At 36.8% G+C, this 72,089-nt stretch overlaps 1 protein-coding gene across 1 annotated transcript; it reads left to right on the top strand.

The window, feature by feature from the left end:
* The first annotated feature begins 30,960 nt into the window (after window positions 1-30,960).
* LOC149197070 (amino acid permease 4-like) lies at window positions 30,961-37,586 on the top strand. Its single transcript, XM_089403843.1, has 8 exons — window positions 30,961-31,211; window positions 31,418-31,665; window positions 32,728-32,961; window positions 33,386-33,479; window positions 33,581-33,795; window positions 33,895-34,037; window positions 34,721-34,948; window positions 36,983-37,586. The coding sequence occupies exons 2-8, from the start codon at window positions 31,509-31,511 to the stop codon at window positions 37,406-37,408; spliced, it is 1,497 nt and encodes a 498-aa protein (XP_089259969.1). The 5' UTR covers window positions 30,961-31,211; window positions 31,418-31,508; the 3' UTR covers window positions 37,409-37,586.
* Window positions 37,587-72,089: the final 34,503 nt, after the last annotated feature.

The following is a 72,089-nucleotide window of genomic DNA, read 5'->3' as shown; positions in this document are numbered from 1 at the left end:
AACCATTTGGAAAAAAATATATGGTGCACTAGACGACATTGAGACCTACAATCTAAAAAACAAAAGATTATTTGACAATGTTATGACTCTTTTGGTTGCACTAACTGAAGGCCTTATAATTTCAATGATACAATGACTTACATAATGTTAGATCTAAGACTTTTATGATCCATAATGTAGATAGATGTCTTTCAAATTAATCACATAATCAGGATTTGGTCGACGTTTCGAACCAACTAATGTGGTCCACATTAGTTGGTTCAAAATATCGACCAAATCCTGATTATGTGATTAATCCAAAAGACATTATCGACTTTCATAACTTTATATATATATATATATATATATATATATATATATATATATATATATATATATATCTATCTATCTATATATATATATATATATATATATATATATATATATATATATATATATATATATATATTGATAAAACAACTATGCACTCTAAAACTTAGAAATTTTTGTAGGAAGATTATATCATTAAAATACTCAAAGGGCGCACTAATAGAAACATATGCATTATATTTTCTATGAAAAATAACATATCACTATTAGGGAAACTCAAAAATTCACATAGTTAGACACCATTTTTATGAATAAAATATATACTGAGAAAGCTAATTCATTTTCCTACATTTTATCTTTTTACACCATCTACAAATTCATTGTGCAGGTGTAGAAATTCCTTGAAGATTCAAACTACATATTGTAATATGCTAAAACAATTGACTTGAATATACTTTACTCATCAGCTGAAACAATAAACGATCGATGAAATCACGAAGCATAAAAGAGAAAGAATTCAATCACACATAACACAATGATTTTCTAGGGAAAACCACAACTAAAACCCCTGCTATTTGTATATTGCATTAATAAAAAAATATGAGTAGATTACAATGCTTTTCTCAAGCCTGAGCAACCTTTACACTATCTCTATCTATCTCACTAATTCACAAACCAACTCAAGCCAATACTTAGCCAATTCCATTGCCTACCAAACTCCTATTTCCTTGCACAGTTTCCTAGGGAATTAACCCATATTTAATTGCGAAATTCCACAAATATGAATTGTGCAATCCTCATAGGCCTTCCTATGATTGTATGCACTACCTGTACAATTCAGATGATTATACAATTGATAGTGCACTATCCCTGAACTCCAATTTCAACTGGTTCTTTCTCTGATTTGACATGCATGAGTTAATTATGAGTGAATCTTCAGTTTACTGGTTGATCAATGCTGGTTACACACCACTACTGGATCTCCCATGAATTCCTACACCAGTTGGAACTAGTTTAACTGAATTTAAATCAGTGAAAATGAGTTAAATAATTACAACTCAAAATAAACTCAACCAAGGCTCCTAAAAAGTAGGAGACACTCCACATGACTCTAGTTAGACTCTCAACTCAAATTAACTAATCCAATTAAGTCAAATTAACTTAGTTAACTATTACAAGTCGTTATGAGAATTGGAATTACAATTTAATTCCTAATTTAATTCAAGGACAAAATTAAATTGCCATTTTCTTATTGGATTTTTCAACAATACTTCTAATCATTCATCAAAATCAATATATTAGTTTTTTCTAAGCATCCATTAGTAAATTGAGAAAGCTAATTGATGCGGGAGCATCCAGACTTAGCCAGAAATGTGATTGTATGTTCACATTTTGTGGTTAAAAGAGATGAATTTCATTAACCTGAGTGGTCAAAGTCAGTTTTAATAGAGAGAGTTGGGTCTCTCGAATTTGTCTTTATGTTCACTTATATAATAATTGGAATATTGTATTATTTTTAGCCTAAGAGATAAGTTGTTAGTATAGGTGTGTAATAGAACTTGAGAATAGAGATTTAATTGTTAGATTGACTAAAATAGGGATCGAGTTGTTAATTCCGTTAGGCTAGGATTGAACTCATAAAAGAGAAAACAATGTAATGGAGCTGAGATGATAGGGAATTGAGTGAGTGAGCGAGAGGTGTGACAAAGATAGGGTTTGATATTGAGACAGAAGTCAGATAAACTGCTATAATCGAGCCAAGAGGGCGAAGACTCTGTAATTTTCATATTGTTAGGTAATTGATTGATTGTGGTGTTGTGTGTTAATCTTGGTGCAGAATTTCATTTTCAACTGTGTATCGATGTTCTGAACCCTCAACGGGTATTTCTACGTTTTAATGATTTAATTATAAATCACAGTGTTTATGTGGTTTATCGTTAATCGCGACAGATTTGTGGTTAAGGTTAATATTGTGGTTAAAGTGCTAAACCATAATTTAAGCATCTTTCTTAAAGTTAAGTAATAAGCACATGGGTTGTATTTGATGAGCGGGAAGCTGTATATCACGTACTCAAAAAGTGGTAAGTGGTAATATCCCGAGTCCGTGCAATTAACCCTAGCGCTTGACACGTAGCAAACGGAGGAGAGAGAAAAATTGCTTTATCGCGTGCCTCCAAAGTGATAAAGACCGTGCTAAAGTTTGCGTGATATCACGCGACGATCGTTGGATCGGACGGAGCAGATTGACGGTGGAAAATCTACGAGCTAATTGGCGATCGGGGAAAGTGACAGTCGTTGGATCTGGAAAAGTGAAACCGACGGTAGAGATCGAAGCACTCGCTTCAGTGGAAAAGTTAAGTGGGACTAGTGGTGTTTAGTGGAAAAGCGGGACCCTCAAGGGGAAAGGAAGCCATATACAAAATCCGTTTAAACGCAGTTGATTGGTTATTAAGTTAACCAGTAGTCTATTTTGAGAGTATCACCTTATTCCATCAACCTTCTACGTCATTTTTGGTATTAGAGCCCAAATATTGAGTTTTGTTGTAGTAAACATGCCACCAAGGAGAGGAGCTGGCATAGGTCGAGGAATACTTGAAGCAAATGTAGTTCTGCTGGATGATATCCAGAGTCTACGTACAAGGATGGACACAATGGAGACTACTCAGAGGAGGGTACCTGATGAAGGAGTTTCCAGTGCTGCAGAAGGATCTTATGAGGAAGAAGTAGAGGCGGAAATTGAAACTACCAAAGTTTTCAAGATGTTGGCTAAAGTAGGAGGAAAACCAAAGGTGGAAATTCCTTTGTATGAAGGGAGTCTCAATGCAGAAGAATTGATGGACTGGATCAGATCATTGGACAATTTTTTTTTTTAATTAATTTATTTTATTTTTATAACTAGAACGGTTAATATATTTATAGATCAATGGTTGGGTCGTAGCCTAATCAACCGACATTACAAGGAGACTTAAGTTCAATGAACCTTTCTACACCTATCAATATTTCCTTCAAAGTTTTGAGACTTGAAAGAACTTCGCATCGACGAATGAAGTTTACAAAGTGGCACCTTAAGAAATGTCCTCAAAACAATCCTTTCCGCCTTGGTATGGTCTTGACACACTTTCTGAGGTTCCTCCTTAATCGCAATCGGGAAACGACGCCTCCACAACTCACTTTGCAACACTCCTCCTTAGCATCCAATATGCGATTGAGCTGTTTGGCTTCAATCTTTTTAGGCTCGCGCACATAACCACATCGAGTCCACACCCAACGACGCTTCTCAAAAGCTCGTGACCCCCGATCCCCTATTGGCCAACTTGCATATTAAACCTCTGCCATTGATCTACTCTTTGTAGATTCGAGGGTTCTCGTTTGTTTCGGGTTGATAACACACCCGTGGGTTAACCACTCGATAAAGTGGTTTCCCCACACTCCTCGGATACTACGTGTCCTCCACTTAGTGGAATCGGAGCCAAGCTCACAATACCACTGCTAATGTTGCCCGAAAAACCATTCGAGGTTAAAAAACCGCCTTTTTGCTGCGTTAACTTCTGCGCTCTTTCACGAGCGATGACCCTTGATCTGCTCCATCGGTTGGTTCCGATAGTTGTATTAGGTTCATCTGTTACTAAATCTGAACTGTTGATCACTAAGATCCAACAGTTGCTCGGGGCATATTTAGCTTGGCTCCGCACTAATGAGCTATGGAATGGCGATCCACCCGGGCTCAATTGAGTTTTTTTTTGAGAAACCCCTGAGTCAAATAGCATCCCTCGTTGGCTTTGTTATCTGCCTCCTTATTTGAGCTGTGGAGGATGTGAAAGAGGGAGGAAGAGGTAAAAAATCCTAGCAGGCCCTGCAACCTCTGGAGAGTATTGTTGAGTGTGGGATTGCTAAGGTGCTCTTCTGAGTTTAATGTCTTTATTAAGAGCTTTGAGTCCCCGAAGACCTGAAGAGTTGTGTCTCCATGCTCTTGTGCGATCTGGCAGCCTTTAGGAAGCCCGAGAATTTCAACCTGATTGTTTGTGCTCTGTCCTAGTCCCAAGCTATAGCTATCGATACAGGAGCCATCTTGAGAATAGACCACTCCACCTGCACCAGAGATCCCTGGATTGCCTTTAGAGGTGCCATCGAAGAAAATAGTTACCTTTCCCTTCTTCCTCCACCAGGTTTGGAACTCTACATCTGGTGTTCTGATGCAGCTAAGCAGGATTGAATGTGGGCCGAGCAGGAACTTTCTTGCTGACCCGAATGAGAAGGGTTCCTAGCCAGCTTCGTTCTTCAGTTATGAGGGTATCATCTAACTTGCTGGGATAGTTCCGTAGAGCTTCCATCAAGGACGCCTTAGCTATGGCTATCACAGACAAGGGAGAGGAGTTACATTGTTGAATATCCACTTATTTTGGGTGAGCCAGAGCTTCCAGCAAATGAACTTGGGAATAGAGTGCCAGATCCGATTCCACAGAGATTGTGCATTGAGAGGCCTAGGGTACCTAGCAGCCTAGGTGGAGAAGAGTTCCATGACTGTGCACTGGAGAGGGGCAGGTGCATCGAGACCATGTAGGACGAGAGCCCATACCGATTGTGCAAAGGTGCAGCTTACAAAGAGGTGATCCACGTTTTCAGATGTTGATCTACACAAAATGCACCAATGCGGCCCTATAATGCCTCTGTGGGCAAGATTTTCACCTGTCAACACTTTCCTGTGGATAAGTAACCAAGTGAAAAAATTCACCTTGGGTATACTGTATGTGTCCCATGTGCGCTGCCAGATGGAAGGGTTGAGAACTTGATTTTGTGTGGATTGCAAGGCTGCAAAGCCAAGTGCAGGGGTGTAAACCACTGTCTTCCCCCATCTCCAGAGTTCCGGTGTATGTAGGTTAAATAGTGTTGAGCCCTTAAGCTTATCCAAGAGAAGGTGTTTTTGGTGAAGTAGATGTGCTGGCAGGTTGGGGAAGACCCAGTCTTCCCAGTTTCCTTGGCTGTCCCAAGCAGAAATGTCAGCTAGACTGTGCAGTCCGTGTTGGGAGAGCCAGTCATGGAGATCAACTAACTCCACTGTGATTTCAAGGGGGGAATTTCCCATGATTTTATCATGCCATATCAAAATATTTGCTCCGTTTCCAGGCACCCTGTAAAGCTGGTTTTAGAAGGTGGCAAGTCCTTTTCTGCAAAGGTTCCAAAGCAGCATGCCTTTGGGAACCCTGTTTGCTTGGAGGTTTCTCAATGAAACTCCTTTGAAGTATTTATTTTGGAGTAGTTGGCTGACTGGGTGATGTTTATTGGAGTAGAGCTGCCAAATGATATTTCCACCTAAGACAATGTTAGCTAGGCCAGGGTCTTTAATCTGAAGACCTCCTTCCATCTTTGGCCTTTTCACTTTGTCCCAACTTACTAAGTGAAATTTCTTCTCATTTACTTTGCCTCCCTACCATAAGAAGTTTCTGAGCAACTGTGAAATCTGATCCGTGATTGTCTTTGGTGCCAGGAGGAAGGAGGTCTGATAGATAGGGAGAGAGGAAAGGATAGACTTTATGAGGATTAGCTTGCCAGCATAGTTAAGCCACTGCTCGCACCAAGCAGCTATCTTGATTTTGATCTTGCTGATGGCTTCAGTCCAGAGTGGGGCTTGATTAGCCCCCAGAATTAAAGGCAGTCCTAGGTATTGAATTTTGTCCCAGGAGGCATAGCCTGGAAAGTACAGATTTTAGCAATTCAGAGTGTGGTTTGCTCCTCTATGTTCCAACTATACGCTACACATTTTCTTTTGTTAATAAGTGCTCCGGAAATGATACATAAGTTATGCAGGATCCCATTGAATTCCTTTGCTATTCATGTGGAAGCTCCTCCCAACAGAAGAGAATCATCTGCAAATAAGACATGGTTGATTGGTTCTAATCCAATCATCGGTTGGATGCCCAGGAGTGTACCTTTATTTCTTTCCGCTATCAGTTTCCTGCTCAAGGTGTCTGCCATTATTATGTACAGGAAGGTAGAGAGTGGGCATCCTTCCCTTATCCCAATGAAGCTTGGAAATAAGAGGAAGGTCGGCCATTAACCAGTGGGGCGATCCATGGTTTGTCAGTACAGGCCTTGATTAGGTTCACAAAAGCTGGGCTGAATCCAAAGGAGAGTAGAACTTTGTAAAGGAATGAAAGTTTTACCTGATCAAAGGCATTGGTCATTGTAGAGCCTCTAACTTGCACCTAATTATCTATCATTACCTACAACTTTTCCTCACTTATCCCTCTCTTTTGCCCTATTTTCCTCATAAACCTATCCAGATCATTACATTTGATGTCTTTAAGCATGATTGGTTAAATTTGCTAATGTTTGACTGTTTGTCTAGATTTTTGACATATGCACAGAGATTCCGCAGCTGTCTGGCAATTCCGCAGCCATTCAGCAATTCCGCAGCTATCTAGTCATTCCGCAGCCTTTTCATTGATCTCTATGTTCCACGTGTCATTTTGAAAAACGAATCACATGGGCACGTGGGAATGAAGGTGTTAAAGGTTCCTATGCTATTGGTTCGGTCAGCAACGCCACGCACACCTCCGGTCAACGTGGATCAAACTTCGGCCAACAAAGCCAACTCAAATGATGCTGCGTAAGCTGAAAGGTCACGTCACTCCAGATGGCGATTCCTCCACGCTACGCAGGTTATGGGAGACAGGATCCAACCTTGGATTCAACCTCCATGACGACCGTACCCTCCAGATAGCACACGGACCTGTTTACGTGTTGTTGAACCATTTAATTAGCATGACTGTCAGTTAATTTCTAGTTTCATGTTTTACGCAGTAGGCAGTTGTTCATACGCCTATAAAATCCAGCGTCTGCGCACGCTTAAGGATTAGTCTTTAGTTGCTTTGTTTATGTAAGTGCTACAATTTTAGCGTATACAGAAACTCTGTTTTGAAGCTGCTGTTTCAGCACTTTTTACTGTAATTTCTGCATATGAGTTAATAGAAGGCTGTGCTGTTTTGACTCTTTCAAGTAGCTAATCTTTCCTTGGGTTTTGTGGATGGAGGGCCCCCATTCATAACAGCCTTTGTACAGTAAATTTACCTTTATGTTCTTGCCATTTCCTTCTTTTGAATTCAGCAATTTTCCTTTTCTTTAAAACATGTACAATTTTGATTTACTTTCACTGTCATTTCATTTCCAGCATTTACTTTAACTGATCAGGATTGTTTTCTGCAGGTGTTAGCCCGGGATTGTGTGTCTTTGTTGTATTTGCTTTATCTCTAATGGTATTTTCAGTTGTCATATTCATAGTTGCTGCCTTTATTCTGTTTTTCTAGCTTGATTTCTAGTTTAGTTTCTCAAGTTGTATGCTAACATATTGATGGTCTCCTTATCATAAGTTTCTCATCTTCAAGAGATCAGAATACTAATAAATTACAGCTTGCTTTGAGTAGTTTTTGACTTATATCACTAACTCTTTCTTCACTTGTTACACATTACAATGTATGTTGGAAGCAGAATGTTGGAGAGAGGCACAGTGGTGTTATAATTTGTCATCTTAGAGCTTGATTACCTTTTAGACTTATATCTAACTACTTCTTAATCGTGTTTCACATAGTACTATATGTTGGAAGCAGAGTGTTAGGAAGAGATGAACATTATAATTGGTCTTTAAAGTGGCTTTCCTTACATTTTTATTGCAGCAGCATGAGTAGTGACTAGTGCCATTAGAAAGTGGTTTTTATGCTTTGCTTTCAGTTTCATTTCAAGCTATTTCTTTCAAGCTCTTTCTTTGCAAGTGTAGAAGGTAGTTAGAAACCACCAGTAACACACACTCACTCATTTAGAAATCACCTTACACACACTATCACTCATCTGTTTATAAAATCATCACTCCATCTTAGGAAGATAAATTGACCACAAACAACACCCCCAAACGACAAAAAGATCTAAGAGGTTACTTAAGTACATACTGTACACCTTCACTTCATCAGCTTACGAACCCCGAGTTGACAATTTATGATAGCAATTTATACAACACTAAATTGACTAAACATTTTTGGCGCCGTTGCCGGGGAAGTGAAATTAAGTAGCCATATTCTTAGAAAAAAAAAAACATAAAATTTCAAGAAAAGAAGTTGATAACCTATCAAAGTATGCTCTCCTCTTGCACTTCAAAGTGATCTGGAGGATCAGAAAAGAGAAAGTTATTGATTTAGTAGTTTCTTGAGTATGCTCTCTTCTTGCACCTAGAGTGACCTGGAACATCAGAAAAAGAACTATTAACTTGACTTGAAGAAAAATAATAATAAAAAAATAAAAAATAAAAATGACATGCATAGAGCTAGAGATTCTAGGGGAAGGTTTTTAGCTAGAGCTCGAAGTTAAATTTTTACAAGTCCATCTGCTTCAAGGGATAGACAAGAGACACCTCCCTTATCTCCAACCGATACTCCTAGCCCTAGAATTCCTGGAATTCAAGAGCCAAGAATTGACTCTCCCACACCTTCTATTGAATTTGAACCAGGAAGAGACCCTTCTCTTTCTCCTACAGAAAGACCAATTGTAATTGAGGAAGTAGAATCATCTGAAGAAGAAGGGGAAATCTCTTCTCATTCACCCTTTGTAGAAGAACCAGAAGATTTTGAAATCCCTAGGGGAACCATCATGGCAGAGGAAGAAGGAGGTGGTAGAGGTAGAGGTAGAGGGGGAGGAGGAAACAATAACAACAATGGAGGAGGTAGAGGTCCCATTGGAGGAGGAAATAGAGATGGGGATAACTCATTTGGGTTTCCTATTGTTAATGAGGATTCCCGAGCTACTATGAAAAACATATCGCCATCTGTCCTCCCAAATTTCCATGGGTTAAGAACTGAGGACCCCGAAACATTTTTATTTGAGTTTGAAGTTGTGTGTCGAACTTATGACTATCTGGATGACTCTCAGAAACTCAAATTGTTCCCTTCAACACTGAAAGATCAAGCTTTGAAATGGTTCATGGGGTTACTCACTCAATCCATTAGGTCTTGGGATGAAATGAAACAAACATTTTTGGATAGGTATCTGGACTATTGTATGCCTACTAATCACAAGGACGAGGTATTTAAAATGATACAAAAAGAAGATGAGAGCTTAGACGATTTACTTGAAAGATTTCAATATAACCTAAAAAGAGAAAAAATGAGTAATTTGGATGAAGAGACCTTAAAAGCCCTCCTATTAAAAGCCATTAGAGATGAATGGATAGATATCTTGAACATGATGGGGAAAGGGAATATATCTCAACTTTCACTCAATGATATAGCAGAACTATGTATCCATCTCTCAAGGGGCAAATCAAAAACCCAAAAAGGGCCTAGAGATCCTTCTCTCCTTAGAGCAAATAAATCTGCAATGGGCTCAGTAAGTAGGGCTGAAATCGGCAATATGCTTGATGAATTCAAAACTGACATCTTAGGGAGTCTTAGTGAACAATTAGATACCCTTAAGATTCATAATAAACAAAAAGCAGAAGCTGAGGCTTTGGCTATTTTTTGCCCGAAATGTAGAAAGAAACATGCTTTAAGGGAATGTCCCTTGGATGCACACGTTGTAGAAACATGCGTAATTTGCTCAGAAACTCATGAGACCAAGGATTGTCCTTCAATTCATGGCCTCAAAGCAGTCTTTCAAGAAGATCCAAATACACTTGAATCTCTTTGTTTTGTTGCAAGGAGACCTTGGCAAGGGCAATAGAATCAAGGGTTTAACAACTCTATGAATTTTCAACCCTAACCAAATTGGAATCCTTGGCAACAACCCTGGCCTCAACCTCAAAATCCTTTTCAAGCATGGATGCAAAGCATGCAAAATCCTTATGGGAGATTTGCTCAATTCTATCAATATCCTTCATATTTTCAGAACCAGCAAGCTCCACAACTTCCAAATCAAGGTCAACAATTATCATTGCCATACCCTCAACAACAACAACCTCCTCCACAAAATCAAAATTCTCAACTCTTGCTTCAATCCCAACAGAAGTCAAATCAACTTCCCTCTCAGCCATTACCAAATCCCAATAATAGGAACCCTCAAAATGCTTACATGATGGAAGGTCAACCATTTCCTACCTATATGGTTGTTCCTCTCAATGAAGTACAACTCAGATCAGGTAGAATCCTAGATCAACCTTCTACAAATGTTCAACAGCCAAGCATTTCTGAGGAAGAATCTCTTAAAGTCAATAAGGGTTCTGAAGTATCACTTCAAAACCAAAATATCCAAAAAGAAAAAGAAAAAGAATCAACCCCCACAACTCCCATAGTTGAGCAACCAACATCTTTAGCTACACCTCCTTTTCCTGAAAGATTACAAATTGACAAAGGAGTGGAAAAGAAAATTTGGTTGCCTGACTATAGTTTTCTAGATGAATTGAAAAATGTTTGTATCAAGATTCCCTTGTTACAAGCCATTAAGGAAATTCCCATTCTAGCAAAGACAATAAAGGAGTTGAGTTTGAAGAAAACAACAAAGAGAACCAGAGATACCAAAAGGATACATCTAGTTGGAAAAATTGCAGACATTATGATGGGTAAGATTACCATGCAAAAGTATGTGGATCCCGGTAGCCCTATTGCCAAAACTCATATTAATGGGGTTGAAATCCCAAATACTTTGATTGACTTAGGAGACGCTATCACCATCATGAGTAGACAGACCATGGATCAATTAAAGCTTCCTAACCTTCTCTTTACACCTACTTTACTGCAACTTGCAGATCGATCAATCATTAAACCTAATGGTGTATTGGAAGACATTCCAGTCTCCCTAGACTCTTGGGAATATCCAGTTGATTTTATGATTTTAACTCCCAAGAACAATCTAGGAGGACATCCTCTTATCTTAGGAAGACCTTGGCTAGCAACAGCTGATGCTTTTATCAGTTGTAGGTCTGGGGACATGTACATATCAGATGGTAATTCCACCAAGAAATTCAACTTGTATCCTCCAACAAAGGCAATAACAGAAATAGGAGAAGATGAGTGGGTCGATGATGAGGATACTATACAACCTGTTCTAACCATCTCTGAGATCAGTGAAGACAGTCAAATCCTAAATACATTAGAAAATTTTGAAATATCTTTAGAATATGACTCTACACAGTTTCAGTTAGATGCGGACATTGAATATCTCTCCTCTAGACAGATGTCTCTCTTCTCAATGTAAGAGTTTGGTAGTTCTACAGTTGAAATCTTTCCAGGAAAAACATTGAACATTAATAGAAACTTGGAAAGACCACAACAAGAAAAATTAACCAAACTTTTGCAAAAAAATTCTACTGCATTTGCATGGGAATACACTGACATGAAAGGAATCGATCCTAAGACTTGTATTCATCACATCTATATTGAAGAAAATAGCAGACCTATTAGGCAACCGTAAAGAAGGATGAATCCAAACCTTAGGGAAATCGTGAAAGAAGAACTCTAGAAATTAATTAAGGTAAACTTCATTTACCCCATTTCAGATAGCCAATGGGTTTCTCCCTTGGTTATAGTGCCCAAAAAGAATGGTAAATGGAGAGTTTGCATTGATTATCGAGAATAGAACAAGGCAACCTTAAAGGATCATTTCCCTCTACCTTTCATTGATCAGGTACTAGATACTTTAGCAGGTAAAAAGTATTTCTCATTCTTGGATGGTTTTAGTGGGTATAATCAAATTCAGGTAGCACCTGAAGATCAAGATAAGACCACATTCACTTGTCCATGGGGAACTTTTGCCTACCGAGTACTCCCTTTTGGATTATGCAATGCACCTACTACTTTTCAAAGGGTTGTATTAGGTATCTTTTCAGATCTAATCCATGATTGTGTAGAGGTCTATATGGATGATTTTACAGTTTACGGTAATACATTTGAAGAAGCTTTGGAAAATTTGGAAAAAGTACTGATAAGATGTAAGGAAACAAATCTTTCTTTAAGTCATGAAAAGTGTTTTATGATGTTTACTGAAGGGATTGTTTTAGGACATCATATTTCAGGAGATGGGATTAAGGTTGATAGATCCAAAGTGGAAGTCATCTCCAAGTTACCTGTTCCAAATTGCCAGAAAGATGTTAGAAGTTTTCTTGGGTTTACTGGATATTACAGAAGGTTTATTGAAAACTTCACTAAGATAGCATCTCCTCTTTTCAAATTTCTTACCAAAGACTGTGAGTTCAAATGGGATCCTGAGTGTCAGTCTGCCTTTGAAACTTTAAAGACTAGAATATCTGAAGCACCCATTTTAAGGGGGCCAAATTGGAAACTCCCTTTCCACATTTCTATTGATGCTTCAGATACAGCTCTAGGAGCTATTTTGGGACAAAAGGATTTGATCCCTTATGCCATTTATTACACCAGTAAAAATTTGACTCCCACTGAGTTAAATTATATTGTTACAGAAAAAGAGTTCTTAGCTGTGGTACATGCGATCAATAAGTTTAGACACTACATAACCGGCTATGAAACTTTTGTCCATACTGATCACTCTGCCATAAGATATTTAATGAACAAACCTGTTACTAATGGCAGAGTTACAAGATGGCTTTTACTTTTACAAGAATTCAACATTACTGTGTTAGATAGACCTGGGAAACAAAACACAGTAGCTGATTTCTTGTCTAGAATCCAAAACACTAATGAAGATTCTCAAGTAGAAGATAAGTTTCCAGATGAATACTTGTTTGTAGTAACTACCAAGACTCCTTGGTATGTAGATATTGCTAATTATCTAGTTACAGGGAAGCTACCTCTACACTTATTTCCTAATGAGAAAAGGAAAATCATTCAGGAGAGTTCACATTATTCTTGGATTTCTAATGAATTGTTCAAAACAGGGCCAGATTGTATAATCAGAAGATGTGTTCGGGAAGATGAAATGCCTGACATCCTTAAGGCATGTCATGATGAACCATGCGGCGGACACTTTGCTGACAAGAGGACAGCCTATAAAATCCTTTCTCTAGGATATTATTGGCCTTCTCTCTTTAAAGATGCAAAGCAGTATGTTAGAAGGTGCGACAACTGCCAAAGAGTTGGGAGACCAACTCCTTCAAATGAAATGCCACTACAGCCACAGGTATGCATCGAACCCTTTGAGAAATGGGCTCTAGATTTCGTTGGACCTATTAATCCACCATCAAAGCAAAAGAAGTATATATTGGTTTGTACTGATTATGTTACTAAGTGGGTAGAAGCCAAGGCATTGCCTTCTGCCACTGAAAATTCAGTTGTTCAATTTCTTTTTGAGGATATTTTCACTCGTTTTGGTGTCCCAAGGGAAATTGTGACAGATCAAGGAAGCCAATTTACATCTAAATTGATGGAGAAGCTGATGGAGGAATATAAGATCAAGCACAGAACATCTACTCCATACCATCCGCAATCAAATGGCCAAGTGGAATCTATCAATAAAGTTCTTGAAGGCATTATCACCAAGACTGTTCATCTTCATAGAAGAGATTGGGCGGAAAGGCTTCCTGAAGCCTTATGGGCCTATAGAACTACATGGAGGAACACCACAGGACATTCTCCCTATGAACTTGTTTATGGGAAGGAAGTCCTGCTCCCCATTGAGTTCCAAATCAAGACCTTCAAGATGGCAGTCCAATTGGGGATGAGCCTCTCGGAAGCCCAAAAACACAGAATGGACCAGCTAAATGAGCTAGATAAAATAAGACAAGATGCAATTCTAAGGACCGATCTAGTTCAGCACCAAAGAACTAAATGGCATGATCGACACATCAAAGAAAGAAAGTTTCAGAAAGGAGATTGGGCTCTATTGTTTGATTCAAAGTTTAAAGACTTCAAAGGAAAATTTCAAACTCATTGGCTTGGGCCATATGAGATTGATGAAGTCTTTAGCAATGGAGCAGTTCGAGTGAAAACTATTGATGAATTTCATACTCCTCTTATTGTGAATGGCCATCGCTTGAAGATCTACCAGAAGCCACTCTCAAAAGAGGAATTTGTCAAGTTGTTTAAAGAAGATTCTGCAATCAGGTTGGTGGAGAAGGATTCTTCTCCTCCATCAGCCTAATCTTTGGTTTTTGAAAAAAAAAGAAAGAAAATAAAAAGAAAAAAAAAAAGAAAAAAAAGAAAAATAATAAATGTATAAGCCTGAAAACCAATCTCTGATTGGCAGTCTTATGCAGAAAATCTGAGGTGAAAATCAGGGTCACCTGACACCTCACATTTTCCAAAAAAAAAAAAATCTCTCTCTTCTCCTTGTTCCATCTCATTTCGCCATTTCATCCACTTCATTCACCATCTCATTCATCCAATCACTCTCACTCCACCTCATTTCTTTCCATCCATCCATCCATTACATTCCATCTCACCAATAAAGTCATTGTCAGATTTATTTCACACAACTAAAGTTGTTTTGTGCAGACAGAGGGTATCACTGCAGTTTCCGCAGCTGAGGAGCGATTCCGCAGCCAACATCCCAATTCCGCAGCCGATACACTTTCTGCACCTGCATAAAAAACACAGTCTGTTTTAAGAAGGAATCTGCAGTCCAAAAATCATCAGCAAAAATTGAAAAAGGTCATGTAGCAGCAATAAACAATGAAAGGTTAGTGTCAGATGAGCAAAAGGAATCAAAGCGCGGATACATAAGGTATGATCTAATTTCTAAACCTACGGTTATAACATTTTGCATGGTTTACGGATTGTGTTTTTAGCCATTTAATGTAATGATTACCAAACCTCTCCATTACTCGACCGGAAATCCACGTATCTCTCAGCCTTAATGGTCCCTATTCATTAAACCCAAACACGGCTGCTCTTCCATTAAAACTCTTGTACCTGAGTGACGTAGACAATTGTACTACGGCTCTCTGCGTTATGATTCCGTAGCCAAATTTACACTCATGACCGATGTCTAAGGGACTTAACCGTTTCTTCCCATTATTCATAACCCTCCTACGCATAATCTCATTCACGCTGTTGATTCACTTCCGCATTTTCCTTGTTTTCCACTGCTCTGCCTTATTCACTACTCTGCCACTGTAACCATACTCTGTTTCATTTTTTTTCTCCTCTGCTAAACTTTGACCACTGTTGTGAGTGTATTACGGCTGTTATGTTGAAGCCGTAAATCTATTGTGTTGAAGCCACTGTTGAAGCCGTATAACCCTTTCTCCAAAGTATTAAAACAAAGCTGTAAGGCAAGCCAGAGAGCTGATGGGTAAACTTTTGAGGGCAGAGCCAGAGGGCTCTAAATTTCTGGAAGGATATCCCCAAGTCAAAGACGCTTTGCAGAAGGAAAATTGGCTCCAGTGCATCCAAAAATTCAAGGGTTACCATAGAGAGGTCACCAAGACTTTTGCACGTTCTTTCAAAGACAAAGACAACCAAGTGGAGATAGGAGATCTGAAATTTACAGTCACCGAAAGCAGTTTGGCACAGGCCACTTCACTACCACAAACTGGGGAGAGATGGTTCAAAAACCGATCAGTACAAGACCAGCAATGGAAGCAAATTCTGAAGAATCCAGGTATGGACACTAGCATTTTTACAAAGGGAATCCCTGTTAATCTTGTCAAAGAAGAATGGACAGCTTTGCTTCTACTAGTACAAAAATTCTTTACATGTGAGGGAAGGTTTGGAATTCTATATGTTTACCATGCCAAAATTATGATGCATTTCTTAGGAGAGCATGACATTAACCTTCCATACTTTTTACTCTCAAGCCTTAGAAAAATGTGCTCAATAGTCCAAAGAAACCCAAGAAACATTGAGCCACATTTGTATCATCATGGGCTTGTCAAGATACTAGTTGAAGAACAGTTGAAAGCAAAAAGAGATACATGGGAAATATTTCTTGTAAGGAATCATTTCCAAGAGATAGGGGAAACCTCTGGTGGTTCACGTCAAGTGCCTAAAAAGAGTAGAAGGAAAAGAAGAGAGGAAATTACCCCAGAAATTGTTGTCCAATTAGAAACTGTTGTCCCTGAAATTGTTGTCCAAGAAGAAACTGTCCAAGACCTTGTTGAAGAAGAAATTGCTGCCCATCATTCTGAAGAAGAAAATGACCTTGAGCCTGCTGTAGACATTGACCAAACAGCCCAAGAAATCATTACAGAAACCCTGCAAGAAATTGTCCAAGAGGCTGCTCAAAAGAAAAAGGAGAGTAGGAGGAGACAAAAGAAAGATAAAGGAAAAGCTATAGCCCAAGAAACCTACCTTACTCCTGAAAATTCCAGTGAAGAGGACACTCAGCCATTAGCACATAGATTGGCCCAACTTCATGAGGCTACCCTTTCCAAGAAGATGCAAAAACAAAAGCAAAAGCAACAAAAGGAAAAACAGAGCATCACCACCGTGAGGAGGAGCAGCAGGCTACAAGGCAAAGTGGGGGCCACAAAGGATAAAGAGTCACTCATTATTGACTTGAGCACACCTGAAAAGGTTGCTACAAGACTTGACTTTGAGAAAAGCCCTCCACATGTTGAGCATGTTGAGACTAGTCCTCCACGTGAGGAAAGTCCTTTTGAGCATGAACCCGAATTTAAGCATGAGCCTAGTCCAAAGAGGTCACCAGAGATTGACCCAGATCAGTAGAAAGTTTATAATTACCTGGAGACGTTAGAACAAGCTGCTGCTGGTCCAAGCACTGTTCTACCTCTTGAGCAACAAGTTCACTCACTCAAACAGGAACTTTTTGAGCTTGAAGTTTTAAATCGCCACATCAAACAGGAGAATGAAAAATTGAAGGAGCAAGCTAAGGTGGACAAGATGGTCCACGATAATACCATGCTTCATCTGGGCCTTTGGCAAAGGAAAAACAGAAAGCTAAAGAAGAAATGCAGGAAGCTAAGCAGAGCTTTGGTCAATTTAAAATTCAGATGCTTGGTGAGGAAACCAAGAGTCAATGTGGCTACACAGAGGAAGAGGAGAAGACTAGATGTCCTAGCAGAGGCATCTCAGTAGGTGGATTAAACAATGTCTTAGTTACATGAGGACCTGCAACACCCTCGTAGTGGGGATATGTAGAGCCTCTAACTTGCACCTAATTATCTATCATTACCTACAACTTTTCCTCACTTATCCCTCTCTTTTGCCCTATTTTCCTCATAAACCTATCCAGATCATACCATTTGATGTCTTTAAGCATGATTGGTTAACTTTGCTAATGTTTGACTGTTTTTCTAGATTTTTGACATATGCACAGAGATTCCGCAGCTGTCTGGCAATTCCGCAGCCATTCAACAATTCCGCAGCTGTCTAGTCATTCCGCAGCCTTTTCATTGATATCTATGTTCCACGTGTCATTTTGACAAACGAATCACATGGGCACGTGGGAATGAAGGTGTTAAAGGTTCCTATGCTATTGGTTCGGTCAACAACGCCACGCACACCTCCGGTCAACGTGGATCAAACTTCGGTCAACAAAGCCAGCTCAAACGGTGCTGCGTAAGCTGAAAGGTCACGTCACTCCAGATGGCGATTCCTCCACACTACGCAGGTTATGGGAGACAAGATCCAACCTTGGATTCAACCTCCATGACGACCGTACCCTCCAGATAGCACACAGACCTATTTACGTGTTGCTGAACCATTTAATTAGCATGACTGTCAGTTAATTTCCAGTTTCATGTTTTACACAGTAGGCAGTTGTTCATACGCCTATAAAATCCAGTGTCTGTGCACGCTTAAGGATTAGTCTTTAGTTGCTTTGTTTATGTAAGTGCTGCAATTTTAGCGTATACAGAAACTCTGTTTTGAAGCTGCTGTTTCAGCACTTTTTACTGTAATTTCTGCATATGAGTTAATAGAAGACTGTGTTGTTTTGACTCTTTCAAGTAGCTGATCTTTCCTTGGGTTTTGTGGATGGAGGGCCCCCATTCATAACAGCCTTTGTACAGTAAATTTACCTTTATGTTCTTGCCATTTCCTTCTTTTGAATTCAGCAATTTTCCTTTTCTTTAAAACATGTACAGTTTTGATTTACTTTCACTGTCATTTCATTTCCAGCATTTACTTTAACTGATCAGGATTGTTTTCTGCAGGTGTTAGCCCGGGATTGTGTGTCTTTGTTGTATTTTCTTTATCTCTAATGGTATTTTCAGTTGTCATATTCATAGTTGCTGCCTTTATTCTGTTTTTCTAGCTTGATTTCTAGTTTAGTTTCTCAAGTTGTATGCTAACATATTGATGGTCTCCTTATCATAAGTTTCTCATCTTCAAGAGATCAGAATACTAATAAATTACAGCTTTCTTTGAGCAGTTTTTGACTTATATCACTAACTCTTTCTTCGCTTGTTACACATTACAATGTATGTTGGAAGCAGAATGTTGGAGAGAGGCACAGTGGTGTTATAATTTGTCATCTTAGAGCTTGATTACTTTTTAGACTTATATCTAACTACTTCTTAATCGTGTTTCACATAGTACTATATGTTGGAAGCAGAGTGTTAGGAAGAGATGAACATTATAATTGGTCTTTAAAGTGGCTTTCCTTACATTTTTATTGCAGCAGCATGAGTAGTGACTAGTGCCATTAGAAAGTGGTTTTTATGCTTTGCTTTCAGTTTCATTTCAAGTTATTTCTTTCAAGCTCTTTCTTTGCAAGTGTAGAAGTTAGTTAGAAACCACCAGTAACACACACTCACTCATTTAGAAATCACCTTACACACACTATCACTCATCTGTTTATAAAATCATCACTCCATCTTAGGAAGATAAATTGACCACAAACAACACCCCCAAACGACAAAAAGATCTAAGAGGTTACTTAAGTACATACTGTACACCTTCACTTCATCAGCTTACGAACCCCGGGTTGACAATTTATGATACCAATTTAGACAACACTAAATTGACTAAACAGTCATATCCAACTTGATCAACATCCCTTGCTCCTTCCTCTAATGATTGCAATGCATGGATTCTTGAACAAGTACCACATTATCCAAAATATGTCTTCCTGCTACGAACCCTCCTTGACTGGGAGAAATGAGCTTGCTTAGCAGAGGTTTAATTTTGTTTGCGAGCAATTTAGCAAGAATTTTGTAAGAGACATTACATAGTGAGATGGGTCTAAATATGTCAAAGGTAGCCAGATTCACTTCTTTGGGTATTAGGGCAAGAAAGGTGGATTTGGTGCTGCCTCCCACTTTAGCCTTTTTCTAAAAAGCCTTTGCCATTCTCAGTAGGTCAGATTTGATGATTGCCCAACAAGCACTGTAGAAGTGTGTTGAGAAACCATCTGGGCCTGGGGCTTTGTCAGGCTCGATGTCCCAAATTACATTACTGATTTCTTCCTCAGTGAAGGGCTTCATAAGATTTGAGTTATTCTCATTGTTAACTAAGGAAGGGATCTAGGAGAGGAAGCCAAATCACCTTGTCTCTTGTTCCATCCTCTGTGTATAACTATTGAAAGTGAGTTTCAGTAGCTTCTTTAACTTGGTCAAAACCTTTGGTGACTGTCCCATCTGCTATGGTGATTTCTGAGATGTGATTCTAGGAGAGGCATGCTATGAACTGCCTATGGAAGAAGGCTGTGTTTCGGTCACCTGCTTTCAACCATAGGCTTCAGGACTTAAGCCTCCAAAATTATTCTTCTTTTTTAAAAGAGTTGAAAGAATCAAGTTGGGCTACTTGTTCTTTCTTCAATTCATGTGTGGTTATGTCTTTGTCCTCCATCTCCAACTGTAAATCTGCTAACTGTTGGACAATTTCTTTTATATGTGTGGTGAAGGTGTTAGGAGGCGTTTTGACCCACTCTTTCAAAGCTGCTTTGGTTGTTTTTATCTTTTGTTCCCAAACATAACTAGGTGACCTGGTGACCATAATAGACCAAGCCTTATCAATGACTTCCATAAACCCTTCCTGCTCTATCCACAAAGCGCTGAAGCAAAACGGTATAGGCCCCAGGTTTTCTTCCTCATCCAGCTGTAAGAGGATGGGTTTATGGTCCGAGGTGAGATTTGGCAGGGTTCTCGTTGATACTATTGTCTTATCCATCAAAAGAGTGCTCTACACTAGGAATCTGTCGAGCCTGACTGAGATGTGGGTTGCCCCTGTTTTGTTGTTGGCCAAGTGTATCTCCCCTTCTTGGGTTTAAGATCAAGAAGATCCCACTGCTGAAGTATGTCCTCCACAAGGGGTAGCAATGGATCTCTGCTATTGTTAACCCTTCTTTTTTCTTTTGGGTCAAGAATGATGTTTAGATCTCCTGGTATTACAATGTTCATGGGAGAATAACTGTCTACAAAATCGATAAGTGTTTGACAACACTCTTGTTTCTCAAGGTAAAAAACAAGAACATAAAGATTAAATAGGGTGAGAGTGAGCTTACTTGCTTTATGTCAAAGTTTAGGGTAAATCTAATGTTGAGTCTCGAAGGAATTCTCCAGCTGGAACAATTCCTCCATCCAGACTGTGGCAAGTCCTCCTGAGGTTCCCCTTGCACTTACGGCCATCCCAGCTTTGGTCTTCCAGTTTGTTTTGCTTAACTCAAGAAGGGCTTCCCATTCTATTTTTGTCTCTTGGAGCATGAGGATCTCTGGGGTTTCTATTTTCATAAGATCTTTAACAGTTGCAGCCTTCATGTGGTTCCCTAATCCTCTACAGTTCCAAGAGACTATACACATTATTTATTTGGGGTAGTGGAGGATAGGCCTCCCTTTGGTGGCCTTGCTCTGGTATTCCGACCTATGGACATTTCTAGAGTGGACTGACTTCCTTGCATTTTTTGCCTTTCTACTTCTTCCTCTCTTGCTTCCTTGAGGGATTTCCTCCCTGCCTGCTTCGAGGACCTTTCAAATGTCTCCTCTTCCGATGAGCCTATTAATTATGAGGGCTTCTTTCTTATCATGTCTGCATAAGAGGATCGTGGAGAGCCTCTTTCTGGGGAGTGTTTTGGCAGGGGAGGCCCCTACGTTTCCTTCCTCGATTAATGAGGGGTTTGCCTACTATTCTGCATCACTTTCCATAACAGGGGTTTCTTCCTGTGTGCTGAGAGCTGCGAAGGAATTTGAGGGAAGGTCTGTTCTAGGGGGTATTGCCCCTTTCGGCTGTAGCTCTGTAGATGGCACAGTGGTTCCCGCTTGTGCCCCTTTCCCTCTCGGTTTTCTATGCTGCTTTGATGAGGCCGTCTTCTGCACCGTTGTCCATTGGTCTCCTTTCATTTTTTCTACTTATTCTTCGATTTTATTTTTACAGTTTCTTGCAAAGTGCCCATATCCATGGCAATGTCTGCACTTGAAGGGCAGTTGCTTGTAACCCAATTCTTGCACATGAGACCATTCTGCTATTGTTAGTTTTATGGCTTATGGGAACCCAACTTCCAGATCAACCTCGACACAAATTTTGGTGCAAGAGTATTGTCCCTTCCTGTCTGCTCTGTCAATGTATTTTCCAAGGGTGTTTCTGATGGTTTCTAAAGTTTTCGGACTCCAACAGTGCAAGGGTAAATGAGGGAGACGCACCCAGACAGGAACAACCGAGGGCACATCTTGGGTAGGGTCAAAGTCTGGTGTCCATTTGTTTAGGTACAGTCCCTGGGGACCCATGAAGTATGGCCCGTTTCTAAAGATGAGATTCCTATCTTCAATGCAGTAAAAAATGAAAATGAAATAACCCTTACCGACGAAGTGGCATTTTATTCCTTCGAAAACTAGCAATCTCTAGTTGCGTTGCACCCACGATTCGATGGCTCTTGGTGTTGGCCATAACCCAGTGAACTGGCCGACGAGTCCTCTTTCTGCAATATTCAGGGCAGCATGACAACGTTCTTCTGCTGGAAGAGCAACGGTCGAGATTGCTTCTATCTTCTTGACGAACTTCTGCTGGGAGGCTGAAATTGGGCACTTGCTGCATTCGCCCACTAGCTGCTTAAAGGCCAGGAACTCAAGGGGGAGGGAGGAAAGAGGCTCAGAGCCTCCCTCTAGAGCCATGGCCGTGAGGAGTGTTTGTAGGAGGGCACTCTCCGAGTTTTCATTGGACAAATATTTTGACTATGAGGAGGTTGAGGATAAAAAGAAGGTGAAATTTGTAGTTACCAGATTGAAGGGTCATGCAGCTATCTGGTGGGATGAACTACAAAAATCGAGAGCAAGAAAAGGAAAGTCCAAGATCAAGCAATGGGATAAAATGGTAAGTAAAATGAAAGCTAAATTTATGCCAAAATATTATCAGTTAAATCTTTTCAAAAAGTTACAAAACTTAAGGAAAAAGGGATGGCTATCAAATAATATATGGAAGAGTTTTATAGGCTGAGTATTAGAGTAGGACATGCAGAATATGACATGGAGAAGGTAGCCAGATACATCAATGGCTTGAGATATGATATACATGATGAGATCAGTTTGTTGAATCTGAAGACAATTGAAGATGCCTATCAAGCAAGTTTGAAAGCAGAAGAGAAGATGTTGAGGAAACAAAACCAGAAGAATAGAGGAAGAAGTTCTACCAGAGGTAGAGGAATTACCAGACCAAGATTTCAGCACCCCCATAGTGAAGCAGGAAGTTCACGTAGTAGACCACCACAGAGAGGTGACTTTAATATAGGAAGATTTGCACCCAGAGGAAGAGGTCGAGGAAGAGATATTCGGTGTTATACATGTGGAGAATGGGGACATGGATCATGGGACTGTCCTCATAATAAAGAAACAAGTTAAAGGAATGTGAATGTGGCTGAGGCAAAGGAAGAAAAACCTCAAATTGCAGAAGAACCCTCTGAATTAGGAGAATCCCTGTTGTTGAAAAGGATATTACTTAAGGCAGAGAAATAGATTGGAGAACCAACTCAAAGAAAGAGTTTATTCAGAACCACATGCAAATCCAAAGGTAAATGTTGTAAATTGATAATTGATAGTGGAAGCATTGATAACATTGTTTCTACAAAAATGGTGGACAAGATAGGATTAGTGAAGACAGTACACCCTACTCCTTACAAAGTATCGTGGTTGCAAAAAGCACATCAGATCATTGTGACAAAATAATGCAAGGTAGAGATACAGACTGGTACTTATAGGGATGTAATATTGTGTGATGTGATGCCAATCGATGTATGCCATGTGTTGTTGGGAAGACCTTGGCAGTTTGATAGGAAAGCTATTCATGATGGGAGAATAAATACTTATAATTTGGAGAAGGATGGAAATAAACATACATTGCTGCCATTAAAGGATGAAGCTGACAAAGAAGCGCCTGGAAATAATGTTATGCTAATGAGTGGAAAGGAGCTGTTGCAAGAGGTTGGAAAAGATAAAGAAATGCGTTTTGTTGTCATAGGGAGACCTATGGTAATTTTGAATTCCACAAACTTAGATGATTTACCTGAAGAAATCAAAAATCTATTGAATGATTTTGCTGATATTATTGTGGATGAGTTGCCAAATGCATTGCCACCAATCAAGAGTATTAGTCATCATATTGACCTAATACTTGGATCAAGTTTACCAAACAAAGGAGCATATAGATTAACTCCTCAAGGGAATGCAGAAGTTGGAAGACAAGTGCAAGAACTAATGGATAAAGGACTAATCAGAGAGAGTCTTAGTCCATGTGTTGTACCAACAATACTCAGTCCAAAGAAAGGAGGTGAATGACGTATGTGTATTGATTCCAGAGCCATAGACAAGATCACAATCAACTATAGATTTCCTTTACCACGTATGAATGATTTGATGGATTGTTTGAGTGGGTCAAAGTATTTTGCTAAAATATATCTAATGAGTGGATACCATCAGATAAGAATTAGAGAAGGAGATGAGTGGAAGACTACATTTAAAACAAATAGTGGGTTGTATGAGTGGTTAGTGATGCCTTTTGGACTCACTAATGCACCTAGCACATTTATGAGATTGATTAATGAAGTATTGAAGGAATATGTAGGAAATTTTTTCATTTTTTATCTTGATGATATTTTAGTTTTCAGTAGAAGCAAAGAAGAACATTTGGAGCATCTTAAGTTGGTTTTAAGAACTCTGCAGAAGGAGAAGTTGCTGATAAATCTGAAGAAATGTAGTTTCATGAAAGAAGAATTAATTTATTTGGGATTTGTAGTTTCTAAAGAAGGTTTGAAAATGGATCCAGAGAAAGTCCAAGCAATTTGGAACTGGCCTATTCGAAGGAACATATTTCAGGTAAGAAGCTTTCATGGTCTTGCTAGTTTCATAGGAAATTTATCAGAGGTTTTAGTCAGATTTGTGCACTAATTCTTGAAACAATCAAGGAGACTAATCAGCCATTCAAGTAGACAGAAGCAACAGACAAAAAATTTAAGATGTTGAAGAGGAAAATTACAGAGAAACCAGTTTGGCTTTACCTGATTTTGAAAAGGTATTTCAAGTTGAAACAGATGCTAGTGGAGTTGCAATTGGAGCAGTTTTGAGTCAGGAGCAGAGACCAATAGAGTACTTTAGTGAATAACTAAATGAAGCTAAGAAAATTTATTCTTCTTATGATAAATAAGTTTATGCTATTGTGTAAGCTTTAAAGAAATGGAGACATTATTTGCTACCAAAGGAGTTTATATTGTATTCTGACAATCAATATGCATTGTAGTTCATAAACAACCAACCAAAATTGAACCAGAAACATGCCAAGTGGGTAGAGTTTTTATACAACTTTACTTTTGTGATAAAACACACAAGTGGTAAGTTGAAAAAAGTTGTTGATTCTCTAAGCAGGGTAAGTTTCATTGTGCAAGAGTTAAGGGTTAGTGTTGTATGATTTGAAGAAATGGTTGTTATGTATAAAGATGATGCAGATTTCAAAGATATTTATGCAGTTGTAAAAAATCCAATAGTTCATAATAGAAGCCAGTGGTTGGATTATCTTATCCAAGGAGGTTTACTGTTTAAAGGTAACAAATTGTGCATTCCCAAATGTTCTATTAGGGAAAACATAATTAGAGAGAAACACAGTGGGGATTATCTGGGCACTTTGGGCAAGACAAAACCTTTGCTCAGGTAAATGATTTTTACTATTAGCCAAGGATGCAAACTAATGTCAGGAGATTTGTTGAGAAGTGTAGGATATGTCAGCAAGCTAAAGGGAGAAGCCAAAATACAGGATTGTACCAGCCATTGCCAATACCAGACTGACCATGTGATGCGGTTAGTATGGATTTTGTTTTAGGATTACCTAGAACCCAAAGAGGGAATGATTCTATTTATGTTGTAGTAGATAGATTTTCCGAGATGGCACATTTCATTGCATGTAAAAAGGCTAGTGATGCAACACATATTGCTAATCTGTTTTTATATAGAAGTTGTAAGATTGCATGGATTGCCTGTAGGTATTGTGTCTGATAGAGATACAAAGTTTGTTGGACATTTCTGGAGAACTCTTTAGAAGAAACTACGTGCTAACCTTAGTTTCAGTTCAACATACCATCTTCAAAAAGATGGACAGACGAAAGTGGTAAACAAAAGCTTGGGAAACATATTGAGAAGCTTAGTGTATCAAAATCCTAAATAGTGGGATTTAGCACTTGCTCAAGCTGTGTTTGCTTATAATGACACTCCAAACCAAAGTACTGGAATGAGTCCATTTCAGATTGTATTTGGGATGAATCCAAGAGGTGTGTATGAGCTCAGAAATTTGGGTAAACAGGAGACAAGAAGTGCAAAAGCTGAAGAGTTTGCAGAGCAGATGCAGAGACTACAAGAAGATGTCAAAGACAGATTGCAGGAAAGTAGTGGAAAATACAAACAGAGAGATGATATGAAGAGGAAAGAAAAAGAATTACAAGTGGGATATTTAGTGATGGTATCCCTGAGAAAAGAAATATTTCCTACTAAGACTTATAATAAACTAAAGATGAAAAAGATAGGACCATGCAGAATTGTGAGGAAGTTTTCAACTAATGCTTATGAAGTTGAATTGCCAGAAGGGATTGGAATATCACCTGTCTTCAATTTCGCTGATTTGTATGCATACAAAGAGACAGAGACAAAGCTACAGAAGATGAAGTTCAAACTTTGAACTGGGAAGAACAAATGCCAAAGACAACCAAGAAAGAGGTAGAAGCAGTTATGGAGAAAAGAGTATCCAAAAGAACCAGAGGACAGGTTTATTTTCGGTATCTGGTCAAATGGAAGGGACAACCAATGGAGGACACTAGTTGGTTGACAGCAACAAAGTTGCAGAAGTATGGAGTAAACCCTGAAAGTGTGGGGGGTGATTCTTTTCTTCCCCGGGAGTTTGATGCAGGAGCATCCTGACTTAGCCAACAATGTGATTATATGTTCACATGTTGTGGCTAAAAGAGATGAATTTCATTAACCTGAGTGGTCAAAGTCATTTTTAGTAGAGAGAGTTGGGTCTCTCGAATTTGTCTTTATGTTCAGTTATGTAATAATTGGAATATTGTATTATTTGTAGCTTAAGATATAAGCTGTTAGTATAGGTGTGTAACAAAACTTGAGAATAGAGATTTAATTGTTAGATAGACTTAAATGGGGATCGAGTTGTTAATTCCGTTAGGCTAGGATTGGACTCATAAAAGAGAAAAGAATGTAATGGAGCTGAGATGATAGGGAATTGAGTGAGTAAGCGAGATGTGTGATAGAGATAGGGTTTGAGATTGAGACAGAAGTCAGATAAACTGCTATAACTGAGGCAAGAGGGCCAAGACTCTGTAATTTTCATATTGTTGAGTAATTGATTGAATTGTGGTGTTGTGTGTTAATCTTGGTGCAAAATTTCATTTTCACCTGTGTATCGCCATTCCGGACCCTCAACGGGTATTTCTATGTTTTAATGCTTTAATTATAAATCTCAGTGTTTATGTGGTTTATCGTTAATCACGACAAATTTGTGGTTAAGGCTAGTACTGTGGTTAAAGCGCTAAACCATCATTTAAGCGTCTTTCTTAAAGTTAAGTAATAAGCATGTGGGTTGTATTTGATGAGTGGGAAGCGGTATATCAGGTACTCAAAAAGTGGTAAGTGGTAATATCCCGAGTCCGTGCGATTAACCCTAGTGCTCGACACATAACAAAAAAGGAGAGAGAAAAACAACTTTATCGCGTGCCTCCGAAGTGATAAAAACCGTGCTAAAGTCCGCGCGATATCATGCAACGACCGTTGGATCAGACGGAGCAGATTGACGGTGGAAAATCTATGGGCTAGTTTGCGATTGGGGAAAGTGATAGCTGTCGGATCTGGAAAAGTGAAACAAACGATAGAGATCGAAGCCCTCGCTTCAACGGAAAATTTAAGTGGGACCGACAGTGTTTAGTGGAAAAGCGGGACCCTCAAGGGAAAAGGAAGCTGCGTACAGAATCTGTTTAAATGCAACTGATTGGTTATTAAGTTAAGCAGTAGTCTATTTTCATAGTATCACCTATTTCCGTCAACCTTCTGCGTCACTAATTCATTTTCCTACATTTTATCTTTTTACACCATTTAAAATTACTTCTATTCATTCCTCAAAATTAATATATTAATTTTTCCTAAGCATGCATTCACACTAGCATTCTAGGATTACATTGCTAGTAACATATCTAGATTTACATTACCATTAATGCACGAGAAAACATCATTATCTAACATCAATGCGTATGTATTATAATAATAATATTATTATTATTGTGAATTTAATTTCAGTGTAATAATAACAAAATATAATTAGAAATACTAATAATTTTATTTAATACCTTTAATATTCTCTTTTTGTTTTTTTCCTAGTCCTTGCATTTGTTACCATTTTTATATTATTAAATTTTCTTAACATTTTTATTACATGTAATGTAGTGATGTATTAATTATATATACATTACAAAGAACGAGTCTTTCATTTGATTAACAAGTTACATATGAAATTATATCAATAATTAATAATTTATCTATTTTCATGAAATATTTATATTTAAATTATTTATAAATAAAAACAAATAATTTATCATAAATATAAATTAACAATAAATTTTGATTTAAGTATAATAATAATTTATCTTTAAAATTATTGTCAAATCACACACCGCATTGATATATGAGAAAAAATCAATTTCACTTCACATTATTTTACTTATCTAAACCATAACAAACTTATCAAATTTATAAAATTTCAATAATTTTTTTAGTTAAGAGATATAGTTGGTTAATAACAAATTTATAAAATTTCAATATTCTTTTAGTTAAGAGATATAGTTTGTTAATGTAATATAGATTTAACATTGTTTAAAGGTGTACGAGATGGTATAAATTTATTTTATATTGATAAATTAATTTTTTTTTATATTAAAATGTATTTAAAAAAGAATTTAGTTTGAAAATTAATTTATTTGGCTTTAAGGAAAAATGCAAATATATTTTTCAACATTCCACTGTATAAGTACTTTGAGAAAAAGTTTTTTTCTTTCTTTTGAATTTCATGATAATTTTATCTATCATAACAATTATTTGGAGAAGGTTTTTTCATACAAATATTTAAGTATTGACTTTTATCATCAACTTAACTAGAATTGTAGTATTAAGAAAATTATTATTGGAAGTTGGAAAACTTATTATGAGCTTGAAAACAATTGTAAATAGACTCATCTTTGGGTTTGGAGTAAAAATAAGTTCCTCTTTGAGACTCTTGTTACCCCTATTATTTTACATGGTTGCGAGGTTTGTGGTTGTAATATCTCTAGAGAATCATGTGGAATGATTAAGTTGATCCAAAAACAATTTATAACCTACAACCTTAAGATTAAAGGAAATACTCCTATCTTATCCTCTTGATTGAAGCTACCATTTCCCCATTGAAAGCATGACTATGTTTAGGTATCTAATGTATAAGAATGAGCTTTACAACGTGGAAGCCAAGAGGTTTCCCAAAATTGCTTCTAACTCTAGCCAAACCCCCACCTCCGGCTCAAGCAGGGATGAGTCTTGGCTAGACCATTGAGGGATAAAAATGAGAAGATAATCTTGGAGAAGAAGGATAATATTAAAAATAGTATTACTTCCAAATTTACGGATAAGCTATGGGATGATAAGGAACTAGAGGGGAAAATGAAACTAATTTATTATAAGAAGGGGTTCAACCCCAACCTTGCTAACCATAATTATCTTTCTGTCTTAACTAGTGCTAAGAAGAAGACGAACATTAGAAAGATAAGAACTAATTCTCATGAGCTTCAAAGTGAAACCTGGCATTGCTCCATTCCCAAAACACCTTGGGATGAAAGAATCTGTCACATTTGTGATGTTAAGAGAGATGAAGATGAAAATCACTTTCTCCTGAATTGTCTGGCTCTTACTCATATATGTTCTTGTTTCCAAAACATTTGCCACACTACCAACCTTTTTGACTTGTTAAGTCAACAATACTATAGTGATGTAGGAACCCTTCTTTCCCTTCTTTTTAATCATAGAACTAAAATGTTAAAGAGTTTCAATTAATATCTCACTTTCTTAAAGTATGATAGACCACATTGGTCTTAGTGGATGTTAATCATCATCATCATCATCATCATCATTATGGATAGTTGTGGATTCTCTAGATTTATGTATAGGCTTTGTGAATGTGAAGAGGTAAGAGGCATTAATCATTAATTTAATAAAATTGTAAAGATTGTGTTTTTTGTGATATTTTTATTTGTTTTCAATTTAATAACAAAGTGTGTGAATGTTTTTTTAATTAAAGTAGGTTCCTTGTTTTACAAACAAGAGAGTCTTATACACCAATTTAGTGTTTAAATTTGAGTATTAAAATTTACAAAAACATATAAACTCTATTTCCCTTTAGATAGAAATACACAAATTGTTAATTATTAAACTTCAAACTATACATTTATAAAATATCTATTAAAAAATCAAATAAATGATTACTTGATTTTTAAAATTTATTTCACCTACATATTCACTATTTCTTTTTCAAAACCACCCATATAAAACAATCAAAATAAAAACCAAAATTTGGCATACTTGTAACATTAAGAGGTCACAATAAGTGGGTTTAATGGTTAAGAGCATGTGTTTCTTCCTAAGATGTCACAATTTAAAAAATAGAGAGGTCCGTATAAACAACGGTCTCATACACCAATTTTGAGTACATGTCCCATAAACAAGAGGTCTGGTACACCAATTTAGTGTCTGATCCAATTTTGAGTACCTATCCCATAAACAAGAAGTCTAATACACCAATTTAGTGTCTAACTTGACAATGAACTTAAAATTAAATAATAATAATTATTGTTATTTTACAATAAATACTACATATTACACTATGCACCTCTTCATACCTACACATATATTTCAAAATTAAGAATATAAACAACACTTTCAATTTTGAAACATATTCATCTCTGGAAAGGCTCATAATTCTTTGCATGAATCAGTAGAGGGTAATATTTCTATCTCTATGGATATGGCCATACCTCAAACGTGTGTCTGAGTGATGCCTGTCAGTCTGTCACGTGGAACAGTCCTCAGCATTGAATGGTCAAAGTAAATATAAATCAATCTCAGAACCATAACACTAGATAGATCTAGATTCTTGATTGACCCCTTTTAACAGAGCCAGGCAACAGATGATGAAATCACAGAAGAAAACACGAAAGATGAGCGTCACAGTGCTGTCAAAGTGTCTGGTGTACAGTGTATCCTCAAAGATATAAACGTAAAAACTGGGATTAAACTATGTGAGAGCATTCATTCCTCGAAATTGGAAATCTAGGGAACCACAACCCTCGAAAACCCCAAACTCTGAGATCAGATCTCATCCATGAAATCTTCGTTATGTCACGCCAGCACACATTTTATATGGATAAACTCTGGGAACATAACGCTGGAATTCTTTTATATATTATGCTTTGCTTGGCATTTGTTGTTCGTCCCCAAAATGGTGCTGGTGTATTGGGTTGGACTGAGGGACCAGTCAACACCAAAACCAGTGTTGGTTGATCTCCACTCATGAATTATTGATTTCAGTTCTTCATTGCAGTTCTCTGAATATTTCAATGTAGGTTTCTTTTCTCCTTTTGTTTTTTAATTTCAATGGTGGAATGAATTCAGATGTATGCGTTTGATATTTAATTTGTTTTTGGTTCTTGAGTGTACACAATTTCACAGTTAGAATGCAGTTAGAATGTTGTTAATTTGTTTTTTCGGCTGGAAAAGTTGTGTATCTTAATTAAAACTACGCAGTTTGATTGTTGAATATTGCAGCTCTACTCAGCAGATGGAGACCTGATACTGTGCAAGAAGTCCATTGGGTTGAATAATAGGGAATGCAAATTGAAGGATCCGAAGATATAGAATGAGCGGGGAAAGCGTAATAGATTATCAGATTTCAGCAATGGAGTTGGAGTCTGGTTCAATTGAAGTCCATGGCGGGAATAGGACATTGGTTGTGGGGAAGGAAATTATGTTTAGTCCTCTCATAACGGATGAAGATGGCCAGCCACAGCGCACTGGTACTTCAATATAATATGAAACATATAATTTTCCTGGGTTGGATTTTGCTTTACGCGAATATTACGCGAATATTTTGGAATTTAATGGACATGTGTGAGGTGAATTACTTTCAATATTTTGAAATTTAATTTACATGAATGAAGTGAACCCCTCTCATCACTCATGTTCATTGTATTTTAAAATATTTTCAAAATCCATGTCCATCTAGCTACTAGATTCTTAGTTATTATTAATATTTGTTTGATAGGAAAAAATTACTACTTCTTTATATTAATATATAAAAAAGATAATACAAACTCTCAGATTCTCTTACTACTTTTTGATTCTTCTATTTCTACTGTAACATAATATTCTGATAACAGTCCCCTGTAGTACTGCCTACCTACCTATTGATTCATACTGATCATATATATCCATATTGGATCTTTCTCTTAATTTCTGTTATCTATTCTATTATAACCATACATATATTCCAAAAAAAACTTGTAAATGTGAGCAAACTGCACATGTTGGAAAATGCTTACCATGCTTACCAGATTCTGAGTTAGTCTCAGTCTCATCTCGTTTTTAAGGATGAGTGAGTTGAATCTTGCTTTGAGCATCTCCAAAAACCTGAATACTCTCCAACCTCGACCATTTTACTGCTACAAAAACACTCCACAATATAATAACCTTTACTTACTATTTGTACCTTCCTCACCTTCCCACCAAAAATGATAAAACTTACCTATACCAATAACTATGACTGCTCCACATCCACACTCCCTCCTATCTCACGCTCCATAAAAAAAACCACAAGATAATTGCTCCACAAGTCTATATACTTGCCTTTTCTGTCTCCTCTGCTCTTTTTCAGTCTCTACTCTTCTTCATCAGACCAATTTCGTTGTAATATGCTACTGTCTTATTAATGTCATTTCGAATTAACACTGGTACGATGAATGTCTAAATTCTAGAAATTTGGAAAATGATCAATGTTTATAACTTACATTACAAAACACTTGTCTGAAAACTAAACACTATGTGAGGAACTTATCAGTGATTATGTATAAAATTTGCAGGTACTGTCTGGACTGCATCTTCCCACGTCATAACAGCAGTAATTGGGTCCGGCGTGCTATCGTTGGCATGGAGTATGTCTCAGCTGGGTTGGATAGCAGGGCCACTGGTTCTGTTGGGCTTTTCCTTTGTCACCTACTACACCTCCATGTTGCTCGCTGATACTTACCGGTCGCCTGATCCTGTTACTGGAAGGCGCAACTATACGTATACAGATGCCGTCACAGCCATTCTAGGTTAGTAGTTTTGTTTCTTTGTAATGCATAATTCACATTCAAATTCCACCTTATGGCGTTGGTCTAATGCGAAGAAAGGGTCTACTCCCAAAAGTCTGTTACCTGTGTTATATTAAGATGGTCAAAGATTGAAAAGCATTTCTCTGCCTAGTTCACATTAAAATCCATATTAAATGAATCTAAACACTCTTCAAGCTCAAGCTCAAAAATACCTTTTTATTTAAGCTATTCCCTGCATTTTCCCTCCTTGCTTCAAAATTTTAGAAGCACATGCACGAGATGTGTAGTTAGTGACTTTATCAGTAAAGAAACCGTTATGAATATTGATTTTGTTATGTCAAAATGCTTTTGTACCCTGAAGTCCTTAAATTCTAGTTTACTTTATTTTCAGATATCAATATATTTTTTATCCATACATGATTAGGTGGGAAAAAGGTCTTTCTATGCGGGATGGTACAGTACCTGAATCTGTTGGGAACAGCTATCGGATATACCATCACTGCTTCCATAAGCATGGTGTGAGTATCCCTCCCCCCTGTATCCAGAACTGCATCTTGCTTAAAATATTTTTCAAGCAGACATAATCTACAGTATCCTGATTTCACATTGATTTTGGCAGGGCAATAGGGCGATCAGACTGTTTTCACGAAAAAGGAAGGGAATCGCCTTGCCATATATCAAACAATTTGTACATGGCCATTTTTGGAGCAGTCCAAGTGTTGCTCTCACAGATTCCTAATTTCAGCAAAATCTGGTGGTTGTCAACAGTTGCAGCTGTAATGTCTCTTGCATATTCATTCATTGGACTTGGTCTAGGAATTGGCAAGGCCACAGGTCTAAATTCTTTCCTTAGCCAAATATATATACATAAGCAATTGTATTTATTCAAAGTTCACTTTTCTTATTATGAAATATGTTTTTGTGTGTTAGCAGAGAAAGGCCATTCTCATGGTAGCTTAGGAGGAGTGGGGATCGCGGGTTTCCAAAACTCAGTTGATAAAATCTGGACTGTCTTTCAAGCTCTTGGGAATATTGCATTTGCTTATTCCTTTTCAATGATTCTAATTGAGATACAGGTCTGTTACTACTACTATTTCTTTCTGACTGTTTAGAAGCATTTTTAATGGAAGATGAGAGTAACATAGATCCATTTGATTTAGGACATGGTAAACATCAATCAGATCTATATTAAAAAAGATTTAAAGTAACAAGGTTTATTTAATTAAATTTTGCTGTTTCAGGGAAACCAATTCATATGTTAAGCCTCTTCCCTCCACACAAAAGAGGGCTGCCTTTATGTCTATTATAGATTTAGTGTTTCCAATAGATATGAAGCAAATTGTAAATTCAGGGTTTTCAATAGATATGGAGCAAAGTCAAAGCGTTGACTTAGTTGACTTTGTCTCAGGTCTGTAGAATACTGGAACTAATTGTAGATTTAGTCTTTCCAATTTATATAGAACAAAGTTCAACCTTTGACTTTGTTTCAGGTCCGTAAAATACTGGAATCTGCCCTAACAGTTGACCTTGTTAGCTTCTCTTCATGCCTATAAAATATTGAAACCTACCATCAACATAAGCTCAGATCATAAAAACTTTACAAGTTTAAACTTAACCTGTTTAAATAACAAAATTTATATAGCTAAACCCCATCTCATACATACACTTAAACACACACCAAACTTTGCAATAGAACTTACTTGGCTCCTTTCAGTGCAATTATTATTCATATATCCCCAGATGATGGTGTTTTTTGCAGGACACTGTAAAATCTCCACCAGCAGAGAACAAGACAATGAAGAAGGCATCGCTAATTGGCGTTTTGGTGACCACCGTGTTCTACCTATCCGTTGGTTGTGCTGGTTATGCAGCATTTGGAAACCATGCTCCTGGCAATCTCCTAACGGGATTCGGATTCTACAATCCATTCTGGCTTGTGGACATAGCCAACATTTGCATTGTCATTCACTTGGTGGGCGCTTACCAGGTATTAATTCTCCATTCACACCATTACAGTTACAATTGTTTTCTATTAAAAAAACATTAATACTAAGTTTCCAGTGAAAATAAAATATTAGCAATTAAATAAGCACTATTGTACTTATTTGAAAAGGAACAATTCAAATTCTCATATTATAATATGGTATTCATTCTTTCTTTCCCTTCTATTTTAGAAGGCATCCTTGAATTGTAGATTCCATGTAATAAGTATGGAGCAAAGTTCTATAGAGTTGACTTTGATAGATACCCATTAGATTGGCAAAGTCATATAGATTTGATTTTGTTACATACCATTGGATGAAGCAATGTGATTTCGAGTTAATGTTGTTTATGTAGTAAAGTTATCTCTAGTTGATTTTGTTCACACTTAGGCAGAGTTATATATATATATATAAAATTTGTTTTTTTATATATTGAATTTGACTTGCCTATTCCCAGTTAGCACACGAGTGCATGGATCAGTGGTTGGGGCAGTCGGCTGCCACGCACCCCACCAACGATCGAGTCTCGATTTGAGGCGCTGCGCAGTAGTATATAAAGTTTTTGGAATATAATGAGATGTGACTGTTGTCAGCTTGACTGACATATATATGTAAAAAAAAAGAAGGCCCAATAACGCTTCTTCTGAGAACTAACCCCTCCTATTATAGGCAAAATATGAAGCATCCAAATTTATTTTAATATATTCTAATAACAAATGTAAATAATATGTTTGGTTCACATTAGATATTTTTCATTTTGATTGCAGTTTTTATGCATTCAATAAATATAAACTTTCATAAACCAGAACCAGCTCCTCAGCATTGGCTCTCATGGATGGTTTACCTCTTTAACCTACTAACTACTATATCACGAAATTTTAATAATTTCTATTATTTTACTTTTAATTAATTTAAAGTTATTAAATTAAAGGTTATTAAAATTTTCTTTTATATGTTGAATTCATATAACGCATGGTATTAAGTTGAATTACATCACCTGACTTGACATGGCTATAATTATAAACGAAATGTAGCTCCACCACACTGAAAATTTACTGCAGGCAAATTCAGCCAAAGAGGAGCAGAGGAGCAATTAGAGCAGCTCATAAAACCTTTTTCATCTCCCTGAAGAGACTATAAGCTTGGACAATATAGCACATTGACTAATCTTCTTTGATCCAGGCTTCTTTGTGACAACATGTTTTTATAAGCTTGGACAATATAGCACATTGACTAATCTTGTTTGATCCAGGCTTCTTTGTGACAACATGTTTTTAGGTTTGCTATTGCTTTTCCCTATACAGGTTTCTTTTCCACCCCAAACATTTGGGTGTTTCTATATCTTGGAATTATATATATTGAATAATGAATTTGGTAAGTAGTATTTTGAGATAAATTCTGGGTATATACATTTTGATTGTCTTATGCAGGGTTCTGTTTCTAGTTCTGGATACTTTATTTTTGCTTATGCTCAAACTTTGCCCTGTTCTGTTGTTGTTTGGGGCCTCTGTCTCTTCCAGTTTTCTTTGCTATTATACATAGTAATTTTTTTGTATCAATGTGGTTCTTATATGTTGAGTGGGGTCTTTTTTCGGATTTTATCTGATGTGCATGCTTTCTGAACTAGTTGGTCTGTCTAGATGCTATTGCAGGTTTTGCAGGGTCTGTACCTTGGATGAATGTAACATTTTGGTATTTTTGGAATTTGTAGACATGATATAGATCAGGTTAGGAATTGTATATATTGAATAATGAATTTGGTAAGTAGTATTTAACTTGAGTGGGTTTAATGGTTAAGGGACGTGTTTCTTGGGCCTAATAGTTAAGGGATGTGTGTTTCCTCGTAAAAGGTGATAAGTCCAAAATCAAAAGGTAAAATATGTATGTCTTCATAATTTAGCAATCAAATCTTGGAAAAAACTACCCATTGCTTAATAACTGTTCTCATTTCCGACATTCTGTATATTAACTGTTCTCATTTCCGACATTCTGTATATTGAATAATGAAGTGGGTGATGATTGTTTTGATTAAAATACAGGTGTTCTGCCAACCTCTGTATGCATTCGTGGAGGAATGGAGCGCTAATACATGGACCAAGAGCTGCTTCATCCAAAACGAATACAAACTGCCTATTCCCGGATTGGGAGAGTTTAAACTCAATATGTTTCGATTAGTGTGGAGGACTTGTTTTGTGGTTTTTACTACAGTGGTGTCGATGGTTCTGCCCTTCTTCAATGCCATCATGGGCGTGCTTGGAGCTATAGCCTTCTTCCCTCTCACCGTTTATTTCCCTATACAGATGCACATAACACAAACTAAGGTCCGGCAATGGAGCTTCAAGTGGGTGACCCTGCAGCTCATGTGTGTATTGTGCTTCTTTGTGACAATGGCAGCACTTGTGGGTTCTATAGCTGGTGTGGTGGAAGTTCTTCAGCATTACACTCCATTTAAAACGAGGTATTGATTGATCACTCATGGCCAATACTTCTGTGTGAACTGTTGGTGCCCATCGCCAAACTCGAGGGCCACAAGAATTTCTGGTGGGAAACAATAAGTTGCAATTTATGTAGTACTTTCAAACACACAAGTTCAATAAAAACTATGGAGCTGCAATGAACATTTCACTTTCAAGGAAAATGAAAAAGAACGGTGATCATCTTATTGATAAATCCATAGATGAATGGTGATTGGGATTGGTAATTACAGGATATCATTTGAGGGAGGCCCAAAGGTGTCTCCTCTATCCTGTATAAATACTTTTTATTATAAATTTCATCCTGCATAATATTCTTATGAGAGCCTTTTATTATTGGAAAAATATTATGATATTAAATTTTATTATAGAAGAATACGAAGTTATATTGGTACGTCTTATGTTAGTATTAGTACTAGGTTATTCTAGTTTCTGATAATAAATTAAATTATATAAAATTTTTATTATTGGAAAAATATTATGATGTTAAATTTTATCAGGGAAGAATACGTGGTATGTTTTATATTAGTATTAGTACTAGGTTAATCTAGTTTCTGATAACAAATTAAATTTTATATATATATATATATATAAACAATGTAAAAAAATTAATAAGTTAGTGAACATATTTGATAGGGTTATGTTATTTAATTAGATTTTAAATTATTTATTATTTTAAAATAATTTTTTAACTAATAAAAATATAGACATCTAATTCAAAAATTTTGTAAAATTTGAATGAAAGAAATTTGTTTAGATATTTTTATCTTGATTGCAGTATCAAAATATCTAATAGATATGACCCATGTCGAGATACAAGAAATCTGTAATCAAAATAAACTCACATAATTTAATAATTAATAGAAAATATTTAAATGATTAATAGAAAATTGAAAACAATTAAAAACTTGAATTAAAAACCTTGTTAAAAAGTGAAAGATTTAAACAAACATGTTTTTAGCTTCAAAGTTGTGATAACTTAACATGTTAAAGAGAATCACATTTCTTTGACATAATTAAAGACTTTGACCTAATTAAAGACCAGTAGACCCTATAACATGTAAGGAAGTTAAGTGGCAAGTTATGACATTATTAAATTTATAAAATCTCATAACTTTTTGGATGACATTTTTTTAACCAAGATTAAAGTAGTGTTTTATTTTTAATCACTATTTGGAATCAGGTCAAACAAGATTTTGCTTTAGGTAGATTGATTTTAAAAATATTGTGAATATGGTGGCAATATTTTTTTCCCAATCATTATTTTATTTATTTATTTATATATTTTCAAAATTTTAAATTTTAAATTTTAATTATTATTATTATTATTATTTCATAAATCTAATTTCACTTTATTTTATTTAGTATTTTTTTTATCTCATTTAAAAAAAATTATATTCTTAGTTAAATTAATAAATGGAACTATATTTTATTTTAAATAAAAATGAAATTAACAATATCAAACTTTTTAAAAATCCCATAAACTTAATAAAGTAAATTTTTACTTACTTCCAACAAATCCCTTTTCTCCTTTCCCTCTAATTTTTATATGCGTTCCCAACCTCATATTCCCCCTTCCTTCATATGTATTCCACTAACTATCACCCTACTTATTCCCTTTCCATTCCCCACCACATATCCCCCTTCATATATATTCCAATAACTATCACCCCACTTATTCATTTTCCATTCCCCCATCTCTCCCTTCCCTCTACATATTCCCCTAACAATCATCCCCATATATTCTCTTGGAAATTCCCATCCCACACCTCCATGTATCCCCCTAGCCATATAATTTACCCTTCCCTTAGCTTGTCATCTTTGTGGGATTAAGAAAACAAATTGAGGAATATGATCATTGAACTTGTGATTATAACATTCATTAATGTAAAGCTAGATTGAGATCACACCATAATAATGAAATCTTATATGATTAAGGCAATGAAATGTTTTTAGTTCATGTGTAACATATAAAATGAATATGTAGTAATAAGATAATAGTAATATTATTGCCCACGAGGCTTTGAATTAATGTTGAATGGGTGCATTGTTAAGACACTCCTTGTAAAAAGGTCAATGGTTCAAATCTCTTGTGGATGTTAGCTCTCCCTCTCTCTCTACTTTATTCACCATGGAACAAAATATCATACCATAGAGGGATTGGAGGCATATCTTGTTATATAAAAACAAATCATTTTCCTTCACATTAGGCTTTACAAGTTTCAATTAGTACATGTGGATGAAGATTTAATATTTTAATGACAAAAATATTTATATAGTAATATGTTATCCTCCTCACATTAGTTCAATTTCTGCAAGTGACATCTGAGATCATATTGAATATATTGTTGTAATGGATCCAAGCCTTATTGTTCAAAGACCTTGAGCTGTGAAGAACATCTTACCTTACCTATAGGCTAGAGGGTGAGGTGCTTGATTACATGGGAAAAATATAAATATGTTATTTCACACATATTAATTATGCCCTTCTATAAGAAAAAAACTTAGATACAAATTTTACTTACAATAACTTAAAAAATATATTTATAGTTTACTAAATGAAGGAAGCATCCTATTGCTATGAGATTGTAATGCTAAGACGACAACTATCAAGCTATTATTTAAGCAATAATTCCAATCCTAATCCTATCTAGCTAGATGAGGACATTTCCTTAGGTAGTAGATATAAAATAAACCCTAAAGACTTGGTTGAAAATTTGTTTGGTAGCTAGCTAATCAAGCTCTATAGTTCTCAATATCTAATAATTTGAAATGGTTTAATAAAGTGGTCGAAATCCAACTAGATGACTTGTGTTCATAGGCTTGGAATTAGTGTCATAGGTTATGCAATATATCCTCATATACACCAAATGGTAAACAATGACATCTTAAATGATCATGTTCTTGACTTTGATCATAAACCTTTTGACCCTAACTCTAAACCTTGTCATGCACAAAATTTCCATTATAGAGAATCCAATAACCAAAAGCACTTGATCTTCAACAAAGATAAAGTTGATTTATTTTTCAGGGATTTAAATAATTAATTAAGTCTTGTATTGAATAAGGACAATATTGAAGATCTCTACCATAATTTATGAAAACCCTCTCTACTTTCATTAAAATGTTATTTATCAAGGTGTCATGTAAAATGGAAATAGAGTGACCAACCCTTGGTACGCTAAAGAGTGTAAGATTGTTAGAAAAGCCATTAGGAATGCTTCTAATGAGTCCTTGAGATCCAATTAGATAAATAGGTTCAAAGGCTTATTTAAAAGGAAGGTAATGAACTATATTAAGTATAAAACAAGATAATATTTGCATTTATCTAAGTTAGACACTAAGAAATTTGAAAGGGAAAGTTTGACTCACAAACCCAAAGAAAACAATATGATTCTGTTGAGGGACGGGAATACTTATTTTAAAATATTTACAAATCCCTTGATGTCATGGACATCATTCAAATCCTTTCTACGAAGGAAGAAGATTTTTTAATAGAAGACATATAGTTTGGGGTTAAGAATCTCACAAAAGGAAATCCAATGACATCCAAAGCTACTAAGCAAAAATCTTAAAAATTAGATGGCCTATGCTCACCCATCACATCCATAAGCTCTTGAATTTAGTAATCAAATAGGGTTTCCCTAAACCCCGCCTATTTTAAAAGTAGAAATAAAAACAAAGCCTTTAGTGTTAGGACCATTATGATTATCGACTAAGTTACATGTAATTATTTTAGAATAGAAGATCAACATATGGCTAGGAAGTAAAAAATGAGCTAAAATCTAGGCTAGATTTATGAGATATCATTCAACTATGAAACTTCTTGTTATGCTTATGATCATTACAAAGGAGAATTGAAATAATAAAATCAATCTCCTATATTCTTCCATTGCCTCTAGAAAAGCGTTTGACATAATTCCTACAACTAACTTTTGGAATAGATTCTAAGAACTAGAAGTTTCTTAAAAGTTAAGTCACACTATGATAATATTGTACAAAGAATATTATGACCAAGTTTAGGAACCATGAGGGCTAGTTAGAAGAAATTAATTGCAATATAGGATATAAGCAAGGTTGTCCCTTATCCCCTACTCTTCTTGGCATATACATTGACAAGTAAGAGGGTTGTTAAAATAAATACGTTGTCTTGGTTTGACTCTAGTTGGTATAGTAATTGTTGGTCATAATTTTTTTTTGAAATGCAACCATCTAAATAAATGTAATTTCAACCATAATAAACCCATTATCCATCAATTTTGTCATATTTTATCTTTATCTTGACCAATAAAAGCACTAAAAATATTTTTTATCATTTCATTATAATTTTTTATTTTTAATACTTTTTATGCATTTGAATTTTATTTTTATCAATGTTGGGCTCAAGAATTGACATCCTTTTCACTACCTTTTTCCTATCTTTTTATCATTTACCATTTCATATCACATCCTTTTATCTAATAGTTTATCTTTTTGTCCAAGGTATTAAACTTTCTCATGTCACTCTAATTTATGCATTTTTGCTTGCATTTGATGAGAGAGTAGTTGTTTTGGGTATTTTTACTGATAAAATGATGAAGAAGAATGTTTACAGGATGACCCAATTGGCTAATATGTTTTTATTACTATGTTCCAAATTCTTTGACATTGTTTCTCCAGGATTTCATGACATTGTTACACCAGGCCAATGACATATAACTTTGTTGTTATTCCAATGTTGATATTCCATTCTATGTTGATACAATTCTAAGTGCCATCTTTGGGTGATGATGCATACAATGGTACTCAACAGGGTCAACTTGGACCATTGTGCTAGCAGGGAATTTACTTTTCTTGATAACATAGACAATTTGGCCATGGTAGTTACGATTTCCAACATTATAGTTACTTGCTAAAATGAGGCAACAACTGTGACATCGATGTTATTTGAAATTAATTTGTTGTAACTCTCTTACAAAATACCTCTAGTTACTATTATTGAAACATCTTGAGAATCAAAAGATTCTCATGGTTGTTCATCATTATTTGTACTAATATTGGATTAGGTAGACAAACTTATTAGAAGGATCTCTTTGCCCCGAAAAGGGGGCTAGTATTATTGTTTTGAACTGTGCATTTGTACATCTTATTTTCAAAATTAATAAAATCCTCGACAAGTTCGTGGTTATCCTTATGTTTAGTTATGCTAGCTTCAGAGCTATAGCTTCTCCAACTCCCTGCTAAGGAGAGAGCCCCTCATCTTTAGTAGAGATCACTATGTGTACATAAAGGTAACATAGTTACTTTGTTTATTTTTGTGTAGATTGTGGTTTCGATTCCTTTGATTTTGTTTTATATATTTTATAGATTTCTTATTGTATTGAGGCTCTGCTATTACTGATATGTTATGATAGCTTGAGGAAGGTTTGAATAATAGAATATTAACATTCAGCCATAGCCATTGTAGAATCAATCTTTATCATTTGTATGTTACTACTGTTGATTTATTGTTGTTAAATATTACTATGATTACCTCTATTACAAAGTGTTGATTAGTTGTTATTATATATTGTTATGATTTATTCCTCTTACAACTTTCCTTTATTATTTCCAGCTCTATGCCATTGATGCCATCTTAGTAGTCACATTTATGTTAAAAGAGTGGTTGTGTTGTTACACAATTCTATTTCTAAGTTGGTAGCATAAGAACTAGTGATTGTGTGGTTGTGGTTGAGTTATTTCATGCAAGGGAGGACTTGATTTATGGAAGCATTATTTCATTTCTACAATATTATTTTAGAATCAATGAGTGCTCTTTCATTTCTACTAGTGTGATTTCCATCTCTAGAACCATGTGCAGAGAGTTATTTTATGCAAGTGTGAAGTTTGACAATGAGGTCTTTATTCATAACATTGGTTGATTTTTGTTTGTACAAGTGTGAATAGCCATAATAACATTGGACTTTGATTGAGTGTCAAGTTCTTGTTGAGAAATCATTGTGTCTTAGGAAATATTTAATGTCAGTTAATAAAAATGCTTCTTGTGTGTACTGTGTGTGATCATTAGAGAACTTTTGAGGTCTAAAATGGGCCTCCTAAGAAAAATGTACAACCAAAATAAACTTTATAAGAACCAATAGGATTCAAGATGATGATGTAAACCTTGGGGGATGATTAACCATTTTTGGGGTAAAAAAGTAAAAAGATTAAAAACTAATAAAATAAGAAAACTATTTTTTCAACTTATCTCCCTAAGGTTTTACTCAAATTTTGAGTAGGTGTACTTGTTGTATGCAAAATTTAATTCCTCATCCAAGGAGTACCCATGTTGCATACTTTTGATGGATCCTGCTACACGAAAAGTTAGAAATACATGAAAAAGCATTATTGCAATCACGTTTTTCATGTATTTCTCATTTTTTGTTTAGCAGGGTCCATAAAAAGTATGCAACATGGGTACTTCTTGGACGAGTAATCAAATTATGCATCCAAGGAGTGTTCCCACTCGAAATTTGAGTAAACCCATAGGGAGATAAGTTGAAAATACGAGTTGAAAAAGTAGTTTTTTCTTTTTTCCCTCTAAAATTTGATGATGTAATCTTATCTTATTTTACTATTTCCACTATTATTTTATATTTTCCTTAGAAGGCCCATTTTAGAGCTCAAAAATCCCCTAATTTGAACCATGAAATAAATAGACCTACCCTAGTTGAAAATTTATGTTAGTGAGGTTGCATTGTGGAGACAATAAAACCCCCAACCTTTTGGTTCCGTTGTCGGGGAGGTTATTAAGGGCATAAATATTTAACTGATGTTGTTCCTTTTGATGTATTAAAGAAGTGATATGTATGATGCATGAATAAAAATAACTAATCCCATAGGAAGAAGAGGTCATAGAAGAAAGAATCAAGACTCTGGACAAACTACATTCATTCATGAACTAATCTTAAAAGAAGAAGCAAGACCATCTACCTCTACAGAAATTCTTGGAGAATAGGACCCCACAGGTCATATACTTTGGGAACAAAATTTCATAAGATTGAGTCCCAAGGAGCAACTTCTTTGGAAGTAGAATTGCCTTGTGAGCCATTTGAGGCAAGTTCATAGATCTCTCCTCACATTGAAACATATGTATTACTAGCAAATTTTTAGTATCAGGAGTTGTTAGAAGGACATGTAGAAACCAACAAGAAAGATTTAGAATGAGAAGATATGAGTGGGGAGGATGAGCAACCCCTTGTTCTAGATTTGGGAAACACTGTAAGGAACCCTAAGGAGTCATCAAGAGAAATTTTGTAGAAAGGGAGACTTATTGGTGGATAGAAAGTGTTTGAAGAAGTGTTGGAACATCTCTAGAATTTGCTACAAAACCATGTGGAAAATGAAAATGTAGAAGACACAATTACTACTTTTAAATTCCCTATTGAAAATAATACTTAACAAGATCCTATTAAAAAAATCCTCTTTTAGCTATTTTGAATTTTCATGGCTCAACTAGCGAGGATGCATATACCTTTCTCTTTGAATTTGAAATTTTGTGCTTATTTTTTTATTATACTACAGACACCCATAAGTTGAAATTGTTCCCTACCACCTTAAAGGGAGAAACATTAAGATGGTTTATGGGCCTTGGTGGTGAGACCATTTCTTCTTGGGACAAATGAAAAATACTTTCCTGGGAAAGTATCAAGACTACAATATAACTAAATATTAGAGGGAAAATCTCCTCAGGATGTCTTAAAAAGAAGATGAGAGTTTGAAATAATATATTGAGCACCTCCAATATAATTGGAAAAGGTCCAAGCCCCAAGGGTTAGATTAGTTGGTCAAAATTAGTGCCTCGCCATCGGGATGTCACATGGTTCATTCTCCCCGAAACCCTTGGGGTTAGGTCTTGCAGTAGGCCGAGGGGCATCGACCCAGATTTTTTTGTGGATGTAATGCCACCCGTTGACTAGGGTGCCTGTGAACCACTCTAAAAAAAATTGGCAAAGGTCCAAGCACAATTATTTAAATAATAATATTATGAAGATGTTGTCGCAAAAATAATAACAAGGTTGAGATCTCGGGTTCGGGCACAGGGGCCAACAAAGCTCCGTTGTAGTCTAGCAAAACACCGACATTTTCACCTTACCCAGAGTGGGTAAGGAGTCTCACCCGAGGCGTGCCATGACCTTAGTTATATGGGGATTGGGATCCATTATTGGGAGGAATCACATCATAGATGCAAGAATCAAAGAACATTGAGTTATATCAAATAGAAGCTTGATCACAACAAGTCATGCACACTTGTAAAGGAAATTCTACTTAGATACACACATATTTAAATTTTTAAAGAACCAGGTAATTACTCAACTAATACACAATTATCCCAACAAGTCCTCTTTCTCATTAATCCATTCAACAATCTCATTACATCGGGCTCGAGAGTCTCTTCTCAACAGTACAAACTTGAAGGATATATCAATACATAATCATAAAAAACAACAGACACAATGCGGCTCTACCAGCTTCGCAACAACATTCAAATATTCTCTATTATGTTTTGCCTTTAGACTCATCCTTCCTTATCTTTTCACACCCATCTAGACTGCCAATTCTTTCTTGGGGCCTTCGCCTTCTTCCTTGCTCTGTTGTTTCTATTGCTCATCTGTCATTGTTCTTTTCTGCTCGTCTGTGGTTGATTCTTTTCATCGTTCCTTCACAAATGCCAATCCTCAGTGAGTTCCTTCCTCCTTTGTTGTTGTCTCTCCCGCAGCTTCCCAATGACTATATCTGCAACCTGTCATCGACCTTCTAGCTTGTCATCAAAACTCCTTAATTCCTCAAAAATGAAGGCCCCAATAGGCCCCGACCACAATTCATTGACTCGTCCCTGATTCAATCCCTCACCAATGTTGTTGGTGTTGTTGATGCTCCTATTACTGGTGGTTCTAATGTTGGTTCTTCTTCTACTACTTCCTGCATTAATTCCCTCTCGGCGGTCTCTTCAAATGAAGGCCCCAACTTAAGGACATAGTCGATGACCGCCTGTTTAAACTGATTGTAAGCATTGAGCATTTCCTGCCATGTGTCTGTGAGTGCAACTTCTTGGCTGAGGAACTGAGTTGTAGTGTCAGTTGTAGGTTGGGTCGGTCGTGCCATCAACAGGGAATTCCACTGCGCGTCTAGATCATCGTTGAGCTACTGTAGTGTTTCCAAATGTTCCTGCACCAACAGCCAGAGGTCCCAAAGTATTTTCTTGGTTTTGGCCGATTCAACTTCAACCTGCTGAATTTGGGCCTCGAGAGTGTTTACTGCTACTAGGATCTCCTTCCTCAGGCTCTTCTCCTTGGTGCTCTTGGCCTCACTGAATAGGTGTTTGATACGACTGTAGAGGGGGTAGACAGGTTGATTCTTTTTCTCTAGGCAGTCTGACCAATCGTGAACCTGTTGTAGGAGGGTGTGAGCTTCCTCTATAGTGTTTATGATGGATTATTTAAAGGAGGTTGTTTTTTCCATTTTATATTTGATCTCAGCTGCATATGTCGTGGTAGGGTTTGGTAATGATTTTTGTGTGGCAACATGGGTCTGCTTGAGCTCGCGGTTGGCAGAAATTAGATCATGACATGCCGCTTGGATGTGATTGCAACATTCAACAATTGTACAAGCTGAAAATCCTTCGTGGAATTAGGTACTACATCAAAGATTGAAGGCCATAGTACCTAAAATTTTTCTGTGATTTGTTCCAGCTGACTATGAAGATGTTTCTTTTCTTGGAGCAGGTGATCACGTTCTACAATGAGTGTAAGAATATGTTGTCGATGTTGTTCATGCTCGACGGTCAAATCATTGTGTAATGCCTCTACCTGGTGTGCGAATAACTGAATAAAATTAAACAATTGGGTTGACGACCAGTCTTGGAGATCATCTTGGTCCATGGTGGATGGTTTTGGAAACCAACTTTGCGATGAATGCACACTCGTTATAGACTTCTCTGAATGTCTGTGGGGTGATGTAGCCTATTGCGAAGGTTCAATCGACAACGAACTAGTATGGATGGAAACAGGGAGGGGTGAAATTGAAGGAGAGGGGTGAAGGGTCAATGATACTAGATGAATGATAATAGTTAGGGGAAGGGTAATTATCGGTTTGGCTACCATTAATGGACCTGACTCAAACAATAAAGATAACATGGATGTCGGATCGAATTCGATGGCGGTAATTTCCATAACAGACTAGATAAAAAAGTCAACCTCCATTTAAATTTATGTTCCTAATAGTGTTCCAAAGGGTATGGTGTTTGAAATGGTGGTGGATGTGGAAGTTGTGTGCGACGATGGATTGTGTGAGTAGGGTAACACAAATTTAGTGGAGGGTGGAGTTACTTCGAGAATGGGCGATGCGGTATGTGATTGGGGTACTTCGAGAGTAAGATTAACAATTTGGGTGGAGGGGGTTCACATTCTTCTTTTTAGAACCGGCTGAAGGTTTTATATACTTAACCCATTGAGCTTTTGGGATTACTGGTTTAGACTAGGAATGGGGCCCTACGACTGGAAGTGTAGCGACTAGGGGAGTAATAACCACAAACTAATGCTACCTTAAACATTGGAATTCAAAAAAAGTAGGGAACAAACCTGCCGAGATTCTGATGTTGATGATAGTTTCTTTGATAGAGTGTATTTGTGTCTCAAGTCTATTAATGACTAGTTGTAGCTCTTCTTCATCCATTTGCTTCCTTGAATCTGCATGTGTCTCTCTCAGTAGTGGATAGGGAACCATCCCTCCAAAGAATTATATGTGATTTCCTTCAGGAACCTCCCCCATAATTCCTAGCCACGAGTTGACCTCTACATGGAACACTTCTTTAGTCAGAATAAAATTTTGAGGTCTCATCTAGAATGTGTGAGAATGTACACATTTCAGTATTATCCAGGAATTTACATCACTGACACTGAACCATAATTCCACTGAATAATCATCAAGCAGTAGCTTTGGGACCCTTTCTACAACCTTGATGACCTCCAACATATTCTTGTACCATCCGATGAAGGAAGCCTCATTGATTTCCTTGTTGCTTGGGTCCCTAGAGGTTCACTATGGCATGTACCTGAGAGAAATTGGTTGGTCTTCTGTGATGGGAGTCAACTCATGTCCCTCTGGTGGGCACCATTTCCACATGGCTAGAGAAATGGCAAGGTATCCATAAATGAAGTGGGTCGCTCTCTTGTAGATATCCTCGCAGGCCTTGAACAATTCTTGAAGTAGAAAACTACACTAGTTCAACTATGCGCCTTGTAAACAGTGCTCCATAACTGAAATAGTATCAAGCATACAATAATTCCTAGAAAAATGACACATGATATTCCCTGTAATGATATGACATGCAAACTTGATATTGGGGGTGTTGATCGGTTCTATGAGAGCACCCTTCCCTCCTCTCTAGGTGTCATACCTGTTGTAGTACAATGTCATTTCTAGTCTTCTTCTCTCACTTGGAGGTTGTCTGGAATGCAGTGGATACAACCTTTTTAGCCTTCGATAGGCCTGTGAACCTCTCGATGTGAACCGCATGAATTGGATGTTCCTTGTCGAGCCATAGTGATCCTTCATGCATTTTGTCGATAAGTAGCTTCGTTCACTTCATAGCAGCCCCAATCATTCCAAACATGGGAAGAATCCTCAAATTCAACAATGTTGAGCTTTAAATTCCATTTAAATTTTCTTTGACTTTGATGGATTTACTTCCATCAGCCCTAATCACTGGTTCATTATAGACCTCGTGCTTTAGGGCCATAAATTGGAAGGAGTCTTAGAGGTCATTATCAACTAGCACTACTTTATGTATTTTCCATAAATTGGCTCTATCTTCATGATTATTTCATAAAATTCAAGCTTTGGGACATATATCACAGTCTTCGTCATTTTGGAATGATGCTGATAGACACAAGACACAAGGGGCTTGGACCTGAGCTTGGGACAATGAAAATTGGGAATAGACTCCAGACTTAGCAATTCTACCACCTTGGTTTTGGAATCTGAAGAAATGAACATTTCCATGCAGATTAAGTAAAAATCTTGACATGATGTTTTTGACAACATCGCTTAACTAATTAATACAACAACTTTCCCCACTTGGCTTCAACTATGCTAAAACTGATGACGATTGAGTTGGACCTGAATTAGATGGCATAAACATGGAAATGGTGGGTGGAGTTGATGGGTAATTATGATGTTGTAATGGGTGTGAATATGAGTTGATGATGGGTATTATAAGAAATATTTAGTAGAAATTCAGAATAACACTAGGAATTATTTCCTGATTATTACGAATAGGACACTTGACACATGTGGCTTCCTGACGACAAGGATTTGCGATGAGGAGAAAATACATCTGCAAATGGAAGAACCCCGATGGGAGATTTATTATGGACTAACTAGAATGGAAATAACTTACCCACCAAAGTAATTGATGCAACTAATGTATGACAAAAGTAACTGACTCTTACCTACTCTTACCTATGGTCTCCTTTCGGAGATGCAATCAAATTTGAGTGGAATTGTTGGATCCCTGGAAGGGTTTTACACGTGCACCGTTCACCCATCCTGGTAGCAAGATAATGTCCAGTTGTGTGATATTGACAGCTCCTGACTCCTTGACTTCCACAACATTGGAAGGCCCCAACCAATTCATCTGTAGCTTCCTTGGAAATTTCAAGGATTTTCTATCATACAATAGAACATGCCCACCCACCGTAAATGAATTCTGCTTGATTTTCCTACCGTGGTATGCCTTCTACCTCTGATTTTGAACCGTTTGATGGAAGTTTCCCATGAACCTAACTTTTTCTAGCTCCCAAAGTTCCTCCAACCACTTCAAAATTTACTCTTCTTCGGTCATATGTGTTGCATGTGCGATGAAAATGTTGGAGATAGTGAACTTAGCGAGTACTACAACCTCTCGCCCATATACTAACTATAAATGTGTATGTTTGTGCAAATCTTAATATTGGTGTGGTAGGCCCATAAAGTAGTGGGAGCCCACTCATCCCAATCGTCCCTGTTGGCTGAGCATACCTTAGTCAGTCCCCTTTCTGAGATATTGTTGAAAACCAACACAGTACCATTGGTTTGAGGGTGATATGGGATGCCCCTGTGGTGTTGTATCATGAGTTTCTCGAGTAGTGAGGCAACTGTTTCATTGATGACATGGCTCCCTTGATCACTAATGAGGCTCCGAGGGCATCCAAATATGGTGATGATGTTATAAAAAATTAATTTGAAGGCGGTATTTGTAGTAGAGTCCTTAATTGGTGCAGCCTCAACCCATCTGGTAAGGAACTCTGTGGGAGTGATGATATATCTGGCTTGAGAGTGGTGTGTCGGCAGGTTGATAGGTCCTACGAAATCAATTTCCCACTTCTCAAAATCTTGCAGAGATCGTACTGGTTGCAAAGTAAATTCATCCCAATGTGATGGTTTTCCAACTATTTGACAGACATCACACCTTCTAGCATATTCTTTTTCATCTTGGAAAACTATAGGCCACTAGAGCCATGCCTGCAATAATTTCCTAGTGGTGGCCTTTCCTCCGACATGACCCCCCGTAACTCCTGAGTGACACTCCCATAATACATCCTACCTCTCATGATCTAATACACATTTGTGCAATATTTGATCAAGCCCCAACTTGTATAGTTTCCCCGCAATCGACTAGTAATCTGCAGCACAGACAACCATGTTCCTTTGTTGTGTTGTGGTGTATTACTCTAGGCATTTCCCTGTAGCCAAGAATTATTCTATGTCTTCGAATTAGTATGGAACCACTTCAAATTGAACCAGATCAGCTTTCAGAAACCGGTTATCAACAGATCCTCCACATTCACCTTAATCTAGCCTAGAGAGGTGATTGGGTCCCATAATTCATTCGACCTGGATTGAAAATTAACTCAAATGTAAATTCCAAGAATAAAAAAATCCATCTGTAAATCCTTCCTTCAAGTACGGTCTTGTTCACTAGATACTTCAAATAAGAGTGATCCGTGAAAAAATTGAATGGACCCCCTAGAAGGTAGTGTCAGAACTTATGAAGAGAGTATACCATGGCAAGCGCCCCGCATGTGGTCGTGGTATAATTTTTCTTTGTCGTTGATAATTTTTTACTAGAAAAATATATAGGGTGATCGAGGTTCCCTTCTCTGGACTGAGCTAGAACCACTCCCAAAGAAATGTCTGAGGCATCAATGTGGACATGGAATTGCTTGTTCTAGTCTAGGTAATCTAGGATCAATGCACTTGCCAATTTATTCTTTAGTATATTGAGAGCAACGTCACACTCTTCGGACCATGTGAATCGTTCAAATCTTTTTAGAAACTTCTCCATTGGGGTAGTGATCAAAGCATAGTTGTGGATAAACCTCCTATAACACCCTGTGTGATCCAAGGTGGACCTGAGCTTTTTAACACTGGTTGGTGGGCCCATGTTTACAATCACCACAACCTTAGAAGGGTCCACATACACTCCTTCCTTGCATACAATATTTCCTAAGAACATTCCAAAGGGAACAATGAATATGCACTTTTTAACATTCAATGAAATCTGCAAATGTTTACATCAGTCAAACATGACTTTGATCAGACTGGAGTGTTCTTCAATAGACTATAAATGGTCCAATTGTCCATTTAGAATTTCTAAGAACTTGTGGAAATAATATTTAAAAGTAGCAATCACGATCCTTGAAAACACTGCTGACGCATGTTGTGAGTCCAAATGGCATAACATAGTATGTATAAGATCCCCACTCTGTGGTAAATGTTGCTTTCTTCTTATCCTGCTCTGCAATCTAGACCTAATGGTAGCCAGAGAATCCATTTGTAAATGAATAAGCTTCATTGTTTTCCACATTGTCTAGAACCTCATCATTGAAAGGTGTGGGGAAAGGATGATGGACACAAGCATTGTGTAGGTTGTGGTATTCCACACAAACTCTAATCTCAGTGACATCCTTCTTATTCTATTTCACAATCAGACTAAACCATTATGACTCATCAACTGAAGCTATAAGCCCTACGACAAACATCTTATCTATATCTTTCTTCACCTTCTCCTTAACCCTTGGCTTCAGTCAGTATGGTCAATGCTTTACTGGTTTTTCATCTGAATTGAGAATGATCTTCATCTCCCCTATCTCCCTTTTACCCTTTAATTTCGAAACAAATGAGGGGAATCAGTCCTCATACTCTTTTAGAAGATCAAAGATATCTTTGATATTTTTCCCATCCTAGTAGTCGCAAATCGAGGCTAGCTTTAGATTTTCGTCAGTCTCGATGTTGTGTTTTTGCAACTTCAAGAGAAGTACACGCAGACCGTAAGTTGCAAGCTCAACCTTAACACCCCGCTCCCCCTCGACTTCACTGAAGGCTAGATGTCACAACTCCTCCATATCATGTTCATCTAGTTCTTTGTCTATCTTTCCATAGGATATATCCTTACTCATAAGTATGCTCTAGAGTTGTCTGATTTATGGCTCCACCTATTAGTTGTCTAGTCACAAGCAGAATTTTCTTAACAACCTGCAAAGCATTGGTCACCCTTTCATCAGTGTTTGAGAAGGAAAAGATGTTGAAAAATTGATCTGTCAGGCAATCCCAATCACTAGTCTATCTCCTTGTTTCTTCTTTTGCATACCATGCTTTAGAGAAGGTCCCTAGGGTATGCATAAAGTCATGCACCCACAAATCCCTTGAAACTCCTCCTCTCCATTGAAACTCACATTATTTCAAGTGTCAGTAGGGGTCAAAGCTCCTCCTGTACTTCACAAAGTATTGCGAGTACCCTCCTAAATGTCCAAACCTGACTCTTAGCATTATCTTGATTCCTGCCCATTCTCTAAGATATCTGCTGTGGACTCCCCACCACCTTGCCGATGTCGCTTACAAGGTGACATTCATTACGGCTACCTTAAGTTCTTCGGGGTCAATTGCATAAATTCTATTAATGAAAGTATCAACTGAATCCATACCATTCAATGTATGGAATTCTCTTACGTCAGTGCTGATCCATTTGAACTGGTGGATTTTGGCGCAACACCTGGTGTTAACCTCATATCCCCACTGCTTCGAGTCATCCTACGCAACTTCCAAGCCAATCTTTGATCTCTAAATACTCTGCAAACTGATCGATCCTTCTACAGTTGGGTTGATATAGTCCTCTCTTCTTCCTGCTTTCAGTTAGTATAGTTGATCCAAAAATTATGGCTCTTCCCTATCGTCTATCGATTTTTTGAACCTTAGCCCTTGATAAGGGTCTAGGGGTTGGATAATCTAAGCCCTTCTACTTCAAATGTCCTCAGTTCCTTCTTCAAATCAATTATTTCATAGTTCTAAAATGCCCAATATATCCCAAGTAGTGCTAGATAGGGGTCCTTTCCCCCCATTATGTCTATCACTTTAAAATATGCGTAGGTTTTTACTCCTACAATATCAACTTCTACGTCCTCCAACCTTCCAACCGGGAGGAAACAATATTGATTCTCTATACACATTTGCATTGGTGAAAATTTTATCTTAGGCCTTCCCAAGGCCTCCCAAGTCTTTCTTGGAAAAATGTCGACATTTGAGCCTAAGTCCAACATTGTATCTTTAATTTGGAATCCCACAATCTGAGTGTCAATATGGAATTCCCTTCCTATTCTCCTTTTGTTCCTTCGTAGCTGCCTGGAATGCCTCTTCTGTAGGTTGCTAAAGATGATCCCTTCCTGAGTTGCTTCCTCCTTGATAACAGATTTCAGACTTTCCCTCAACTTCCGAAGCATTTGATCACCATTCACAATTTGCAGAAACAATTTGAACCATTCCTCTAGGGGTCAAGCATCAGATCGCGGTGGGTATAGACTTATCTTTTAGGGACATTGGTTGTTCTCCCTGCAGCCCCTCACCTGGTGTTAACTTGTTGAATGTTTCTACCACTTACTTGTAGTAAATATTCTATTATTCAGGATCATATAAGCGCTTTGGTGAAGTTGGTCTTATAATCCTAAGTTGTTCTGTGGCTCCTACGTCAGCTCTAGTCCTTTTCCCTCCACAAGTGACTATGTTGATGTTTGAGAGGGGGGATGTCTCTGGAAACCTTGGCTCCACATTAAATAAATTTTCTCCCCTTTGGTGGTTGAACACTTCCCATCTTGCAATCAAATTTGGGAGGTCCTCTGTTACATGTGTGTTAACCCTACATTGAGAGCACCATGGTCATCTGGGTAGTGGGAAATATCTTGCAACACGCCCTTACTGATCATAGTTATTACAATGGATTGAGCCTCTACCTCCTATCCTTCCCCCCTTATTCCTCCTCCCCCTCATCCCTGAGGAGTTTCATTGATTCGATAGGCCATTTGGTCCAATCAATCAAATAGGGCATTCAGTGCCCTACACTGGTCATTATGGTGAGTTGGTGAAGCTGTTATGCCCCTATAATACTAGGGATTCCCCCATTACTATTGTCACTATATCCCTTATTGTTATTATTGTGCCCCTATTGTCCCCATATTGTTATTAGTATGCCCCATAGAAACCACTATTGTTATTTTTGTGCCCTTATGCTATTACTGTTATGTCGGCTTGATTATATTGTGACCCCTTAGACTCCTATATATAGAAGGGAGGTTTAGTCATTTGTATCATCCAAGAATTGTTCATTTGTGTATTGTAAAGGAGGTTTCCCCCTAGAAGAGGCTAATTTCTAAGGCGTTGATCTATCTTTTCTATTTTTTTGTGAACTAGTTTCCTAACATTTGGTATCAAAGCTTTGGATTCTACGGTTTTGCTGCTCCAAACAGGTCATCGTGGAATTTTTGCGATAAATTTTTCTCTACGATGTTTCAAAAGCTACAAAAAAAACCATTTGATTCAAAGTCGTTTTGAACTTAGCGTTCAAATTTTAGAGTTTGTCTTGCTATAATTACGGAGATATGATCTGAGGAAGTTAGGGTGTTTGCAGACTCCCGAATTACATTCCAAACAGGTGACATAGGGAAAATCGTCATAAATTTTGTTTTGAGCATCAGATTTAAATTTCATAAGAAGTTTCAGAAAGAGGACGACTTGTAGTTTTCTATGTATCAGTTTCAGGTACTAAGGTTGAAACAGTGACACGTGGCACGTCATACAAGTTTGCTCTACTGAACTAGTCTATAATCAGGTTACTGTGAGAGATTTGGCATAACTCTTCCTTGGAGAATACAATATTGATCAGACTTCCGGGGTTAGAAAGAGGACTCAAAGAGCTACCGCAGGACGAGATTTTAGATATTTGAGATCCGTAGTTATAGAGATACAACATATTCAATATCGAGCTCTTACAAAGTGAAAAATAGGTTTGTAGTTTTTTTTAAATTTTGCATAAGATTGGTTTGAAAAATTAGTTTGAAGGAATTCAAAGGGAATAGTGAAGAATTATTAGCATTAATTAATGCCTCGAAGAAAGAAAATGGAAACACCTAGTACAACAAATTTCACTCTCACTAAAGGTAAATGAAGCCAAGATAAATGGCGCGGAAGCTAATATGAATCACATGCAAGTTAATATGGATGGCGTGGAAGCTAATATGAATGGAATGCAAGTTAAGATGGATGGCGTGGAAGCTAAGATGGATGGCATGGAAGCTGAGATGAATGGCATGGACGCTAAGATGAATGCCATGGACGATAAGATGGAAGAATTGAAGATAAATTTGAATAAGTTGCTACAAGAAATGGTCACTAATGGTGAAAGGGTAGTAAAGAAAACTCATGATGAGAGCAAAAGAAATGTTAATCATGATTTCATAGACTCTAATGTTGGATTGAAGACCCACCATGTTCCAAAAATCGATATGAGGAAGTTTGTGGCAAGGATCCCGGAAAATGGATACTATAGATGGAGCAATTTTTCAATCTCCATAATGTGCAAAACACACAAAAGGTATGTATTTCAACTTTATACTTGGAACAAAATCAGTTTGTATGGTATCGATGGCTTTGCTCTTGTAAACAAATTGTCACTTGGACAATTTTACGAAAGAAATGATAGCACATTATGAGGATACAAAAAGAAACACCTTTTTTAGCCAATTGATAAATCTCAAACAAAAGGGTTCAATGATGGAGCACATTGAGGACTTCCAAAAATTGAACATAAGGGTAAAAGATATTCCAGAGGAGCATAGGATTGATGTGTTCATAGGGACTTTAAAGGATAATATCCAACATGAGGTTCGCCTTTGGGAACCTAATTCATTGGAGAAGGCATTCAGGTTAGCAAGAAAAATGGAAAGCAAGATTACAGAAACTAGGATGCCTACGACTCATAATTATAAATCAGGAAGTGTTGTTTCCCCTAGCCTTCCACAACCTACAAGGTTGACACCACAAAAATTGGAAGAAAAAAGAGCAAAAGGGCTTTGTTATAGTTGTGATAGAAAATATACTAAAGGTCATAAGTGTGTTGAGAAGAAATTATTCTAAATAGATTGTGAAGAGGAGGAAGAAAAGGAACAATAAATGTCAAAAGAAGAGGATATACTCCAGGAAAAAACCCTATATAAAGAAGAAATGAATCTGAAAATATCTTGTAATGCATTGGCTGGAAATACCACTCCTCAGACTATCAAGATAGAAGGACATATCAAGAAGAAAAAGGTAACAACATTGATTGATTCGGGAAGTACCCATAATTTTATTCATTATAAGATAGCAAAGGAATTGAATTGCTTCCTATATCTAGCACTAGAGTGTCAAGTGATGGTTTCAAGTGGAGGAACCATAAATTGCTCTGGAAAGTTCCATAATATCAAGCTATCCATGGGAGAATATGTATTGAACAATCCAATGCTTTCCATTCCAATGGGTGGTGTTGATGTTGTACTAGGAGTCCAATGGCTACAATCCTTGGGTACAATAGCTTTTAATTTTCAGTAACTTTTCCTGAAATTTTGTGCCAAAGGAAAGGAATTTGAATTAAGGGGTATTGCATGGAAACCGGGAAAGATAATAAGCTTTAATGGTGTGACAAAGCTTCTAAAGAAGGAACAACGAGGTGTAATTGCACAATTGTGTTCACTAGAGGTTCCCACATCAAAATCATCTATTTCTCCAGATCTCCAAAAAGTCTTGGACAATCATTCCAAGGTATTTGAGACTCCCAAAGGTCTCCAACCTATTCATGATCATAATCATGCTATTAATTTGATTCTAGGAAGTTTTCCTCCAAACATCAAGCCGTACAGATTTCTCTATGCCCAAAAAAGTGAAATTGAACATATGGTTGCAGAAATGCTAGAGGCTGGTATAATTCAACCTAGTCAAAGTTCTTTCTCTGCTCCAGTAGTATTGGTGCGCAAGAAGGATGGATCATGGCGCATGTGTCTAGAATATGGGGAGCTCAACAAGCTCAATATTAAATATAAATTTCTCATTCCTATCATTTATGAATTATTGGATGAATTGCATGGATCAATTTACTTCACCAAGTTGGATCTTCATTCAGGATATCATCAAATCAGAATGAAGACTGAAGACATTTTGAAAACAACATTTAGAACTCATGAGGGTCATTATGAATTTTTGGTCATGCCTTTTGGCCTTACCAATGCACCTTCTACATTTCAAGGTTTGATGAATTCCATTTTCAAACCCTTCCTTAGAAAATTTGTGTTATTATTTTTTGATGATATACTAATCTACAACAAGTCTTGGAAGGATCATGTTGAACATGTTGACAGGGTGCTCAAACTATTGGAGGAGAAACAATTATATGAAAAAAGCTCCAAATATTTCTTTGGAGTACAAGAGGTGGAATATCGAGGTCATATTGTATGTCATGAAGGTGTTAAGGTAGACCCTAGCAAAATTAAAGCCATTAAGGAGTGGAAAATCCCCACATCCATAAAGCATCTGCGAGGATTTCTCGGGTTGACAGGGTATTATTGCATGTTTGTTAAGGATTTTGGGAGAATAGTAGCACCTCTAACAACATTATTGAAGAAAGATGCATTTTCATGAACTCTAGAAGCAAAAAAGGCCTTTGAACATATTAAAGAGGCAATGTGCCAAGCACCGGTCTTAGCTATGCCGTACTTCACAAAAACCGTTATTGTGGAATGTGATGCTTCAAGAAATGGAATTGGTGTTGTTTTAATGCAAGATGAAAAAACCATTGCTTTCAAAAGTCGTCCAATCAAGGGAAAGTATTTACATAAAGCTATTTATGAGAAGTAAATGTTGGCAATACTACATGCACTTAAGAAATGACGACCCTACCTAATGGGAAGACACTTCAAGGTAAAAACGGATCATGATAGTCTTAAATACTTTTTAGAACAAAGATTATCCTCTAAAGAGAAAAAAAAATGGGTCACAAAGATGTTGGGTTATGAATTTGAAATCATCTACAAAAAAGGGAAGCAAAATGTTGTGGCAGATGCACTCTCAAGAAATGATGAGGATGTGGAAGCATTGTTGTGTGACATTTCTATTATCCAACCAGATTGGATAAATAAAGCTAGGGAGGAATGGAAGAATGATGAAGAAGTGTGGGCACTCATTCGAAAGTTACAACAATATCCCAGTACATCTAATACATTTAGCAAGAAAAATGATTCGTTATGGTACAAAGATTGCTTATACCTATGTAAGAATTCCAAACTCAAACCAAAGATTCTTATGGAATTGTACACTTCTACCTTAGGAGGGCACTGAAGATTTTTAAAAACTTACCACAGGGTTAAGAAGGAAATTTTTTGGGATGGCCTTAAATCAGATATTCAAAAGCTTGTGGCGGAATGTTTGGTTTTCCAACAAAATAAAATTGAAACAATTAAGACCCTAGGTCTATTACAACTTTTATCCATTCCAAACCAACGTTGGGAGGAGGTTTCAATGGATTTTATCATAGGTTTACCCAAGCCCGAAGGAAAGAGTGTCATCATGGTGGTACTTGATAGACCTACCAAGTATGCACACTTTTGTGCATTATCACATCCATTTAAAGCCAGTATAGTTTCTACTGCATTTATGGAAACAATTCAAAAGCTACATGGAAACCCAAAGATTATTGTAAGTGACAAAGATCCCATTTTCACTAGAAATTTTTGGACATAATTATTTTCTTGTCTCGATACTCAGTTAGCTCATAGCTCATCTTATCATCCTCAATCTGATGGGAAAACTGAGATAGTAAACAAATGTTTGGAAGAATATCTTCGTTGCTTTGTATCTGATAAACAGACACAATAGCCCCAAGAGTTAGCTCAATCGGTCAAATCAAGTGCCTCGCCAATGGGAGGTCACAGGGTCGAATCCCGAAAGCTCTTGGGGTTAGGTCAGTAAATAGGCCGAGGGGTGTTGATGCCCTTCGAGTGGCGTCCACTCAGTGTTTAAAACCCTGGACGTAGCGGCTACCCACTGACCCGGGTATCCGTGAACCAGTAAGTGAAAAAAAGATAAACAGACACAATGGGTTAAATGGTTTCCCTTGGATGAATGGTGGTATAACACTTCCTTCCATACTACAACAAAAATGACCCCATTTATGGCACTTTATGGATATCATCCACCATCCATCACATCATATTTAAGAGAAAATTCTAAGGTTAAAGTAGTGGAACATCACTTCGAACATCAACAACAAGTTCTCCAACTCTTAAAGGATAACCTCACTTTGGCGCAGAATAGAATGAAACAACAGGCATATCAACATTGCATCAAAAGAAGTTTTGATGTAGGTGACTGGGTATTCCTACGACTACAATCATATAAACAAATGTCCCTCAAGCAAGCTAAGAAGGATAATAAATTATCACCAAAGTATTGGTCCATACAAGGTGTTGCAGAAGATTGGTACTATGGCATACAAATTGGAGCTTCCTGCAGCTTCCCAAGTGCACCCAGTTTTCCATGTTTCATGTTTAAAGAAGGTTATAGGTGACAAACTCCAAGTTCAAACAATATTTCCAGAACTTGGTGAGGAAGGAAAAATCATATTGGAACCAGAAGCATCCATAGAAACAAGAACTCAACAACTACAAAATCGATCAATTTCGGAGTATCTCATAAAGTGGAAGAACTTATTCACTGAAGATTCCACATGGGAGGATGAGAATTTTATACAAAAGCATACAGAACTACTCAAGCGTTGAGGAAAATGATTTTCGGAAGGAGAGGGGCATGTTAGGCCCCTATAATACTAGTGATTCCCTCATTACTATTGTCATTGTATCCCTTATTGTTATTATTGTGCCCCTATTGTCCCCATATTGTTATTATTATGCCCCATAGGAACCACTATTGTTATTTTTTTGCCCTTATGCTATTACTGTTATGTCGACTTGATTATATTGTGACCCCTTAGACTCCTATATATAGAAGGGAGGTTTAGTCATTTGTATCATCCAAGAATTGTTCATTTGTGTAATGTAAAGGAGGTTTCCCCCTTGAAGAGGCTGAATTCTAAGGCGTTGATCTATCTTTTCTATATTTTTGTGAGTTGGTTTCCTAACAGAAGCACAGACCTCACGGAAGGTGTTGTTTGGAGCATTCAAATATTTCTGTAGAACTGGACAAAGATGTGGGAGATGCTCATAGGATTTGCATATATCAAAATTCTCGGTTGGTGTTGGATTTTGTTGTTTAGGAACGCATGGAATTGAGTGTGCCCTGGACTAGGTATAAACCTTGTGTTTCTATCTATGCAACTCCTATAGCGAGTGCAGTTCCGAATGGCCCCGCTGGTGTGGGTGCAATATTTGGGCCTCGTAACCTTGGGAACTTCGTAGCAATATGACCCTCTACAAGATAATTAGTACACCATACATTCGGTTGCATCGATCGTGCCAGATGCAGATCCTTCAAATTTTCTGTCAGATTCACAATTTGGTGTTGCAAACCCAATATAAACAGGACATGGGCTGTTGCTCCATCCTTGTACTCATGTGGGTATCCCTCCATAGATTCAATCTGAGTTGATTGCTCCAACTATACTTTGATATGGAAAATGACAACTATACTTTGATATGCAGATTGATTTGATTGGAAAAAAATGTTTTGCAGTTTCCTATTGATATCGAGCATAGGTGGATCCAATTTGAAAATTATGAAACATGGTTTTTCACCTGATTAGTGTGGCAAGGTGGTGCAAGACAAGAGAGTGGAGTCTCCTTTAGGTTGGAGCTCGAGGATACTTCAGGGTGATAGGGTGGTGCTAGGGTATGTTGGAGCTTGCAAAGGGCGGTTGAGAATTCGTCAAGTTGTAAGTTGCAACTAGTACACAGGGTGCTAGAGCACCTTTAGGTTGGAGCCTGAAAAAATGGTTGTTGGAGCGTCCACCCTATTATAATTGTTAAACAAGGAAATGGAGTGTCCTATAGGTTGGAGCCTATAAATGGGGGGTTGGAGCCTCATTTAGTTGGAGATGGAAACTTGATGTAAATCCTTTTTTAAGATAAATATTAAGAAGCGTTCAATGGTTTTTGTCCCCAAGGATTTTCAACATTTGTTGTCTGATATCTTGATGGTTTTGCATTGTTGAATGGTGTTGATTATTGTTTATAAACTATTGGTGAAATTATAAGAATAATTAATGCTCTGTAAAGATAAAAATACTAATTGATAAGAAAATATTGATTCAACCCTTCTTAATATTTCCATCAAGACAAATGAACACCGATATCTACCTTAATCATTACATATCCATCATTTAAATTATTTTTTAAATTTGAAATTTCAATATATATATATATATATATTAAATTGTGTAAATATTAAAGGAATAAAAATCATGATAAACTAAATCAATCAATCAATAAAAGAATAATATTATAAAAATGGAGAATGTAAGTAAAATACATTCATTAAAGAGAAATATAAATAATTGTGTATATGTTCAGGTAGGGTTTACATGTCAATTATAAAACCTTCAAGAAGAACGAAAAACAAATATAAAAATAAAAATAATGAAAAATTAAAAATAGTTAACTAATATATTATGAGATATTAACAAAGTTGCTTTAAATTAGATTTATTGACATATTATCCAAGTCATTCATGAGGTTGTTTTTACTCCACGGTCACTAAGGTGGTATGGACAAATGATTTAGGACAAGTGAAAATTGCCTCATTGGCTAACGCTGGGAAGTGGGTTTAGGTCAATGCCAAACAATATCAGGGCATTTTAAAACGAACACTAGCCCGTCTAAAATGGGAGCAGACAAGGAAAAATCGGTCTTAAAGGGAAAGTACTCGAGCCCTTCACAATAAGCACTCAAACAAGTCCCCTCCATAAGCATGTGGCAACAAGAATTCCAGAGGAAAAGTCATTGATGATTCTTCCTTCTATAATCCCACATCCACACCTCTCAACTGGTCATTTGATCTTTATGTGAAAGAATTGTTAATGCAAAAGAAAGGTTGGAGGTTTTAGAAGCTAAAGAGAAGGAAAGAGATCATAAAATTCATATAATAAAAGTTGAGAACAAGGCTTTAGTGGAAAGAAATATTTTTTTTGAAATAACAAGTGGCATTTCTATAGGAAGCTCTCCTGATAGGGAAGACAGAATGGAAATGCATGAAGGCGGATGTGCAAAACATAAAGAAATATGTATTGGAAAGTATAGAGTTTATGAATGTGAAATCATTTGAGGATAAAGGGAAAATTATTGCCCAAATAGACAACCATGAAGAGAAAGAAAGAGAAGAAATGAAAGGAGATTCCACCAAAGTTTCCAAAAATTAGGCTCAAGTTATTAGCAATTCTGCTAATAAGGAAGGAGAAACAAACATTCAGGTTGACAACATGCAAGATATAGAAGGAAAGGAAAGACAAAATAGATCAACAAACATAATTATTAAAGGGGTGAAATACTATGGGAAAAATGAATGTACTCTTGACCTTGCAAGAGACTTCTTGAAAGACAAGTTGTTATGGAAAGGAAAAATATGCCAAGCATGGAGAGTGGGTAAGTTTAATGGTGAGATTGTCAAGCCCATAAAATTCATCATGCCTAGCTTTCGTGCTAAATATATCATTCTAAGAAATAATCATCTCTTGAAGGGTTCTCACTTTTTTCTAGATGAAGATTTAACTGTAAGAATACAAGAGGAAAGGAGAGAGGAAATGTTAGAGGTTAGGGCAGCAAGAGAGAATGGATTTATAAAGGTAAATTTGTGATAGCACGATTTGGACCTCCTTCTAAAACAAAGAAACAAGATGGTAGTAAAGAAGAGGCAACAAACTCTTCAACAGGAAACCGGGAAGCAAGGTCAGTATGGGAAAGCAGGGACAAAGACTCAATTGTGAGTCTTGCATGTCAAAATAAATAACAATTAAGTCATACCCAGGTTTCCTAAAGATTAGTTTGTTGGAACTGCAGAGGTTACCCATGGAGATAAGGACCTGGGTTAGGGCCTATTGCGGAAGATAGAGACATAATTTGCCTGATAGAAACACATGAGCATGAAGGGTGCAACACACCTATGTTTGAAGGATACTAGAAGATGGTAGTGTGGAACAAGACAATATGGAATGGAAAAGGGCACGGTGGTATCATGGTTTTAGTGAGGGAGAAAGAAGGTCATCTCATTTAGTTAGAAAAATAAGACTCAAATAAAAAAATCATTTGGTTTAAAATATTAGAAAATGGAAACCACATCATAATTGAAGCATGTTATTTTGTGCCACAAATTTCAAAAATATACAAAGGTAGAGGGCTTGACCATGAAGATCCATTTTCAACCTTAAAAGAAGATATTGCAACATATTCTTAGCTAGGTGAAGTCCTTATAGTGGGTGATTTCAATTCTAGGACTGCAAGTGAGAATACTAGCATTCTTTGTTGTAAAGAAGACTGTGACCCTACTTGGCTGACATAAGAGAGTAATCATCAGTGAGAAAGAATTTCAAAGGAAAAGGGCTGCAATCTCTTTGGTGAACAATTTTTTACTCTATGTGGGGCCTTTGATTTAGTCATTTGTAATGGCTTGCCTAGATGGGCAAAGTTCAGTAATTTCTCTTGCAATACTTACAATGGAGAAAGTGTAGTAGATTATGTAATTTTCTCACATGGTTTGTGTGAGAAAATGGATGATTTTTTTTATTGGAGAGAAACTTTGGGACTTAAAATCAGATCACAAGCCACTTTATTTAAGTTTCTCTTGGTCTGGAAAGAAACAATTAGAGTAAAAAGTTCACCATGTCCAACAAAATATCCCAAAGGGCAGAATTATTTTGACTAAAGAAAATTGTAATACCTTCAAATGACACTAGAGAGGCTCTTTGAGAAGGATAAAATCACAATTCATGGCCTTCATAGTCATGAATTAACACATTTAATTCAATGCACACTTGTAGAGTACAAAAGAGCAAAAATTAAGTAGTATGGAACAAATTTCTTTCCAGTTAATGCTTGGTTTGACGAGGAATGCAAAAAGGCAAGGAGAATGTGGAAATAGTCAAACAAGGATAACAAAAATCTCAAATCTTACAAGCAATTATTAAGCAAAAAAAAGGTTGATTTCATGGTTTCAAGGAGGGAAGAACTAGTCTTCACTGGGAAAAATAATCCCAAATTATTTTGGAAGGAGCTCCAACCGAGAAAGATACAAACTAAAAATAGTATTATAGCTTCTAAATGGTTTGAATACGCAAGACAACTCTATGAGAAGGATCCCAAGGTTGAACCTCCCCCCTTGGTCAACACTGATACTAAAATCTTCATGGTACAAGAGGTAGAGATGGGTATCGAGAAGTTGGGTGTTGGAAAAGAAAAAGACTTAGCTGAAATCCAAGAAGAATATCTAAAGTGGGGCTCAAATATTCTTGCACCTCACATTACAAAAATTTTCAACAACATCATACAACCGGGGCTCCCCACAGATTGGACAATTAATTAGGAAATACCTCTTTTAAAGAGCGACGACGTCAATAATCCCTCCAAAGATAGGACCATCATGATAAACCATTTGTTTGCAAAGCTATTTGGAAGTATGCTAGAAAATAAAATTAGCAAGTGGGCGGAAGAAAGAGATAAACGTGCTAAAGGGAAAGCATGTTTTAGACCTAAAAATTCCACAATTGATCATTGTATAAGTTTAAGGCACATCATTGAAAAAGTTCTGGAGAAAAAGGAAGAAGTCTTTTGTTGCTTTGTTGATTTCAGAAAAACGTTTGATACGGTTCCTAGGGATAAGCTTTGGCACAGAATGGAGGAACTTGGGGTTCCTAAACATTTAAGAGCAGATGTGCATAGGCTGTATGAAGAAGTGAAAGTCAATATTATAACTCTAACGGGCATTTAAGAAAGTTTTATAAGCAATATCAAGGTCAAGCAAGGTTTCCCACTGTCTCCTACCCTTTTTGGTTTATATATCGGCAAGCTTGAGGAGTGGTTAAATTCGCAAGGGGGCGACGATATCTACTTGGGCAAGTTTATTATAAGGCTTCTTTTGTATGCAAATGACCTTATTCTGATTACTAAATCGACTCTTGTTTTGCAAGAGAACTTACTATCCCTTGAGAATTTTTGTAGAAGTGTGGGGATGCAAGTCAACATCAACAAAATGAGAGTAGTGGTTTTCTCTAAAAAAAGAAAACATAACCAACATAAGTTCTACATTCAAGGCAACATTCTAGAAGAAGTTGTGGATTACAAATACCTCAGAATTGACTTAAAAAAAATCTAAGCCGGGATGGTTGTAGAAAGAAAAGAACTTTGGGGGGTTGGAAAGCATTTTATGCTTTTCAAAATAGGTGTAGAGAGGCAAAGTTATGGGACTGGAAAACCACTCAAACTCTTTTCGGGCTTCTAGTGATTCTGGTGATTCTCTATGGTTGTGAACTATGGGACAACAATACATCCGGCATGCAATAGAAATAAATTGAGAAAATTCAAAAGCATTTGATTACAAACAAATTCAAGATTAAAAGTGTAGTTCCTTATGTTATATTGTTAAGTAAAACATGGGCTGCTCCTATTGAAGAAATTGCTATGATGCGAGTCATAAGGTATTTGAAAAAATTGAGCAAATGGAAGAGGGTAGATGGCCTAAGGTTGTGTTTAATGACATATTGTGGAACAAAAAAATACATGGATGCATCAAAATAACAAATGGTTTATTAAATGGGATATTTTCTTGAACGCATGTCCCATAAACAACAAAGAGATAAAAGCTTTTGTTATGGCTAAGTTCCAAAAGCATATGTGGGATAAGGAGCTAGGAAGAAAGAAAAATTACTATATTGAAGTGTTTAATCCCACTCATAGTCATCAACCAAAAGCATACATAGAGGGCAATATCTCTTGGAGAGCCAAAATTCTTATTGCTTAGTTAAGAAATAATTCTCATCAACTCCGTTGTGATCGATCTCGCAGATCTCCCACTAAACATGGCCTACCACAGGCCCGAGCAAAACTCCTCAACAAAAAAGGCGTACCCTTGAAGCCAAAACAACTTTGATACCAAATGTAGGTTTTAACCCTCTATAGAAATTACCTGCATATGAATTCTAAAACACAGAAAATAAACAATGCGAGAGCATAACACATAAAACACATATACATAAATATTTTCCCCTAGATCCCAAAACCAGAACTACAACTTGAATTTTCGTTATGTTCCTTTCAATGTTACAATACATATATATACATGTCGAAGCATCCAATACCATGGACCGAAAACCATCGCGCCCAAAACCATGTGTGAAAACCATGCAAAAACCATAGGTAGGTCTGGCCACCTAATATAGGGTCCAAAAAAAATTTCCCCGGGGTGCTGCCTCGGACCCCGTAGAGGGGGGTTAACCGCCTCCCTCTAAGCCCCCGGTAGACTAAGAGGGCTATTCGTGGAAAGAATATAACACAACCCAACAAATACATCAGGCATGCAATGGAAATAAATTGAGAAAATTCAAAAGCATTTGGTTACAAACAAATTCAAGAGTAAAAGTGCAGTTCCTTATGTTATCTTGTTAAGTAAAACATGGGTTTCTCCTATTGAAGAAATTTCTATGACATGAGCCATAAGGTATTTGAAAAAATTTGAGCAAATGGAAGAGAGTAGATGGCCTAAGTTGTCTTTAATGACATATTGTGGAACAAAAAAAAGACATGGATGCAGAAAAATAACAAATGGTTTAGTGAATGGGATATTTTCTTGAACACGTGTCCCATAAACAACAAAGAGATAAAAGCTTTTGTTATGGTTAAGTTCCACAAACGTACTTGGGATAAGGAGCTAGGAAGAAAAAAAATTACTATATTGAAGTGTTTAATCCCACTCATAGTCATCAACCAAAAGCATACATAGAGGCCATTATCTCTTGGAGAGCCAAAATTCTTATTGCTCAGTTAACGAATAATTCTCATCAACTCTGTTGTGATAGATCCCGCAAATCTCCCACTTAACAAGGTCTACCACAGGCTCGAGTGAAACCCCTCAGCAACAAAGGCATCCCCTTGAAGCCAAAACAACTTTGATACCAAATGTAGGTTTTAACCCCGTACAATTATTACCCGCATACGAGTTCTAAAACACAGAAAATAAACAATGCGAAAGCATAACACATAAAACACATATACACAAAGATTTTCCCCTGCATCCAAAAACTGGGACTACCATATTGATTTTTCATTATGTTCCTTTCAATGTTACAATACATATGTATACATGTTGAAACATCCAATACCATGGACCGAAAACCATCGCACCCAAAACCATGTGCGAAAACCATGCACAAAACCTTAGGTATGTCCGCCCACCTAATATAGGGTCCAAAAAAAATTTCCCCGAGGTGCTGCCCTGGACCCCGTATAGGGGGGCTAATCGCCCCCCTTGAAGCCCTCGGTAGACTAGGAGGGCTAGTTGTGGAAAGAATATAACACAACCCAAGAAATACATCCGACATGCAGTGGAAATAAATTGAGAAAATTGAAAAGCATTTGATTACAAACAAATTCAAAATTAAAAGTGCACTTCCTTATGTTATATTGTTAAGTAAAACATGGGTTGCTCCTATTGAAGAAATTTCTAGGATGCGAGTCATAAAGTATTTGAAAAAATTTGAGCAAATGGAAGAGGGTAGATGGCCTAAGGTTGTCTTCAATGACATATTGTGGAACAAAAAAAAGACATGGATGCAGCAAAATAACAAATGGTTTAGTAAATGGGATATTTGCTTGAACACGTGTCCCATAAACAACAAAGAGATAAAATATTTTGTTATGGATAAGTTCCATAAGCGTAATTGGTATAAGGAGCTAGGAAGAAAGAAAGATCACTATATTGAATTGTTTAATCCCACTCCTAGTCATCAACCAAAATCATACATAGAGGCCAATATCTCTTGGATAAGGAACTTTGTTCGCTTCAAACTCCGTTGTGAAATAGAGCGTTAGAAAAGGCTAAAAGAAGTGTGGGAGGAAAGAGTATGCATTTTTTATTCTTCCGGAAGAGTGGAAACAGAAAAGAATTTCATTTTATAATGTGTGGCCTTCAAAGATAACAGGGAAAGTTATGCAGATATGTTGGCAGCTAGCTCTTGGGTTAACCTATTTAGTGAGGGGTTTGTCGAGAAGCTGGGAGGATTTATTGTGAGGCTTCACAGAAAAAGGGTCGAATACATCAAGCAAATGAAGAAGCAATCTATCCCATAGGCTATCTTTAGCCTTGTGGATGTTAAAATAATTTCTTTCTTTCTTCTACATATTTAGAAAATGGTTTATCGCAAGTTTCAATGTGAAGCATATCTTACGACATGTTTGTTTCTTTTGTTTTCTAATTAAATAATATAAATAAAACAAATAAATAGTGTATAGATAATTATGTACTCAATTACATTATTATAATTTAATAATTTTTTTATCAAAACATAATTATTTATATTTTTTTATCATTTATCGTATTTTTTTTTATAGATAATATTAAAAGATTTTCATATTTTAAAAATATATATATATTTTTTGGAATTATTACAGCATATATTTAAAAAAATAAATATTTCTACTTCTCCTTTCTATCTGTGAATATCTATGCACTTTTTTTTTTCAAAGTGTATTTGTTTAGTGAGTATTAATATAAAGAATTATGAAATAAAACTAAAACAATTTTTTATTTATTAAGTTAATTGTATTGCATGCAAAAATCAAATTATGTAGTTGATTTTAGTAATATCAAATTACTGATCTCACTTTTCCATGTTGGAAGCTAAATCTAAAGATCAATAGAAGATAAGTCTATGAACTACAAAACACTAAACCAGTACCAACATTAACAAAAGAGAAAAAACTCTTTATTCAGAAGAGTTGCAAAAAAATCCACCGTATAACAATTAGATCAACATCTGAAGAAGTCACTAGGGTTGTGTCATCCACCTTCGTACCAAGAGGCTCATGAATCTTAAACTCACATTGTATAATTTTTTCCATGCTTGCAAGATGAGTGTCCAACCTATCCAAGTTGTCCTACATCTTCCACTGGTTGCGCTGGATGTTGTTTACGAAGGAGATGGTATATTTTTTGTCCTCATGATTTTCTCTCAAGGCACAGCACAATAGTGCCTTAAGTATCCAATGGAGGGTGATTGACCGCATATATTGGTTCCTTCTTTCCCTAGTATGCCCAGGGTCAGAAAGCCAATGAGATACCGCATATAACAACTCAGAGTCCAAGTGTGCAAGACATTCTTTAGTAACATGGCTATCCATCTTCTAAATTCTCTCCTGTGTGTTGGAATAGGTCACAACATGGAAGGTTATAACTACCTCCTCGGCTTGCATTTCCACATGTTTTAATTTTGGAAACTAGGGCCAAACTTCACCCTGGACAACTCATATGAGGCATCTAGTATTTTTATTGGATTCCTCTCTCCGAGAGGTGTAGGATTGATCTAAATATCATCCTATTCTGATATGTAAAAATGGAATTATGAATTTATTTTGAATATGGACAAATTGTCAAGGTCAGCCAACAATCTCATGTAGGCTCAGAAGCCCAACTATCAAGTTTATTCATCCTCAACTTTGGCATATAAACACAAGGTGCCTCCTCCTCATTTGAACATTTCATTCACTCACACATCTCTCTCTTCTTGATTGGGTACGATTTCTGAGGCTTCTCTCTCTCCACACGTGTGAAGAAGGGATTGTTCTTTTGTTTTCCCTATGTTGACCAGAATTGACCGAAAATTGCAGAAGGATGATTTGAATTGCATTGACCAAGCGTTGACTTATTTTGAGTGCAGTTTTCAGTGGAGGATTTTAGTTTGAGAAGGCCGCAGTTTTGGGCACGAAATTTGAATTTGTTTAAACTTTGTTTGACCAACATTGACTGTGCTAGGGCTTGCTGTTGTGTTGACTTTTGTTGACCAGGTTTGACTAGAAATTTTCAGATTGTTCTTGGGCTAATTTGACTTGTTGTTGGAGGTTGAGTTGACTGGGTTTGACCAAGCTGAATTGGAGGAAGAATTTTTCCTTGTTGACCAATGTTAACTTTCTGCTTAGGGCTTACTGTTACTGCTGTTTGACTGATCATATTTCACTTTGAATGGGCAAGTGAAAATTGTATATTCTACTCTCTCTTTGCTGAAATTTTAAAGAATTATAAGAAGAATTGATTAAGGGTTTCCCCACATTTGGGTTTGTCCCTGGCTGGTACCACTGTCCTCTTGTCTTGGATTGTCTTCTATTATTATTGTTGATGTTCTATCTGCATTTTACTATCATGATGATGTGATTGTTTTTACACAGTATTTTGTCACGCTTCTTGCACTTCCCTATGTCATGCCCCGAAGTGCCCTGAAACTTGGAAATCATGCAATGTACTGATCCTGATATGCAATTCAGATCCACCCTAAAACACTGATGGAAACATGCCTTGAGCCTTCCTTAAAGAAGTAAGCTCTAAAACCCTAATTTCAGGATTAGCGTGACCCTGACACTGTCAACTAGTGTTGATGGCGAGTTGCACTATACCGGCCTCTTGCTGCCAACACATGTTTTACTTGGATATTCATGCTAATCCCTAAAAGGCAAGTTTTCCCAATGAGGAAAAGAAGCTTCATGATCTAGAGGCTTCCAGAATGACGAGCTAGAGGTTGTTCGGTGTGGATGTGGTTGAATTCTCCCAATATTTCCCTTTGGTATTATCCCTATGAGCTACCTACTTGAGATGAGGGCCTTCTCCTATCTTTGGAGAGATCCTAAATCCCTTTCCTTGCCTATATATTCATCCTCTCCCATTCCCAAATGGTTGGTCTCTGATTATTTGCACACTTATGCTGAGATAGTTCCTACATGCTACTCATTTGGCTTGGAGAAGAAGTGCTTGGAGAGCTTGACCTTGGACTTGGATATTCACTCAAGGAGAGCTTATTGACTTCAAGGCTTGGTTGTATGATTCCTCCTTTATTTCATTAACATATACAACTATTGGTTCACTTTACATAATTTTTTGTGTTAATGCATCATTTATCTTAATACTCCATCTTTTAAGTGGATTACTTTTGATTATGCTTGTTGTACTTGTATGATTTGTTGTGTCTTTGATCTGTTGTGTAGGTATTCAAACACTGTGAGCAGTAGATTTGAACTTGAGGTGCAAGCGATTCAAGGTCTTCAAAAAAGGAGTATGTTATAGCATCAGAATGAGGTAGGTCATCTTCCTCCTCTCTCATTTCGATTGTAATTTAGGA

The sequence above is a fragment of the Pinus tabuliformis genome, chromosome 2_2 (genome assembly GCF_031772625.1).
Source record: "Pinus tabuliformis cultivar Carrire ecotype Pingquan chromosome 2_2, CPIR1, whole genome shotgun sequence".
NCBI classification, from domain to species: domain Eukaryota; kingdom Viridiplantae; phylum Streptophyta; class Pinopsida; order Pinales; family Pinaceae; genus Pinus; species Pinus tabuliformis.
Note: the sequence above shows the minus strand (reverse complement) of the source record. Positions and strands in the feature narration are given on the sequence as shown.

Coding starts and splice junctions, on each gene's coding strand:
- LOC149197070 (XM_089403843.1), top strand. CDS start 31,509: ATGAGCGGGGAAAGCGTAATAGATTATCAGATTTCAGCAATGGAGTTG. Junction 32,962..33,385: donor TGCCGTCACAGCCATTCTAG/GTTAGTAGTTTT, acceptor ATACATGATTAG/GTGGGAAAAAGGTCTTTCTA. Junction 34,038..34,720: donor TGATTCTAATTGAGATACAG/GTCTGTTACTAC, acceptor TGTTTTTTGCAG/GACACTGTAAAATCTCCACC.